General features: G+C 59.3%; 6 protein-coding genes across 6 annotated transcripts; 3 read left to right on the top strand and 3 right to left on the bottom strand.

Annotated features, from left to right (window-relative positions):
- Nucleotides 1-40,918: 40,918 nt before the first annotated feature.
- On the top strand, nucleotides 40,919-43,743 carry METTL27 (methyltransferase like 27). Its single transcript, XM_074160775.1, has 5 exons — nucleotides 40,919-41,033; nucleotides 41,106-41,234; nucleotides 41,323-41,458; nucleotides 41,548-41,640; nucleotides 42,030-43,743. The coding sequence occupies exons 1-5, from the start codon at nucleotides 40,926-40,928 to the stop codon at nucleotides 42,266-42,268; spliced, it is 705 nt and encodes a 234-aa protein (XP_074016876.1). The 5' UTR covers nucleotides 40,919-40,925; the 3' UTR covers nucleotides 42,269-43,743.
- Nucleotides 43,744-44,302: 559 nt separating this feature from the next.
- Nucleotides 44,303-44,947, bottom strand: LOC141473234 (claudin-4-like). The gene has a single exon (XM_074160634.1). The coding sequence runs from the start codon at nucleotides 44,945-44,947 to the stop codon at nucleotides 44,303-44,305; it is 645 nt and encodes a 214-aa protein (XP_074016735.1).
- A 2,918-nt stretch (nucleotides 44,948-47,865) lies between these two features.
- LOC141473198 (claudin-4-like) lies at nucleotides 47,866-48,495 on the bottom strand. Its single transcript, XM_074160573.1, has one exon. The coding sequence runs from the start codon at nucleotides 48,493-48,495 to the stop codon at nucleotides 47,866-47,868; it is 630 nt and encodes a 209-aa protein (XP_074016674.1).
- Nucleotides 48,496-56,102: 7,607 nt separating this feature from the next.
- Nucleotides 56,103-56,747, top strand: CLDN3 (claudin 3). The gene has a single exon (XM_074160572.1). The coding sequence runs from the start codon at nucleotides 56,103-56,105 to the stop codon at nucleotides 56,745-56,747; it is 645 nt and encodes a 214-aa protein (XP_074016673.1).
- A 966-nt stretch (nucleotides 56,748-57,713) lies between these two features.
- Nucleotides 57,714-60,315, top strand: ABHD11 (abhydrolase domain containing 11). Its single transcript, XM_074160712.1, has 6 exons — nucleotides 57,714-57,814; nucleotides 58,126-58,261; nucleotides 58,346-58,519; nucleotides 58,902-59,072; nucleotides 59,333-59,514; nucleotides 59,787-60,315. The coding sequence occupies exons 1-6, from the start codon at nucleotides 57,714-57,716 to the stop codon at nucleotides 59,923-59,925; spliced, it is 903 nt and encodes a 300-aa protein (XP_074016813.1). The 3' UTR covers nucleotides 59,926-60,315.
- Nucleotides 60,316-60,975: 660 nt separating this feature from the next.
- Nucleotides 60,976-65,010, bottom strand: LOC141473404 (caspase-1-like). The gene is made up of 8 exons (XM_074160877.1): nucleotides 65,004-65,010; nucleotides 64,216-64,536; nucleotides 63,830-63,951; nucleotides 63,401-63,577; nucleotides 62,986-63,220; nucleotides 62,705-62,857; nucleotides 61,921-62,030; nucleotides 60,976-61,589 (listed from the first exon to the last, which is right to left on the bottom strand). Exons 1-8 carry the CDS (start codon nucleotides 65,008-65,010, stop codon nucleotides 61,497-61,499), a joined length of 1,218 nt encoding a protein of 405 aa, XP_074016978.1. The 3' UTR covers nucleotides 60,976-61,496.
- Between the last annotated feature and the right edge of the window lie 3,157 nt (nucleotides 65,011-68,167).

Here is a 68,167-nt window from a genome sequence, read left to right as displayed (position 1 = left end):
GCTATAAGGGAGAGGACGGGTTGTAGACACACAGCAAGGAACACTGTGTGTCAGGGGGCTTCATGAGAGCAGCGAATGGGTGACATTGAGAAATGGAGTAAGAGAAAACAGGCACGGTGTGATGTTGCAAGAAGGTTTTGGGCTTAGAGCCACCCATGGGAGCTGTGCAGTAAGAGGTGACTTTGTCTAGTGGAAGCCCCTGAGGCAAAGCCAGGCTGCAGATGTCAACCCTAAACCAGCAATGTCAGGAGGATCAAAGGGTCAAAAGGATCCTGGGATGACCAAGGCTGGGGTCCTGGGATCAAGGAGATGGGATCCTGAGGGATGGGATCTGCCACCTCTGTGCTGCTACTTGTCCACCATGTGCCCTTGCCCTCTCCCTCTCCTAGGAAGTACAGATCCATGGTGGAGTTGTGCACAGGTCTCCATGGAGTTCCCCAAGGTCCTGAAGGCTGCCCACTGTCTCATGGCTATCTCCTGCCCAGCCACGTGCTGGGGGAGGATCTGGACCACTCAGAGGAGGGGACAGAAGTACTGCTTGGTCTTGGCTTGCTAGAGGGACCTGATGGTTGGGGTTTTGTGAGAGCTTCCAAGGAAACAAGACCTTGGCCACTGCCAAGGGATGTCTCAGATGGGGAATAGGCACTTTTCAAGTGTCCGTGTGGGACTGGAGGTGCCTCTGACCCATGGGATGAGCTCCTGAAGGATTCACACTGGGTATCCAAATCACGTGGTAGGGCTGAGACAAGCTGGATGGCTCCCAAGTCATGGGGAGACTAGAACAGAAGGAGACACCTACCTTTATCCCACTCAGAAGGTTGTGAGGACCCCACTTGCTGCTGGGAACCCAGGAGGGTGCAGGGCAAGAGAAGGAGATACAGGACTACGAACTAAGGGCCACTATCAGCCATAGGACGTCCTGGCTGGCAGATACCCGAGCCTGAGCCTGGGACAGTCTCCCAGATGGGGAACAGGGCCAGCAAAGGCATGAGGCTGGGGACGGGGACAGCAATGACGGCAGTTCTTGGCCACACGTCTTCTGGGGCAAAGCTTGCTTGGTTTCCTCTGGGAGGTGAGCTTGTGGTGGAGATCATGGCACTGGTTGCACACACACCCCTTGCCCACGTGAGGAAGCTGGGGGCACGTGGGAAGAGCAGCCACCCCCGCCAGGGCAGCCCATGGCGGGGCAAGATCTGGCACAGGGCAACTCCTTTCAGGAAGGCTCACCCGCGCAGCTCTCCAGGACTCACTCTCTGGCACCAGGAGCCAACTTCCAGGAACTCCTGGCTGCCTGGGAAAGCCTCAGCCGCTTGCGCGTCTCCAGCCTTTTAAGGAGCTTATCCTCCACAGCTGAAATCCCCCTGCCTTCTCCGAGCATCCCGGACGGCGTGGCGCAGGCATGGATGGCCAGCTGTGCTCCAGCATGCCATGCACAGCCAAACCCTCACCGTGGGGACAGGCTGCCAGCACCACTAGGCATGGGCAGGAGGAGCCAGGGACCCTGCAGCACCTGGGGTTTGAAGGCAGCAGGGTGGGAAAGAGCCTGGACAGGGTTGAGAGCCAGGAGAAGTTGTTGAGGTGCATCACCATGACACCTCCACTGAGCACCACAGTGTGCATGGGTGGAACAGGGGCTGGGTTGGGGCTGTGTGTCTACACAGGGACAAAGACACAGGGTGGCATGGCAGGAGGGCATCCATGACTGTGTGTAAGCACACACACACTCACACACACACCATTGCACCTCCTTCCTTGCACACACATGTGTGTGGACATGGTCCTGCTGCTGCACATTTGCCTGGGTGCCTCCGTACATCCCAGTTTCTGTCTGTGTCCTGAGACAAGTGAACTACTCCTGTCCACCATGTCTGAACCCCCCGCAGGCGTGGGGGTCTGGGCAGGGGGCTGCACGCAGGGCGGGGGAGGACACAGCTCCTGAAGGGATGGTTGGGACCGTGCCGGTCCCTGCATGTGGCGTCATCCCCTGCCAGCTCTCCTGACACTTGTCACTTCCAGAAGAAATCTCATGGTTTGCCGAGGGACACGGCTTCCTCCAATTGTCCCCCCAAGCTGCAGTGCCGGGCTGGGCACGGGTCTGTGATTAGCCCATGGCCTTGGCACGGGGGCCAGCAGGGCTAGCACTGTGCTAGGTGGGGCAGTGAGATAAGGGGACCAGACACAAATAACAGCAAAGCCAAGGCTGCCAAGGCACCAGGACGGGAGATTTCAAGACATGCACCTTCCGCAGGGACACCTTGTCCTTAACAGGGAGGTCATGGCCAGGGGAGGTCCCTGCCCCTGGGTACGGGACGTCCCCCCCATGCCCTGGTGCTGCTGGAGATAGGGGGACACCTTGCTGCAGTGTCCCCTGTGTCCTGCTGGTGCTATGGGCTGCAAAGTAGGGTTGGTGGGTGGCAGAGGACAGTGGAAATGGGAAGCAAGGAGAGGCCTTTGCTGCTGGGCTCTGCCTCCCAGCTTGTGGCAGAGATGTAGAGCCCAGGGCTTGGCCACCTCACCCAGCTCCTTGCAGCAAGAGACCTGGAGTAACCTGAGGTTTGAGCAAGTGTTTTGTGGCTGGACAGGAGCCTCCAGCGTTACCAGAGCTTCCTGGGGTTTGCCACAGGGACTGTGCCTGGATGAAAGGCTCAGCCCTGGGCAGGAAGCGTGGGAACCCTCTGCATGGGGGGGTCCAGAACCTCCAGCACGGGCTGGGGGTCTCAGCACCAACCCAGCAGAGTGAGGACCCAGGGGCAAGGCTATAGGGCAGCCCCAACACTAAGAGGGGTCTGGAGAAGGGAGAAAGCACTGAGTGGGCCGAGTCCTCTCCAGCCATGGGAGGACTGGAGCCATGAGGAAAATCCAGGTGCAGGGAACCCGGCAAGCACAGACCACGTCTTCCCCAGGGCCATGCCTGTTCAGAGGCACATCTCATGGAAAAAGTGACCTGTGGGGCTCCAGGTCTAGCTTCTCACCTCACATCTTGTGCTTTTTTTGAGGCTACTTTGGTTTTTGATCAGCAGTTGTGAAAAAAGTTTCATTAAGAACTTTTTATTTTGCAAGACTTGTTATAACTGAGCATCTGGGTCCTCAGACTTCCTCATGACTCTCTCCATCTGACAACAGTTTGATGGAAATCACTGAGAGGTCTCTCTCTTGTTGGTTCCAGGCCAGGTTGGACGGGCCTTTGAGCAATCTGGTCTAGTGGAAAGTGTCCCTGCCCATGGCAGGGGAGTGGAACTAGATGAGATTTAAAGATGTCTTCTAACCTAAACCATTCTGTGATTCTATGATTCTGTGATTCTACGATTCTGTGATTCTACGATTCTATGATTCTATGATTTGGCAGTGGCCAGGGATCCAAACTCTTTGCTGCCCCATCCCTGGGCAGCTGGATCCAGACACATCCCGCAGTGCCTTGACACAGTATTTTCCAGCTTTTCCAGCTACTTGTTCCCCACATCCCTCTTCAGCATCAGGAGCGTGTTCTTTAGCACCAGCTTCTGCTTCAGCCCAACCTCTGTTTGCTGCCAGGGGCATCTTAGGGGACTGGAGGTGGCCTGACAGTACTTTGGGCATCCCATCCCATCCCAGCTCTGCTTCCTCTGAACACTGCCCATCCCATCCCGTCTGGCAGCCACTGCTGAACAATTTCTCATCCAGAAACAACTCCTGATAGTTCGGGCGACTCCTGGACAGGGAGAGCTTCCTGTACAACCCTCTACAGGCATTTCAGCCAGCTAAGGGGCCGTGGGAAGGCGGAAAGCCTGGAAAGACCCATCCTCCTCCAGTCCTGTCTCCAAGGCTGCTGTCACCCAAAATTCCCTCATGCAGATAATGGCCTCTTCATCCCGTCGCCCAGCCCTGCTGTCCTAAAACCACCAAAAGCTTGTTGAGAGGGTCAGGGTCATGGTTCTGCCTGTCACGTGTCTGCAGGGAGGTTGAACAGCCCTGATGCAAAGGAAAGGGCTGGACCAGGGCAATGAGGGTTTGGACACAGGCTGCAGGGCCACATGGGGAAGGAGGAGAACTTCAGGAAGGAGGAGAAGAGTCCAAGGGGTCCCCAGTGGGGGCACGAGACTGGCCACCAAGACATTGGCCTGGAACTGCTTGTACACTAGTTGGAGGGTGCCAAGCCCATCGATGCCATTTGGAGGTGCCCATGGAGCACAAGTGAGGAGGAAGAGAGGCTGGGTCTGTGCAAGGTGTTCCCTGAACCCAGGAAAGCCCATGTCCATCTGGCTTTGCCCCTCCATGCATCTGGGAGGGGGAGCAGGGGCTGGCAGTGCTGGTGGACCCCTGTGCTGAAAGCAGCCACCGACAGCACTGCCAGAGCGTGGCAGCAAGCAGAGGGATTGCTCTGGCGCTTTATCATCCCTCTGGGGGAAGCTCTTTGGAGGCATTTCCCACATTACCTAAGCATCCAGATGCCTGGACCCTCTCGTGCCCAGGACAGCATCCCCCATGGGCTTGCATGCTGGCAAAGAGGAGGACAGGAGGCTGTGTGCTGAAATGGTGAGCAGCCAGGAGCAGGCGGGCAGGTGAGCTGCGGGCAGGCTGCCACCTTCTCCATCCTGGTCCAGCCTGGCGCAGGGCCCAGGCGGGCACGGGGGGAAGGCTGCAGGAACTTGATAAAGGGTGCGGAGGGTGGGGACGTGGGTCTGGCTCCGGGCTGCCCAAGGAGAGCCGTGGTCGCAGCCGGGATCTCAGGGTCGGCAGCAGCTGAGGGGCAGGAGGATCCTGGCATGGGGGGGTGTCGAAGCACCACAGGGTGAAGGATGGGAATAGGCACAAACCTTCCTGGGCCTGGTGGGGAGGAACCATGGTGTCCTCACCAAGTGGGAAGGGTCCCCCTGCGGGGGAAGGGCTGGCTCAGGTGAACCTGCCTTGCTCGGGGAGCCGGGGCAGCACCAGCACTCGGGTCCCCTGAGCAGCCTGTGCACGAGAGACATGAAGATACCAGAGCAGTCATGGTCTGCTTGTCACCAACTGCACATTTGTTCTGTCCTCCCTCACTGCTCACAGGACCTCTGTGTCTTGGAACTGCAAAGGGTTTGGGCTGGAGCTCAGTGTCTATCTAGGATACCAGAGTCCATGGCTCCTCTGAATGTGTCCTCAAGATCATCCCCACCCCAGTGCTGTGCTGCCCATGGCCATCTAGTGCACCAATAATTGGGTGTGCTCAGCCCCTCAATCTGCAGGCAAGGGGATGGTCTGGCACCGTCACAGTGGTGTTGTGTGCCTCAGTTTCCCCCATCATCCTAAACATGGGCAGATGGGACACCAGGGGTTGAATACAGCTTGGGTAGTCCAGGCAGAGCAGGACTGGGGAAAGAAGGTGATCTGAAATCCACAGGGCACCACAGTGGGACCTCAGCCAAGGTGGGAACCTGCTGGCACTTGCCCAAGGGAATGTCACTGGCTGGTCCAGGATGACACTGGCTGGTGCCGTAGCCATGGGTCAGGGAGCCATGGGGCAGTGCAGAGAGCAGTCCCATGCTGCTGTCGTGCCCTGCTTGGCTGTAGCAGGTGGGGTCCTGTCCCTCTGCTCTCCATGCTTCCACACACCGCTCAGACCACAGGCTGGTTTGCTCCTCCTGCCGTGTCCCAGCACCTTGCATTTCCCTATAGTACATCTCAGAGGGATGCTCTCCCCATGGCGCCCTGGGAGTCCAGCTCCCCACTGCCTGATGGGGGCTGATACGGCCACCACTGCCTGCCAGGACGTTCCTCCTGCTGCTCTGCATCACCTCTCATCTCCACTTTGGCAACCAAAACAGCTGACTCTCTCGCAGCCTGCCCAGCCCCAGCCCCTCGTGTGACCCAGACAGGCCCTGCTGCGAGGGAACAGGGGGTCAAGGGCCAGGCAAACATCTGGAGGGAGGTGCAGCCCATCCTGCCTCCGTGCGGAGGGGCTCCCCCCAGACAGGCAGCACTTGGGGGTCAGGGGGAGCCCCAGGGGCTGTGCCCCCAGTCCCCTGCCGTGTCGGGGTGGGGGTGTGCTGGCAGCATCCCTCAGACACAGCCGGTCTGAGGACTCCCGGCAGCAGCGCACAGCTGGCTCGCTGGCCGCCAGCACATCTGGAGCCACTCAGGCAGGTCCAGGCAGCTGCCCACGGAGTGCACAGCAGTGAGGGCAGGGCTGCTCTTCTGGGAGGGCAACGGGGGTACCACTGCACCCCACTAGAGCCACACCAGGGCATATTGCTGTCCCCATTCACTCCCCTGCCCCATCGCCAGAGGATCTCGTCCCTTGTCCCCAGCACTGGAATGGTACACAAGGGCTGGGCTGCAGGGACCAGCTGGGACAATGTGCTGAACGGCTGCTGTGACAACAACCCCATCCAGGACGGATGGGCTGCTCTGCCAGCACCCCCTCACTGCCCATGGGTGTCTCCTGGAGGACAGACAGATGGATGGACAGGAACAAAGGACATGAGCAAAGTGCAGAGGGAGGATGGCAGCAAGGCATGGGCATGACTGGTTGGTGAGGGTCAGCTAGAGCAGCCCAGCTTCCCCTTGTCTTGTTGGACCTGGGCACTAGTATCAGCTGTCGCTATGGACTTTGGGGTCCTCCTCCTATGCAGCCTGTGTCATTTGCCAGGGATTCTTGGGTCCTCCAATGTGAGGAGCCAAGAAGATCCCAGTTAGGATTTGGAGCATCTCCTGGAGACGGTCACCCCATGGTGAGGGGGCAGATATGTGAGTGGGACTACCAGCACAAGGAAAAACATCTCTCAGAACCACTCCTGTCCAACAACTTCACCAGCAGCCCAGTGGAGAGCCCCAGCACAGTCCTTCTACCTCACCATCCCTCTTTTGGCAACCTGCCTCTCCCTCTGGACAAAACCTGGCCAGCCAAAGTCCTCTCATACCAGCTTCCACCAGGGGATGGTGTAGCTCCCCAGAGCAGATGACACCTGGATGCCCTCCTGGGAGCTGGATGCTGGATCTGTCAGCTCTTGTTGTGAGAGCCACAAACATCACTTCTGTGTAAAACAGGCAAAAGGGCCAGTTACATTGAAATATGGCACAGATCCAGAGGTGAAACCCACCCTGTCTCCTGGTCTTGCTGCTGAGCAAGCCCAGATCAGCCTGTTCTGCTTCCTGAGCTGATGAGCCAAGCTTCCATGATGCCCCATGCATTTCCCTACCAGGCACCACCAAGCACTGGCCCCAAGGACAAGTTGGTACAGCCAGTCCACCAGCACCCTGCTCCCCACCACCACGGTGGTGAACACAGTGGAGCAGAGCATGGCCATCAGAAAGAGATATTCCCCTCACCTCTCCAAGGCATGGCTGTCTGCCTTAGAGCAAAGGGGTTCCATACAGGTGGTTTCTGCGTGCCAAGTTTGGCCAATTTCTACCAACCTGCCAGCCCAGGGAGGCTCTTGCCGGTACATGTGGTGGAGTCTCTGCTGCCTACTAAGGCAGCTGGACCACCTCCAGAGCATCTGCTGAGCCCCAGCCCTTCTCCAGCTAGGGAGGACCCACCACTGCCCACCAACAAGCTGGCAAGGGAAAGGGAGAGAGGGAGTGGTGTCCCAGTGCTGGAGTAGAAAACATCATTAACAAAGCATCAGTAGCTCATTGGGGGAAAGCAAGGCTGTTCTCAATTAGTTCAGATCTAGATTAGGCAAGAGAGGTGAGTAACAGCGTGGGCTGGACCCATGTAAAGTTATTGGCTCAAATAGACCAAAAAACAAACTAAAAAAAAAAAAAAAAAAAGAAATACCATATTCAGGTCTGGTTTGTTTATTCAGAAATAGAGAAAATTAAAACATAAGTACTAGCACAAAATATGCCAGCCCTAAATTCTGCCTCAGATGATGATTTTATTAGCAAAGAATCTGGATCTCAAGTTATGTCTCAAAACAACACAAAACCAGATGCAGAGGTCAATACTCTCATGCCTCATAACAATGCTTTCAGTGACATCCTTAAGGAAGAGATGGACTCATCGGTACTGCAAGAGACTTTTCAAACATATTTGGACAGCAAAGAAGACAGCAAGATTTTGCTGTTAGAATCTGCAATTTATGTTGAGACAGAGCATAATGAAAGCTCTGTTCCAAATGCAATCCCATGACATCACTAAGACTCAACAATTAACATCAGCTGCTTCCCAAGTAGTTTGAAAAATGGAGATAAAGTCATAACTCATTAGCTGAAGTCATCCCATAAGAAAAATCAGCGGTATCCTGAAAAAAAAAAGAAGGTTTGAAGTCTCAACCTAAAGCCATTTCCAAAGGGAATAACAGCTAAACTAGTAGGAAATAAAAAGTATGTGAAAGTCATACAACTCAAAATGGTCATGATAGAACTAAGACAAATGTCAAAAAACCAAAACGCTTGCAGCAGAATCCAGTCCCATGGACAAAACACTCTCCCCACTACCAACCAAAGAAAAGATGTCTTGAAGGTCATCAGGAGCAGATCCTAACCATCCAGGTTTGGAAGAGACTACCCAGTTCCAGAGAAGACTGTAGGCGCGACAATAGTGTTGTCCACTTTAAAAGAAGATATTCAAAAACCAAAACTTAAGGATGGTCACAGAAATGGTTCAGAAATCGTACAACAAAAACAAGTACTGGGGGCACTGGGACCAGGTGTCATCTGTTGTTTGTCTTAAAATCTTTTCTTAATTGCACTTGGTTTTGTGCAAAACTTCTATGTCTGTCACTTCATTGCAAAACTTTCCAAGCAGCCCTATAAGGGGGTTTTGCAAAGTGACACATGGGAGGTGAGAGCTAACAATGAAGAATGAAGGTTTGGACAGCAAAGTGTCTGGCTAATGAGATGTCTCTCAACTGTTTGAAAAGTTAGGATTGATCAGATGAGAGCTATGACCACTTTGGCAGACAGAGATATCTCCCATGGGAACAAAAATGGAGACATTTGAATAAGACACTCTGCAGATTGACTTCTGGTTGCCTGTCAAGTGCAATGGCTCTGCATGGATGTGACATGAGTGTCTCCTCCAGCTCCACTCCTATGGATGTGAGAGGCACTGCAAGTGTTGTCAGTGGTATCTATCATAGCTTACTTTCAGCAAGCCAGATCTCCAATCCAAAGCTGCAATGTAGACATGGCTCATCTCTGGCAGGGAGTCTCCCAAGAGGACTTGTTGGCTTTGCTTACTGCTATCTGGAAAAGCTGATGAGTCTCCACCACAAAAAATGCCACTATCAGTCCCTGCTCATTACTGGCATTTGAGATCCCATAGCAATATGCCAGCACTGGAGGAGATCTGAAGACCTTTTGCAGTTTGGAATAGACAAATATGATGCTGCAACCGTTACAAAGGCACCCAGTTGGGGTGGGAACGGAGTCTCCAATACCATGGGGAACCCTCTCTTATCTTTAAAGAAAGCTACAAACACATGGCATTTGGCATTTTAAAGTGTGTGTTTCAGCAACACTGATGGTAAAGAGAAGCTTTTTTAACTCTTGAAGGACAAACAGTGAAAAAAACCTATTTCAGACACTTTTTACTTAGTCATGTCTTGTGGTCTCGGTGTGGCAAGATGAGGGACTGAGGTGGTTGGATGGGATGACCACGACATAAGCCATCATGACCTGAGGGCAGGTGCTCGCAGCACATCTGCACCTAAGCAGCAAGTAAAGCACAGAAAAGCAGAAAGCCTTTGTGTTTAGGGGCTCTCAGAGAAGGTATGAAGCTGATCTCAGATGAGTGGAAAGCAGAAATGTAGAAGAAAAGAAACAGAAGGACATGGAGGTGAAGGCTGCCCGTCTGCACTCATTCAGCTCCTGGGAGCAGAGACATCCTTACACCCTGCACGGTCCCGTCCCTGGGTTGCTGCAGATGCTGCTTGAGCCCGCTGGTCCCCCAAAAGCTGCTGCTCTGGCAGCTCATGCTCTCCCGGCTCTTACTCACCATGTTTCTAGGGTGGGCAGAGGAACACACGCCTGGTCTAGCCACAGGGCTGGCTCCTTTCCCTGCTGGGTCACACTCCGAATTGTGGTTTTGGTCTGTGGGTTTGGTTTCCTCTCTCATCCTGGGCCCTCGTATTTGCAGACAGGAGCTTCAAGCAGCCCTGTGCAGTGAGGAGGCTCCAGCCCGCGTGAGACCCTGACCCAGCTCTTGTTGCCCAGGGATCCCCAGAGGAGTGACCGCAGGTTTCTAGAGAAAACCAAATTACGGCTGAGGCTTGGTCCCTGTCTGGTGGCCTGCCCTGAGCGACTCGAGCACACCAGTGAAGGCTGCGCTTAGCAAATATTGTAGCTTTTCCTGCGGTGCCTGAAGCTTGGTGATACGGGAAGAGCTCGCCTGACTGGCAACATGGTCTCTCAGCACGAGGTCCTGGTCTATGGACTTGCTACTCTCCCACTTCCAGCCCATGTCCCGGGGGGTCTGGCTCTGACCATGCCCTCTCTAACAGGAATATAAAGCCCATAGGAACCTTTTCCCACCTTAAAAAGACCCATATTTTGTCTGGGGAGGCAAAGAGAGCTTAGAAGATGTGCAATGGTCACTGATGTGGTCACTTGACTGCCTGGAGACAACGAGGCAGCTGATGAGCATCTCTGAATGGGAGCTAGCAGCAGGGCAGTGTTGATGTTCACTTTCAAATGTACCAACTTTATGGCCACGAGCCCATAGATATGACTTGAACATCAGAGCCCGGACAATGTTGCCCCGTGACCATCCAGATCATGAACCATCTTTTGGCTTAAGATCCTCTGCTGGAAAGGCAGCCAGTCCACATGTGATGATACTGAGGAGAATTCAACCTCTGCCCAATTAGTTCCAGTCATGGTCAGTGTAAAAGTATGCACTAGTCCACATTTGAGCAGGTCTAGCTTTAACTCCCAGCCTTTGAGTCTCCTCATATTAATTTCTCTGCTAAATGAAAGAGCTCCCGAGTACGTACTTTGTGGTTTGATTTTGCGAGGAAGCAAGCCTTATGCAACTGAGTCTGTTTGTCATACCTTCCTAATGAGTGAAGTAAATTCAGCCAAACTTGACAGTTAGTGGCCTTAGGAGGTACCTTTTAAGGATTTTTAAAGTCGGGCAAATGTGTGGGAGGAGAGAAGCTCTGCTGGTTTCTCTTCCTCCCCATAAAATTCCTCCAGGGAAGAATATGGAAAAAGTTTTCATTGGTGCCTACAACTTTATAGAGTAGGTGATCCAGGAGGGGATCCGTTACTCAGACCTCCATTATCTCAGTTAAAATATTGATCGACCAGGAGACATCCCCTTGAAAACCTTGTTCATGGAACAGGACACCCACCCCTCGAGCTCCTTGTCACCTCTAATGAACTATCCCGCAGTCTCCCATCCAGCCCGAGCTCTGGCTGCTGGTTCCTGCTCCTCGGTGCATTGTCCCTTGAGCCTTGCTGTCACAGGAGCACTCACACCCTGGGGTATCGGTGCCTGGGATGATCGGAGACCTCGGAGACAGTCTCTCCGCCGGCACAGCACTGGGATGCTCCCCCCTCCCTCCAGATCTGTGTGTCACTGGATTTTGCAAAGAGGATTTTCCAGGATAAACAGTTGAGATGAACTCATGGAAATGTGTGGCTTGTTAACCCTTGTTAATGGCCACTGGCAGGAGCCCGGGGACTCAGTGTCCCCGCGGGGGGCAGCCTGGGTCAAGTTTTTAGGGAGAGATGCTGGACAGGAGGGGCTGCTCAGGTGACCGTGGCAGTGGGGCTGGCTGGGCTGGACGTCCTGTTCTCCAGTCTCTCAGCCCAATTAACATCACCTCAGAGAATGAGGTCATCGTAGCGGCCAGACAGTCTGGGAAAACACTTTCGCAGCTCCAGGAGGATTTCCTTTTTCCTCTTTTCAATTGTTCCTCTGTGCTGCCTCCTCCGCTCCCCCCTCCCCATCCATGTCCTCAGGCCTCCTTTGCACTTGGGCAGAGGCAGGCGCCTGGATGCTGCTCTCGCACTGCTCCTTTGGGGAGACAGGAGAGGCAGCCACAGCCTGCAGAAGGGCTACATGGGTGCTGGGGGAGACCCCGGTTGATGCCATGTGTTCTGCTCTGCCCGTGCCATGGCATGGCCATGGGAACGAGGTGGCTGCAGAGCTGACTCTGGTGAGCTCCAACAAGCACATCCCATCCCTAGGAGTGATGGGGAGTGACAGGGCCAGTAGCTCTGTCCTTATCCTCTTGTCACCTGCTGAGGACAGTGATGTGTGCTCAGCGTGAAAGGCAGGAGGACCCCTATATTTTGTCACCGAGATCATGGATGTCTTCAAAGATGGCAGTCTTCAGAGTAAATATTTATCCAAAAATATGTCTTGCACCAGCATTTGCCAGGATTGCAATGACAGTCCCTTTGTTTCTTTGATGCAGCTCAGATCTAGACATGCAGAAGTCTGAAGATGTCCTCCAAGGTCCATCTGCAGGCCCCTCTGAAGTTGTCCCTGCGGGGCCCCTCCAGAAAGCCTGTGATGGCAGCTGCCATTGCCCTCCAGGACCATGCTCAGCCACTGCATCTCTGCACTTGGTGATGCTCCCCCTCCTCTGATGTCCCTCCCAGCCCCTTAAGTCCTCCCTGGTTCACCAGAGACTTCTTGGCAGGACCCGTGAGCTCCTCTCATGTTTAACAGTGACCACTACATCCTCCACCCACAGGATGGGTCCCTTCCCTCTGCAGGTGATGGGAGGTGCAGGATCAACCTGTGAGGGAAGTCCTTCCCAACCTGAAAGGCTTGGGAGCCACACTGGGGTGTGGAAGGAGGGAGAGATAGAGTGTGGTGAGGGAGGGTTGCACCAGCCAAGCTCTTGTGCAATGCAGCAAGGCTGCCCTGGGGGTCCCGAGGAAGACTCCTTCTGCCCCAATCAGCCAGGACTAGGCACTTGAAAAGGATCTGCCTGACTCCTGTCCCCCCATAATGCCATACCATTACTTTATGGTAATGCCATTACCATAAGGACACGGGGATCTTCTTCGTCTGTTCATATGTCAGGTCCCACCGGCGAAGCACTCAAGGCTGCTCCAAGGCAGATAAATCCAACAGTGAAGGATCCTGTGAAGCAGGTCCAGGCAGGCAGGACTGGCAGCATCTGCATGGGGATCCCTGCCTGTGCTGGGACGGACCCTCTTCCCCTCCCCAAATCCCACTGCTGAGCTCAGCCACTGCCCACAGGAGCCCCCTCTGCTGACCTTGGTGGTTTGAACCCCTCCATGCCTGGGGGTGCATTGCTCAGGGACCACGCTGGGTGCTGGACTCGGATATATCACCCACAGTTTTCCCAAAACATTTGTTGCATCTCTGTCTCACCCCTTTTATCACAACCCAGCATGACCCGAGGGTTTAGCAGTTGTCTCCATGTCACTTTGTTCTTGATTTCCTTGCCTACAAACTCATTCAACATGTACAGCTGTAAGCTTTCTGGGGAAACAGTTTGACATTTTGGGGGTACGAACAGCAGTTTAGCAAGGGACTGGCTCAGACAGTGAATTTAACAGGGATCACTGGTTTGCCATCCCCAGTGTGCCCATCACTCAGCCAGCCACCCAGCTCATCTCGCTGCTGACCCACATCCACTCCACTGCTTGTGGACGTCCAAAGGCCTCGCACTGAAGAGCAGCAGGAGCATGAGGGCAGCAGCTGTCGCTGAATCACTTGGCATTCATTCAGCAGCATCACTCTCCCAGTTGATGATTTGTCTTGTACATCTTGTTCTTAACTCCTTGGCTTCGCATCTCCAGGACCCTGCTCCCTGAGCTCCTCAGGTGCTGCATGGTCACCGTGGTACCTGAGGATTCAAGAAAATGAAGAAGTGGGGCACAAGACCCACACTGCATGGAGTGGCTGATCTGGGGCACGCCAAGGGCAGTGTTTGGAGAGCTCATGTGTCCATGGCTCTCTGTGGGTGCTTTGGGGCACCTCTTCATTCAGACATTGAAGAGAAACATCCAATGTGGCTAAGACACCAAGTAAGAGGGATCCTCAGGACTTGATGTCCTGGCACTCACTTGTGGGCAGAGATGGTCCTGACACTCCTGGGCCAGGCTGGCCTTGGAGGGGAGACATGCCTGCAAAACAGACCGCATCCCACAGCCACCATCTCACACTCTGCAAAGCATCCAGGCCAAGGAGAACTATAAATTCACTTTTCCAAAGGAGCTGCCAGACTTTTCCACGGCTCCACCATGGCCTCGGGCTGTTGCACTCACAAGTCGCCGCCGTCTTATGCTTTCTGCACCTCAATGTTTATTCTCACCAGAGTCCACCATCTCTCCTCGCCTTGGAAAGTGCTCCCATATGCAGCATCGCTCTCCCCTCGAGTTTGCCGCCTGCCCTCCGTGCAAAGCAAGCCTTCCAGCAAGAGTTTGCCAGGCTGCCGTTAGACATGACCTCAGGCCAGTGTGCAACATGCTCCAGAGGTGCCTGTTTTCCTCTGGGGGGAATCCACAGAACAGCTCAGATACAGGGATACACAAACCCATCTGATATGTTCAAAGAATTACTGAGCATCTGCAAGGAGAGGGAAAGAAAAACAAACACGCGGATGAAAGGATTCCTGGAACATGACAAAGAGGAAAGAAAAGGAGACAGGGATGAATAAGGCCACCCAGACAGGTCCCAGGCTTTTCTGGGAGCCCACCATCCCCTTGAGGAGAGAGGTACCTCAGCACCTGCTCAGTGGCCAGACTGTCACCGCCTGCCTGTCCCCTCTGTTCCTCCTCTCTAAGACATGCAGTCAGACAAGCCATTTGATGCAACTTCATCAGTAAAGAACTCCTTTCTGCAAAGCAGGGACATTGTGCCTTAACTCCCTGACCTCTGCCCTGATCACGTGGAGCCTCTAATGGTTCTGCTGCTATTAAATGTGCCTCATATCTCATCCTGTCCCTCTTACATCCTCCCCAAGGAGCTCCTTCTTGCTTTCTTTGCATGAAACAAGCAGCCCAAGGCAGAATTTTCTTACTGTCCTTGGCAGTCCACACATCCATCCATCTTCCACAGCTCACTCCATTGACATTCGGAAGTCTCCCAGATATTGTTCCACAGTTCCTTTTTTCTGCCCCAGTATCAAGCACATACTTTCATCTATAAAAAAAAATAAAAATGAGGGCAACCTATTGTCTTCCAGAACAACCAGAGGAGCCACAGTTCTAGCTGTACCCAAGGACACCACCGGAGGACGATGCTGAGAGCAGCTCACGTCTCTCAGGAGGTGCTCAGGACTGGTCTACAAACCCCACACTGCAGTGCTGAGGTCCCAGGCAGGGATGACCCTCCAGTTCCCGTGTTGTTGAAACCCCTGCAACCCCCAGCGAGGAGCAGGGATGGGGCTGCAGATCTCTAGGAAAGACACCTTCAGCATCCTGAAGTCCTCCCTGCCCTGGTGGACCTCCTCTCTGCATCTTTGCCTCTCTCTGCAGAGATGTCTGCTTGGGTCTACTTGGTATCACTCTCAGTGTCCTGGGATTTGAAGTTTGCTTTCAGTTTCTGCTTTGAAGCTCAGAGCCACTGTTCACTGCTGTGAGGATCAGGCTCACGGTCAGAGATGTCTGGCCCACAAAAAAGAGGGATGAGGGAGGATTACACCCTTGAACCCCATCTCCGGCCACAGGGACAGAAACAGGTCCACACTGCCCATAGTCAGCACTGCCTTCCTGGAGAGAAGCAGCACCTGGGCACAGCTCACTCGGCAGTGCACAGACCTCTGCTGCATTGAGGACACTATTTTACAGCACCGCCAGTGTTTCCATGGCCAGCTGCTGCCACATGGGACAGTCCTGCTCCTGCCGTGGAGCCAACCCAGCAGGATGCTGTTTGCCATCAGGACTGGTTCCACCCCACGCTGTCTCAGTGCACGATCGGACAAGGGGGTGCAGGTGGATGGGAAGCAATGGGGAAACAGAGCTCTCCATAAGGGAGGGAGACAGACCCTTTTAGCAGCTTTTGCCTTTGGACAGGCTTTGGTGCCTCATAAAACAAATCAGAATGGGCTTAAGAGAGCTTTCAGTTTGGGACCAGTGTGACCCGAGAGATACCATGGGAGACTGTCTCACAAGGTCACAGCATCATCATGGTGGGGGAAGAAAGCAGTGAAGGGACAAGCACCAGTGGGACATTGCCTGGTGCCCAGAAGCCAGAAGTCTCTGGGGCACATGGAGAGCTCAGAGGCACATGGGCAGCTGTCCACACCCCATGTGCAACCCCAAGGCTAACACCAGGTCCAGGTCCAGGTCCAGGTGCAGCTACTGCTCAATGCGCGGCTGGACAGCAGGAGACACTCAAAAAGGGACACAGGTCAGAGCCTGCCCTCAGGGCATGGCCAACACAGGGACAGGAAGAGGATCCAGGCAGGGAACCTGTCCCCATTACCTCTTGCCCACATGTCCTCTCTTCGGGGAACTCTCAGACGCTCCTGCCCTTATCTGCTCCCTCCCCATAGGACCCAGCCATTGCCCCTTGTCTTTCTCCCACCATGACCATCTTCTCTGATGCATCAGTCCAGCAGTGAGCTGGTCTCCAGGGGATGCTCTGTGGCTGCTAAGTATTTGTAAAGCTTTTTGGTGGGTACTGTTTGACCCCATGAAGGTGAGACCTCCTGAGATCCTCCCCCAGCAGGGACAGGGAAAAATCAAGGCTTGATGTGATGTGCAATGGCAGTGTCAGTCGGTGGCAGCACCAGGCACCCTGAGCACAGCAGTTTATGGGGACAACACTGGGAGAAAGCAGGGCACTGTCGGCACGAGATACGGACATGAGACAAGAGCTCAGCAGCTCTTTCTGGGCTGCACAAACATTATTGCTCCTAGCTCCCCAGCTTAGCTGTCAAGTCACTAAGCGCCAGGACCATTAATAGTGCAGTGACAGTGTTTAAATTGGAGCTGCCACCGCCGCAGACACAATAACTCCTCGTGCCCAAGGAGCTGATTAGCAATGGCCCCGTGCTGCATTTTCCATCACCCTCTGTGGAGCGAGGGAGGGATGGGGCTGGAGGGAAAAGGGTGCAAAGTGGACCTCTGGGGCTATGGTGCACCCTGCCATCACCAGGTCCTGCCCTATAGCTCTGTCCCGTACCCTCTCCCTTGTGTCTGGCCGCTGGAGCCCCTTCTGCAGAGCTTCAGGGCTGCCCTGAGACTTATTGTCGAGTGTTTACTGTCATTGCCGGGGAGACATTAGTTCAGATTATGTCAAAACAAAGTTATTCCAAGCTCAATCCTAGAGAAAAATATTATTGTAAGCAGTGATTGGCGAGGGGCGGTGTGTCCACCGCCAGCAATCCGAAAGCCCAGGGGGTGGGGGGAGATAGGATCTTTGTTTTCAAGCCAGGCTCCCAGCCAAGAGCAGCCAAAACTGAGGTAGAAGGGAGATTTTGTGAGGCAGCCAGCAATTCAGGTCAAAGCTTCATCTTCTCCAGAAAAAAAAAAATCTTTTAAACTGTAAAGAGAAAGTCATGTTCCAGCCCCAGTCTTGGCCAGAGAGCATATGTGCCATATTGTCCAGGAATTGAATGTAAGGAATCCAGATATGCCATGTTATCCAAGAATCACATGTAGGAAATCCAGGAGTGACTTGTTATCTAGGAATCACATGCTGGGAAGCCAGACACAGCCTGTTAGACAGGGATTGTATGCAAGGAATCCAGATGTGGCACATCAGATGGGGGCTGGATGCAAGGAATCCAGATGTGCTGCCTTACCCTGGAGCTGCAGGGAGGGATGGGAAAGAGGCAGACATGTGCAGGCTGCACCTCACCTCAAACTGCAGGCACCCGGTTGGCTCCAGCCTTAGATCAGAAACAGATGAAAAGCCAAAAGCAGCCTCAAAACCAGGGTCTGTGAGCAGGGCCAGGCCAGGCATGGGCTAGTAGGGTGGGAGACTTGGTAGCCAGATTGCATCAGGGCAGAGAGGAACTGGCTGGGGGTGGAGGCAGATCTGTGGGTCCAGAGAACAGCCCTGGAGATGGGGGTCAGCAGGGAGACGTGATGGTCCTTCCCACCAGTGCTGGACAATGGCCCCAGCGCCACCAAAAGGGGTCCAGGAGCAAGAGGGGTCTCGAGAGCAGCTGGTAGAGGGAAGGAGATGCACCAAGGAGGGGAGAAGATGATGCAAGGGTATAAATGAGCCTAAAGAGGTGCAAATAAGGACAGCAAAATGCAGGCAAAGTCTCAGGAGAAATTCCCAGACAGTGAGATAGAGCGGGCAGTGGACACCTCTCCCCGGGGTTGGAAGGGGCTGGATGGGAGCTGTGGAACTGGCTCCCCAGGGAGGGCAAGGGACGGAGCCCAGAGCTGCCCGGCTGGGCAGGGCGCCCGGCAGCAGGAGACACCTGGACTGAGCCCCAGGGAGCTGCATGGGGACGTCTCAGCGGGGTGGCCACCAAGACCACCCCAGCTCCCAGCCCAGGCGGAGCAGCAGGTCGGGGATAGCGCAGCCCGCTCAGCTGGGGACATGGGAACTGCGGGAAGCTGTGTCCCCTCAGGCGAGCTGGCATGGGTGCTACCACCACCCCAGCACCCTGGGAGCCCTTTCACAACCCTGGGCAGCACTAAGGGAAAGGAGACCTTCCCCAACACTTATTCCCTGGGAACACCACCCAGTTCAGATGGAGGAAGACACCTCTGCAGAGTCACACTCCCACTGCCAGCCCTTCCCGTGCTGCCAGGACATCTTCCCGATGCTGGGCAGAGCTTCAAAGCAGTTGGTACCATCCCCTGGCAGTCATGGCTCGTCTGGTCCCATCCCCAAGGGAGACTGGGAATAGGTCTCATCATTCCCAGTTGATGAGAATGAATCACCCCAGACTGGGGTGATTCAGTACCAGTCAGCGATCCAGTGCTGTGAGCTTCCCACAACAGTGTCCTATGGGGCTCAGGTGCACCACTCTGACCCCATGCCCTCCCCTGCAGGATGTGGTCTTTCATCTGCTTCTTCTCTCAACATCTATTTTCGTCGCTCCCTCCCACCCGTTGAACAAGTGCCACAGAAATAAAGCACTGGGCGGCTCTGGGGACTGGCCAAAGCAAGAGCTGTGCAAATGGCACCAGGCAAAATGCCCGGTATTATTCTGGCACTGAAACAGGCTCTTTAGAGACTGACCAGAGCCCTCCCCTTCCCCAGAGCTCCTGGAGGAAGGGGCACCCACAAGGTGGAGGTAAATTGTGCCCCAGCCATGGCAATGCACAGAATCAGCAAATCACAGAATCACAGAATTGTAGGGGTGGGAAGGAACCTCTGGAGATCACCCAGTCCAACCCCCTGCCAGAGCAGGGTCACCCAGAGCAGGTTGGACAGGAACAAGTTCAGGTGGGTTTGAATGTCTCCAGAGAAAGAGACTCCACACCCTCTCCAGGCAGCCTGTTCCAGGGCTCTGCCACCTTCACAGGAAAGAAGTTTTTCCTCATGTTGAGATGGAATTTCCCGTGTTCCAGTTTGCGCCCATTGCCCCGTGTCCTGTCCCCAGGCTCCTCCGAGAAAAGTCTGACCCCATCCTCTTGCCACCTGCCTTTTAGCTATTGCTCAGCATCAGTCTGCTCTTCTCCAGCTGAACAGCCCCAGGTCCCTCAGCCTTTCCTCAGCAGAGAGATGCTCCAGTCCCTCATCATCTTTGTAGCCTCTGCTGGACTCTCTCCAGCAGTTGCCTGTCCTTCTTGAACTGAGGGCCTCAGAACTGGACCCAGTGCTCCAGCTGTGGCCTTCCCAGGGCAGAGCAGAGGGGGAGGAGGACCTCCCTCCACCTGCTGTCCCCCAGGAGACCATTGGCCTTCTTGGCCACAAGGGCACATTGCTGGCTCATGGTCAACTTGTCCACCAGGATTCCCAGGTCTCTCTCTGCAGAACTGCTCTCCAGCAGCTCAACCCCTCACCTGTACCGGTGCATGGGGTTATTCCTCCCCAAGTGCAGGACCCTAGACTTTCCCTTGTTGAACTTCATGGGGTTCTTCTCCACCCAACTCTCCAGCCTGTCCAGGCCCTGCTGTATGGCAGCACAGCCTTCTGGTGTGTCAACCACTCCTCCCAGTTTTCTGTCATCAGCAAATGTGCTGAGGATACACTGTCCCCTCACCCAGGTAACTGATGAATATATTTAACAAGACCAGACCCAGTACTGACCCCTGGGGAACACCGTTAGCTACAGGCCTCCAGCTGGACTCTGAGCCACTGATCACAACTCTCTGAGCTTTGCCATCCAGCCAGTTCTCCATCCACTTCACTGTCCACTCATGCAATCCACACTTCTTAAGCCAACCTATGAGGGTGTTATGGCATGTTCTGGTATCCTCCCTTGCTTTTTGAGGTTGGGCTGTTGGAGGGAGCAGAGGTGGGAGCAGGCAGGGGTGGGACAGCACGGATGTCCCCAGGCAGATGGGCAACACAGCAGCAAGCATCTGAGCATATCAGTGGTTGTTGGGGGAAAAGAGCAGCACCCAGTGCCTAATCATGCCAGTGCCATCTTCTGGGCACCTCTGCTGGGTGATGAGGAGCAGATTGGAGACTATTCTGCAGAGTGAGTGAGCTCCTTTTGCAGACACATGGGTGGGTGTCAGCACCACCGGCTGTACCCATAACCCCGGCATCATCTGCCACGTGTCTCTATTATCGTGTTTAGTAGTTCATATCTCCATCCCATAGAATCTTCCATTCTCTGCACTGTCTTGTCTGTCTCCCGTATCATTTCCAATGTCCACCACCATCCTGGTTCCATGGTCCTCTGGGGGCGGCCTGTGGCCCAAGCAGCTCTCTGCTGCCGGACCTGAACGCAGACCCACTCTCCTGAAGGCACTCTGACCCTTTGCTTAGCTGGAGACCCCCTACCTTTTCCCCCCATTAAAACTGCTCTGTTCCCTCTCGGCAGCCTTGCCTCACCAGGGAGGAAGGGGACATGAGCAGGTACTTGCTTCTGCTCTGGGAATCTCCTCCGTGCATGGTCTTTCTGGTCCTGTCGAACAGTCTGGAGTGGTTCTCGGCGATGTGACGGTGCTGTGGTATGTGAGTAGGGACCATACCTCCCTCTCCTCTGCAGCTTGTGGCCTTGCACTACCTGGCTGAGGTGTTCCCATCCTCTTCCAGTTCCCAACTCCTGTACCAGAGCTGCACTCTTCAACTCATGTGCCTGCACTGCCTTGTGCGTGAACCCTGACAGTGGGGAGGTGACAACTAGTGTTCCATCCTGTCATGGACCTGGGTCACAGTAGGTGTCCTCCCAGCCCTGGGAGCTGCAACATGGTCCCAGATCCTCCAGTTCAACCACAACGCTGTCTCCATGTCTTCCACCCTGGTGCTGGCTGGAGCCCTGAGGCTGACCAGAAGCCCCCCTTTAACAAAAAGCTGTGCACACCATGAGCACACCAGCCAGTTCCCCACAAGGGCCATGAAGGAATGTCATGCACACCATCATGTGATCTTCATCAGCGAAGGTTACCTGGAGAGTTTCTCCTTACAAGCTGGCCCAAAGCCTGGCTTGCAGGAAGACATTGTGCTGCAGCGCCAAAGCTCCAAGCAACGGTGAATCCTCCCAGCATCCAAAAATCTCCTCCAGTGCCTGGTGACCCTCAAGGCATGGGAAACTGCAGCTTATTTCAAGACCAAATTTTTCTAAATTAGGTTTCCAGCCAGTGGACCGTAGCACGCATTTGTCAACGCTCCCCAAAGCCTCCCCCACCAGGAAACATCTTTATGTGCAAGCACCTATAAAAATGATCACGTCACCTCCCAGGCTTCTCTGAGTGAGCGGGATAAACTGAGCCTCGCATTCTGCAGTTCATTTCCCTGCCCGTGGGACCAGGGGTCCATGATGAGTGGACACCACGTCTGGTTACACATCCCCCTCCCTGGGCCATGACGCCCTGGCTCCTGGCAGGTCTCCAAACCCTCGGTATTGTCCTGTCTTTCCAAGACTTGTTCAATGTCAGTGTCAGCATTCCAGGGACTCTTCCAGCAGCTCGTTCCCGGCTCAAGGGTGTAAGGTAACCGGGTCGGTTGGTCTGCAATTGCACAGCCTTCTCCTTTACAAATGTTAATTTCCTAAATTCCGCCCCCCCAGGATTGAACGTGTCTCTGAGCTTTGACCCAAGCACCAGCTGGAGTCATCTATTGAATACTTATGGTTTTGCTTGTTACAATTAGACTCCATTTGTTTTGCGCAGCACTGGAATTGGGGGTTGGCTTGATTTGATCATCCTAAATGTATATGTTCAAAGACTTCTCACTGCCGTTAGCCAGTGACAGATTGTTGATTTCTTTGGCTTCCCCTTCTACCACCAGCAGTTCTTTACATTTCTGCAGCCCTCCCTTTTCCCCATCCTCCCTGGGGTGCTCCACCTTCTCCAGCCCATGGAGGTTGGTTTTTGACACATCCCAGGCTCTCGGCGGGAAGCCTTCTCCATGTAGGAGGAGATGTCTCCTGCCTGCTCTGCACAAGAGATGGCAGGACAGATGGGAGCCTCCCTTGGACCAGGTGGACTCTGCTTGACATGCTAACCCTGGGTATTTAATCACCACATCTACAGCCTTCTCTTGCATCTGTTCACAGCCAGAGCTCTTCCCAAGCTGGACAGAGCAGTCCAACCAGGAGGCTGGTTGTTCTGCTGGGTCTAGGGGCAGACCTTTTCCGAGGTCTTCACCAGCTGCCATCATCCCATGGTTCCAGGAGATATCACAAAAGTCTCTTTTCTTCTCCGATGCCCACTCTGGTCCACAGCACGAGCCTTCCCATCATCTGACTGGCTGCTCAGCATAAGTCACCCCTCCAAAATGCGTGGTTGGAGCAGAAGAAGGAGGAAGAGGGGAAGGCACACTGCCCTCTCCAAGGCAGCGAAACAGAGTAAACACTTCGGCCTTCATTCAGCTTCCTTCCCTCTGCCCCAGATGCCATCCAGGCTCCCGCCTGGTTCCCACCTGCTGCATGACTCGCGGTAGAGTGGTCCTCCCCCTCCGGCTGCGGGCCGCCACACTTACACGTCCAAACCGCCTTTGACAGCTTCTTCCCTGGGAGAATTATTTTGGTCTATGAAATCATGGCTGTTGGGGCACTGTTGGGATGTCCTTGAACGAGTCCCAGTTGTTGCTAACACCTCCCACTCTAAATTTACAGTCCCAGCCGGTCACGCCAGCGATTGTTTCACATTTTAGCAAATTGACCTTTCAAATGTCCAAATAAACACTCTGTTCATTGATGTCCAAGGCGAGTGCAGCCACGCTGCTCTCCGGTGCCTACAGATCCCCCGCACCCGAGCCCAGCAATTAGCCTGTCGTTAACAGAGCAGAGCCCACTTGCTTGTTACCCTGACAGTGTCCAGACCTTTCCGTAATGACCGACCCTTATCTGTGATTTTTAGAAACTCTCGAGAAGTTGCGTTGCTGGCTGCACAAGACATCCGCTAAGCCTCTACCAGGCATCTCCAGGGAAAGAGCTCTTTCCCCCCACAAGCCTTTCCTGTAAGCTGCAATCACACTTCCCCTAAATGACCCCGTCTCTAATTAAAGAAGCTCGGCTGTCTACGGGGCTGCATGCGGATGCCAGAGCTCTTGGTGACAGTGTCTGTTCCTCTCCTGCCCCTGGGCTGAGCCCGTGCATCTCCTCAGCCGCTGCGTGTCCGGGGTCACAGTGCTCATCAAGCCTTTTTATCAGCTGTTCCAGTGCTTGAACAGCCCTTCTTGGCAACAGCGCTTCATTCATTCCTCATCCCGTCCTTCCCTCCCTGTGAGGCAGTAAAATACTTTACCTTTGGGGCTTTCTTTTTTTTCCCATTATTCGCCACGGACAGCTCTGCAAACACCCTGAGTTTGGACTAGTCCTTCGCCACGTTTTTGGCAGCCCTGAAGACCGAGTCCCTCCCAGACGCCTTCGTTCCTAAGAGCTGGTTTGTTTGCCGTAACTCGCGCTATTTCTGGCGATAGTTTCACTAGACTGACTGCTGCCACTATATTTGTATCAAGTGTTGGGCAATAGCATGAGGAGACTTCATGTTTCTAAAACCAGCTATTTTTGGGACACGTGTGTAGCGATGCTGTGGATGAGGTCAGCCATCCAGCCACGCGCGCATGCCGACCTCCTGGGGACTCCTCTACCCCCTCCCGCCTCGTGGGACATGTTCTGACACCCAGGTGCCCCAAACCTGTGCCAAAGGGCTCCACTCATCAGCACAGGTCACTCACAGTGGGGACCATCTGGCAGCAGCTGACCCAGGGTCCTGTGCCCACCAGGCTCCCCTCACCACACACTGGTCTACACCAAGCTCCCGGGACCTCCTTGATCTCCCAGGTGGTGGGATCATTTGCAGGAGGACAGTTGGCAAGGATTGGATGCCAAGTTTATGAGGTTTCCACATGGAGTTGGGCACCGGGCACACTTTACTAGGCATTGGAGATGATGTGGGTAGTGCTTGCTTGTTGGTCACACCAAGAACTGCTGCTACAGGAGATGCTCATCCAGCGCTGTCTGCTGTCTCCCACCCCCATGTTATCCAACAGCACGTGTGCCTAGTCCATCATCAGTGATATGAACCTTCCTCCAAGCATGTTGCATGGACCATTCCCTCTCAACACACCTCTGGTGGTGTCCATATGCCTCTGTGGGGATCAGCCAGGGTTGGGGTATGGTCACCTCCTCCCACATAGAGACCTATCTCTGGCATGAGGGTCTGCATCAGGCCAAGCTTTCTGCACCATGAGCCAGATCCCACCACACCAAACTGGGCACTGCTGACGGATGTTCCCACAGATGGAAGGACAGAGGCCACAGCATCCCTTGGATCTCCTTCCCGCCCAGGCAGAGGGGACGGGAAAGGCCATTGGTTCTAGCATAATGCTGGTCTCCTCCAGGAGAGCCCCTGTCCCATGGGACAGACCCTTTACCTTGAAGATCTGCAATGTGTCATGCTGTCAGCCTCAGGATCCTGGAAGGAAGACCCAGGTCCAGAGGACAAGGGCTGTCCAGGCTGCTGCTGGCAGCAGGGGAGATGTCCAGTGGGGTCATCGAACTCAATGGACACCAGTGCCCATGTGAGCTCCCCACGAGTGTGGAGCAGCTCTGATCCGGGTGTCCACAGCACATCCAACATGGAGCAGCCCCTGGACCACCACGTGGGGTTTCGGAGGTGCCGTCAGCGGCAGCGCAGGCGTTGGTGACTCATGGAGTGAGAACAGGCAGTTCTGTGGGACCAGGGAGCCCAGGGAGACAACAACAGTCTGAGATTTATTCCACAAAGCAGCCTGAAAACAAACCCGAGGAATGTTTATTATTTTTCCTATGTGGCAGGGAAATAAAGCACGATTGTCTCTCGCCTGGAAATGCTGGCATCTCCACACACAGCTCCTCCGCTGAGATAGCGTCCGCAGCTGGACACTCCCAGCCTTGAGTCAGGGCTGCCTCTGCGTGGTCTATGTTGCAGAGGAAGGGAGATTTATGGAGTGACTGAATCCCTGGGACGGAGCCCACTGGGAAAGGTCATCCTGAGCTGCAGGAGCACCTGCTATGGACGTAGATGCTGGGGTTTTCTTTCCCTCCGGCATAGCCCCAGGCTGAGAGTGATGGATGTGCATTGAGGAGGGGTGCCATCACCCCTTCCCCCAGAGCTCCTTCCCCTCGACTGGGGGAATGCGTTGGTGGTATGAGAGGGCTGGGACCTGCTGTGGGGCTGCTACATTGGGATGCTTGTGTTGAGTCCACACCTTGCACACCAGCTGCACCCTCTCTTGGCATCCTCCCATCCAACAGCCCCACTCTCTCCCTCTGCAGTCCCTCACACCCCTTCTGGCTCCATCAATGGCCAAGCAATGTAGCACTTGGGACATCACTGGTCAAACAGCACCCAAGCCAGCCTAGGTCCTCTGCAACGAGCATCCAGCAGTGCGGGAGTCACTGGGCAAGATGTTAGAGACTATGCAGTCTAGGGCATATCCAGAACTAGTGTCCAGACACCCCACAGACAGCACAGATTCACCCCAAAACCCAGCTGGTCTCACCCTACAGCACATCCCATCCAGGGGCTCTGCTTTGCTCTGCTCACACACCAAGAGATGAAAACCTTTGCGTCCCTTCCTGGGGTGCCATTCCCCAAAGGGACCAGGGCTGCACCCTTTTGGGATGCTATTCCCCAGAGGTGCATCCTCCCTTTCCTGGGATCAGGAATGGCAGCACTGGGACTGGTACGAAGGGGCTGTGAGTGGGGATGGGGTGCAAACGCTGCTGGGAGAAGGGCCCAGGGAAGGACAGGTGTTGGCAACGCTCGGATTAGCAGCTCATCGAGATGCTAAGACATGTATGTGCAGCCCCACTGGGCACCCAGGCTGGAAAAACAAAGGACAGATTGCTCCAAAGGGTGGACTGAAGCCACTGACAGTTGATGTCAGGAAAAGGAGGAACAGATTGGAGTCATAAAACTCCCAGGTGGGCAGAGAGAGGACCATCAGTCCATCAGCAGCACTGCAGCCAAATGATTTCCAGAGGTGGGGGATGATGGAGAGAGGAAAGACAATGGGCATTGAATGCCCAAAACCACACCAACTGCCACCGGCCCCAGCTCGTGTTTTCCACACGCGGCCCCAGCTCGTGTTTTCCACACGCCGCTGTCCCCTCCACAAGCCAGACTCCCGCTGGCCTTCTCTGCCATGCGGTCTTGCAAGTTTTTCCAGCTTTGACCTCAGTTCTGCTGCAGTACACACAGCCTCGGCAGGCTTGGGAGGGCTGGAGCCGGTCCCGCTCCCTGCCCTGTCTCACAGGGCCCAGCCCTTTACAAATCAAGAATGTTTATTTGAAATAATTGAAAAAAAAAAAATCCTCACGTAGAGCTAGGGAAGCCCTGAGACAACAAACGAACATGAGTGTGATATTGAGCTTCAAAAGGGCAGGCAGAACCGGCCTGTGCCTCATAAAATAATGAGTGAGTATTAGGAAAAGATCCTTAAATACCACAGATAAAAAAAGCAAAAGCATCTGGCACGGTCCATTTGCAAAGAACATCTCTTGCCTGAGAAACTTAATTGTTTTGTCAGGAAGAATTACAGGACGAGGCCAATTAGAGCTGGATTTTGGTTCAGTGCCTGGTCTGATGGCCCCAAAGATTAGCACCCACACGCATCCCAGTGTCCCAAGCAGTGTCACAACAGCTCTGGCCCAGCAATGCCTGGGAACTGCTGGGGGGCACAGAGATGTGTCCTGGTTTACGTGTCCATCAGCCACCCTAGGAGGGGGTGCAGGGTCTGTTCCTCAGCCCTGGGGACACCGGGACAGGAGGGGATGGACAGCTATTGCAAAGGGAGACATGAGACGAGCAAAGCAAAGCCCTTGAACCCTGGGATCCCACAGCTGGTCCATGGGGGACATCCTCTGAAGTGTTTGGGAAATTGAATTGGGGAGAGTGGCCCTGAGAGCTGGAGAGGACAGTGAGGACAGACGAGTTTGCATCGTGATGGGACAGCAGGACTGTCCCCGGGCTGCAGGCTCGTGCTCAGGGGCACTGTGTCCAGGAGCAGCCCATCATGACCAGCTCTGGTACCTGGGAGAGGACATGCAGCTCCACCAGCAGAGGGACGCTGTCAAGTTGGGACCATCCTGGCATCGGGTCGGGTGCTGGAGCCAGGGGCTGGGTCACATCCCAGACAACAAACAGACCAGGGGTCAGTAACGAGGTCAGGGTCCTGGGGCACACTCAAGGAGTGTTCCCCATCCTGCAGCTCCTCCACCCCTTTTCTGCAAGCCTCCTTCATGGTTTGCCCTTTCTTTGACAGCCCCTGGTGGTGCCATCTCTCAGTGCCTTCAGCCCCTCAGGAATGACTGGGGAAATGTCTCTGTCTGCTATCAGAAAATAAATGAGTAAGTGAGGCTGGAAGGGACCTGTGGAGGCATCCAGCCCCGCTCCCCCCAGCACAACAGGTCCAATGTGATGAGATTGGCTGGGGCCATGTCCAGTCAAGTCCTGAACATCTCGAAGAGCAGACGTCCCACCGCCTCTCTGGGCTCTCATTCCCATGTTTGACCACCTTCACTGACGGAAAAAAAAATCCAACAGGAAAAATTCTGATGACACTTCTCTGTGTTGCAACTAGTACCCATCACCTCTGGTTCTCCTCCTGCACCCCAGCAAGCTGAGGCCACCAGACCGTGAGGAGCAGGGAGCGGTGCAGCCCCTAATGCCCCTTCCCTGCTGCTCCTCTTCTCCTCCTCACCCCCATGGTCCTGCTACATCACCCCAGACAGTCTCCTGGCCAAAGCGGACCTGTGCCCTGCCGAGGGGATGGGTGGCTGGTGGGAACACTTGCCCTTGTGGTAGGTGCCAGTTTGCAGGTGCTGTGCATCCCGGGAGTCCTTGCCCTTCCTGCGCTGCAGGGGCTTGGGGCTCGGTGCCGAGGAGAGCACAGAGGTCTGTGAGGGCAGTGCGGGAAGGGGAAAAGGGCAGAGACAGGGAAAGCTTTGGAACAGCCCTTGCAAACGGAGACATCCATTCACGGCAGACAGCGACCCAAAGCATGAGTGAAACCAGACCCTGGCGGAGAGATAACAGAATAATTACAGTGAAACTGGAATCCAGACCGTGGCTTGCTTGCTCTCAGCCCAGGAAAAGAGCAGACAAAATAACAAAAGCCCTACCACACGCACACGGGCCCGGGCACCAGCCGCTGCCGGCTGGGCACTGGCCCAGAGAGCTTGCCCTTGGCAGGAGCCAGGGCAGAAGGTCATGCCCACAGTCGGATGGGGCTGGTGACACTCTGGGGTGCTTTCCTGGGGCTCCTTATGATACCTGAGCTCTGTGGAGCACTGTCAGCCTGGGGGCTGGCTAAGCATCCCCCCCACCCAGGGTGGGGAAAAGAGGGGTCTGAGATGCCACGGGGCCAGCACCAGCCCTGATCCTCCACCGTGTTTTGGAGCCACAGACCCAGTGGGGGTGGGCAGCCAGGGCAGAGCCGGGCAGGGGCCTGCAGAAGCTCAATTTCCCTGCATTGCCCCTCACAGCAGGGCTGCAAGGGGTGCCCAGGACCTTGCTTATTTAATTAGTGGCTGGGATTTCTTTTTTTTGCAAAACCAGCTGCAGTCATGGGGTCTTAGCCCTGGCAAGACACACCCCTGGTGTTTCACAGTTCTGGCCATGGGGGGGTGATCTGAGGCAATTCTCTCTTCCAGGTTGCACCCCATAACTGTGACAATCGCTGCTCCTCCTTCTGCGCAAGCAGGAGACTGAGGACCAAGCAGGGGAGAGCCGGGGCGCTGAGCCCCACTTTCAGCAGGGAGCAAGGGGGCGAGCAGTTGGGGACTGGTGGGGTGGGAGCTGGAGGCACATGGAGGAGAGACCCTGCCCTCCACCTTGACCTCAGCCTCGAAGCACCCAGGGACGCAGCCCTGAGCTCGAGCCTGTCTCAAGTTGCTTCGAGCCAGGATGGAGGTCCAACAGGTCCATGGGGAAACAGGCTGCTCCCACCCAAAGCCCCATCAGAGAGCTCAAAATAGAAGCAAGCCTGGTGGCCACCAGGTCTCCAGGTCTTGCTCCCCACTGCAGTCCTGCTGGTGTGTCCCGTCACTAACTCATTCCCACACCAATATCATTCACCCTCACAGAGGGCAATCAGGGACAGCAAACCCGCTCACTGACTTTGCTCTGGGAGGAGCGGAGCATCTGCTGTGGATGCATTGCCCTGAGCCCTACGTCACTGGCGTTTTTAGGGTCTCAGGACATTGTTGAGGGCCATGCATGCATGCCCACCAGCTCCACAGCCCAGCACACATGTAGCAAAGGTCCTGGAGCACTGTACACCCTTGCACAGCCTGTCACCCCCGTCTCAGCAGTGACAGACCCCTGCTGTACACAGCTGGTGGGTTTCCCTGCCTGGGCAGGTTTCTGGGCTGGGAAGCACCCATCACACCAGCCTGGGAACAGGACACTGAGGGGGCTGCCAATTTGGGATGCCTGGGTGTAATTTTGGGACATTGGACCCCTGGCACTCTCACGATGGGACATAAAACATAAAGCTAGTCCCTGGGAAAATACATTGAGGAGGCTCCCAGGGCTGGCGGGAGGCTGCCCCTCTCTGCCCACCAGCCCCTGGATGGGGACGGAGCAGCTCCACGGGGCACCATCAGCCCCAGACAGCCACGAGCTGCCCTCTCCCCACTCGCTGCAGAAGCACTGTCCCAGGATATGCTTGTCAGGAGGAGGAGAGCAGACCGTAAATCACTCCAGCTGTGATGGGAGCTGGGTCGGGGCCATGACCGTGGCAGCCCCTCCTGCTCCCCGTGCCAAAGGGAACAAGCAGGGCACGGGGGTGCTGGCTGCGCGGCTGCGAGACGCAATCCGTCTGCAATGCTGCTTGTCCAGCCAGGGGGCTGGGCAGCCGCGGCGGGTATTTATATCAAACAGGGGGAAGGGTTGTATTATTTAATTTTTATAATTATTTTTTTTTGCAGTACAGCAGGAAATAGCTGGGATAGTTACATACCTGGCGAGATGGACGAGGAACTGAGGGCCAAGAAACATAGAAGATCTGGCATCAGCTGAAGCATCTGTGCTGCACACAGCTTGCAAGCATCCGGGGCTGCCTGTGTAGCTGCGTGCCTGACTGGGGAGCGGTGGGTCACAGCGAGGACCCCCATGTATGGCCAGCACTTTGGGAACTGGTGGTGAGCAGCCAGCATCTGCAGGGTGTCCTGAGGTGAAGCACTGAGCTCCATCCACCTGGTGGTGAAGCACAGCTCTCCAGCGAGGTGCAAGCGAGCACACAGAGCCCAACCACCTTACCACCTCAGGGTGGGTTACAACATCCCTTCACATCCCCAACACCTGGTTTATCTGCTGACCCACAGCCCAAGAAGGGACCAGGCTCCTCCACAGCCCATGGGGACCATAGGAGAGAGGTCCAAAGCAGAAGCTGTGGAGTCCTTGTGTTTCCTCCCATCCCATGAGCTGGGACATCACCACAGAGCAGTTCACTGCTCCTGCACTGCAGGGGGTGATGCCTACAGCCCACTGAGCCCCAGCACGGGACTGTCTCTGGTGTTGGCAGTAGTAGAGGTTGGACTAGGGACCTCCTGAGGTCTCTTCCACCCAGCTCTGCCAGTGCTTCTATCCTAGAGCCAACGCACGTTAAGCTCTGCCATCCATCCTGGACACCCTGTGGTGAACCCCAGACCAGACATCCTCCTCCAAGGCCCGCCGTGCCAGCTGGACACTTACTGCTTGCAGACCAGAGCTGGTGAAGGTCACCTGGTTGTGGCACCAAGAGGTGGCCTCCCTGCCCCAGCCTTGTGTCAGGGCAGCTCCAGTGGAGAGCAATGTGGAAGAAGAAGGTTGTCTCTGGCTTGGCCAAGCGTGTGATGCCAAGTGGGCTGCAAGACACCAACCCTCAAAAGGAGGGATAAGATAAACCTGGAAAGACTCTCCTAAGGCTTTGGGCACAAAAGTCTCCTCCAACGCTGGTACTTCACTGCTGCCATCTCAACTCCCACATCCCAGCCCTACCAGCAGAGCATGTCTTCTGAGGATTGCTCTTGGGGAAGCACATTTGCGCACATGTTGTAACAGTCCCAGGTGATTCGTGCTTCCTGCTGACCAGTGTGAAACAGCACCAAACGCCTTCCTGTGGTCAAGGACCAGCCATGTGCCTTTTCCAGATGCCTTTTCACTGGCTGCAGGCGGCGTTTTGCCGCCTTCCCCCTGCGCTGGGAGGTGGGTGCAGTGCCCCGAGACACCGTGCAGCCCTGCACATCGCCACCAGCAGCGGTGAGCAGCAGGAACACAGGACCCACACAGGGTGACACATCCTCAAATACTTTCCCAGCTTACAGCAGTTTGCAGTTCATGGACCTCCTGAGCCTTTTTATGTGATAATCCCTGGTGGATTTTTCTTCCATGAACTTGAGCTGAACTCACCCTCTGAACCCACATGAGCTCCTAGTTTACTTGTTCTCAAAGATAATCCACAGACAAGATTTCTTCAGCCAGTGCTCGAAGTGCCGTAAGACAAAAGCCCATCATCAGGCTTTTTAAAACATGGGGTTCATCCAAATGCCCTTTGCCCAGAGCTCCAGCCCACCCCAGGCTGAGCTCTCAGCCCTGACAGGAGGACATCGGCTGTGCTCCCCACTCAACAACGCCAAAGCAGAAAAGGAAAGTAACCAACAGCCATCCCAGAGCCAGCCATGGTCACACCTCCCCAGGACCACTGGGACCTCCTTCACTTTCCCTGTAGACCCATGGAAATACATCAGCCACCTCCAGCAGGTCCTGCTGCATCTGCCCATGCAATCATGTTACCCCACCTCTAATGATTTAGTGTTGTTTCCGCTGTCTGGGCTCCTCCTCCTTGTTCTTGAGATAATTGCAGAGATTTCCATTTTGCCAGATTCCTAGCCTCTCTCTGAACTTACTCCCTGAAAGCTGTTTCTGAAGGACCAGGCAGCTGCCCCGCGGTATCCTCCCTCGCACGTGCTTCCCAGGAGTTATTACGTAGCAGTTCTCAGCCCGTAGCCTTCGTTTTGCTGCTCTCCCTCCCTCCTCTTCCAAGACATTAATTGCACATCCTCTTCCAGCTGCAACTGTGAGTTAGGATAGCCCCACCACTGCACTGCCTAACCAGGTCATTTGGATCAACACGGGCTGGAGAGCATTCAGACAAGCAGCTCAAGCCAGGAAATCCAAAGATGCAATCCTCCGGCACAATTCTCCAAAGCTGAAATCCTCCGGCAAAGGCAGGGCAAGACTCAGCAGCCGGAAGCGCTGGGTTGACATGGTTTCAACCACAAGAGAACATGCCATCGAGCTCTAGAATGGATGAACTCTCAGTCCATGGTCACCATCACCCGAACCTTTGTCACTTTCTCAGCCCATTGCTCTCTGCTGGTCAACCCAGACTCAAAGCCACTTCTTTCTCTGTCTTCTGCACATGCTTTCCTTGATGTGTTACATGGTCCATGTCTGGTGGTTTGGTTCCAGTTGAAACTGGAAAAGTTCAGCTCAGGTTCAGCTCAATTCAAGAAAAAAAACAATGGTCTGACCTATTTGGCTCCACTCCCCCAGGGAACCCCCCAATCCTCATTCGGACAGGATGGGCAGGGGGTGAAGCAACCGGAGGATCCTCCATCCTCCCTACCACAGGCGAGCTGCTGGGCCCACAGCAGAGCTGGATTCTCAGATTCCCCTGCGAAGGGAAGGCCTGGGCTCCAGGAGATAAAGCAAGAGCCTGGGGATAAAATAAATAGGGATAATTGGGTGCAGCAACCCATCCTGCTTCCTGAATATCTGCGGAGTTGGGTGCCGGTGGAGGGAATTACAAATTGTTTTTTAATATTCAGGTACCCGAATGCCACCTAAGTGCCAGTGTAGACAGAGCTGAGACAGTTTGACCTCACCAAATGTCCAGAATTGCTTTAGGATCATTGATATGGGCCTCAACAGACAAGGTCCAGACTACGCAGGGCTCACCACGCTGTCTGCTCGGGCTGCACCCGGCCTCACCGAACGCACTGAGTCATCTCTTACAAGTCACAAGAAATCCTTTGTTTATTTATGGCCACTAATCCACTCATTAATTCCTACTCCAGTGAAAGTTTGCACCTTATTACTGAGCTGAACTTAATGACTCCAGCTTCCACCCCCTGGCTCTCATCCAGCCTGTCCGTGACAGTTCCCAGGAGGGGGCAGTCACTTCCCGAGACACACGGACAGATCTTGGGAATGGGATCTTGGAGCGGGGCCGAGTCCCACGGGAGCAAATAGGGCAGTTGGGCTGGTGGCCGGGAGGTGGTCAGGGGGATTCACACCCAGCCATGGGGTTGTGGTCCGCAGCCCTTCCTGGAGTCTCAGGGACACGCTCTGGGATTCACAGGGACGTGACCAGCGAGTCACGATGAATCTCGGGGTGGACCGGGAAGCTCCTCAGGTGTGCCTGGGGAGGGACACCGAGTCATGAGGGTGCTGTCCCACGAGGGATGCTGAGTCACAGGGCTGAGGTCTGCCGAGGTGTTCACCATGCCGTAGCACTGCCCGAGGACGTGGGAGCAGGGAGGCGGCGGCGTGGGGTGCCTGGCTGTGGGAAGGGCTGTGAGGTGGGGGAAGATGGGTATGGGACATGATGGGTGCAACAGAGCAGGCAGGGGTTGTATTGAGGGCGGTGTGAGCTGAGGAGCAGGCTGTCAAGGTGTGTTGGATGTGGCCAGGGTGGAAAGTGGAAGTCACTGGTCAGGGGAAGAGAGAAAATGGCAATGGGGACAAAGAGAGGGAGCAGGAGGGAAGGGGGAAAGTGCAGCTGGGGCAGAGGTAGAAGTGATGTCCATGGGCTGGGGGGTGGACATGGTCTGTGGTGAGGAAGAGGTTGAGCCGGGCAGTGAGGGCTGTGGTGAGAGCTGCAGAAGGAGCACAGGTTGCAAGCAGAGCTGCTGGCATTTGGGATGGGGAGAGTAAGAAATGGGAATGTCAGCAAGTGTGGCAGCACCGTGCCCCCATGATGTGCCGGGTGCCCTGTGATGGGACTGCTGTGCCCTGGGGATGCAGGGAGGCATGGGAGCAGCAAGCATTGGGGGTGCAGGAGGGATGGGAGCACCATACATTGGGAATGCAGGAAAAATGGGAGCACCATGCATTTGGGTTACAGGAGGGATGGGAACACTGTACACTGGGGTACAGGAGGGATGGGAGCACCACACATTGTGGGTGCAGGTAGGATGGGATGCAGGTGACACATGTAGGGAGGCTGGGGCTGATGTGGGAGTGCCATGGCCTGGGGATGTTTTCAGCATGGTGGGGACATCTTACTGTGACCCAACCCTGAGGCGCATCCATGGTCAGAGCCCCGCAGGGTGGCAGGACACAGCCGGGGACCATACCAGGTCCCTGGGGGCTGCATGTGGCCTGGGCAGCGTGGCTCGCTGGTGGGAGGACAGCCCTTCCCGGCCATGCGAGCAGTCATGAATCAGCTATATGAGCTGCTCCCCCCGTCTGCCTGCCTGCTCCACCAGTCTGATCTCCAGCCAGCTCTGCGCCGTGCCGTGCTGATTTATATCTCAGCCTCTTCTTGCTACCTGGTCATGAGCCATGCGGGCGCTAGGGGCCGGTGCGGATGGTTTAGTGACAGCAGCCCCATCCGCCATCAATCACAGCAACGCTCGGATTTACGAACTGAGAAGTCGGGCAGGAGCCCAGCAATCCGGGAGAGCTCGTGGTGCTGAGTGGTGTGTGTTAGGGGGCAAAATCCACTTGTCCCTGGACACCAGAGGGCTGGGCTTTGGGGAAGGACTGGACAGTTCAGGGGCCGATGGACTCCAGCCACTTTCAGAGGCTGGGAAAGGAAAATACTGCATCCTCCAAGCATGCAAGCGTGGAGCCATATCCCAGCCCACGGCAGCGCTGATGGGCAAAACCCCACCGGCTGCCCCGGCCGTCCAGCTGTCCACCACCTCCTCGGCCACAGGGATATGCACCCTCTTGCCTCCACCTCCCCACAGGGTCTCTCTAGGTCCCACCTGGCTGTCACCCCACAGGATTTCATGCTCTGCCCTACTCATGGCCCAACTCTGCACCATGGAGCGAGCCATAGGGAACCCCAGGGCAAGTTCTGCATCGTGTGGGGCTCAAGAGCACCATGGGATGTGTGGCAGCAAGCTCAGAGTACCATCAGGGGTCCCTTCCCAGAGCTGTGCCTGCCTTGGGGTGCCCTGAGGACATTCCCTGGCTCTGGCATCCTCCAGATGCATCCACCACCAAGGAGGACCTGGAGAAGGGAGGGGGTATGGGAATACCCATGCAGCCCATAACCCTGACCAAGACCATGGTGACTATCACCCAAGTCCCTTGGGCCAGAAGCTGCCAAGCTGGCACCATCAAGCATCTGTCCCCCTGCTCAACCCCAGGGAACACATCCACCCCATGGCTGGACCTAGGGGCTGGAAAACACCCAAGTGCCAAGCTCTGAGCACCTGTGAGTGTGAATATCTGGGGCCAGAGAAGTGTGTGCAAAACCCTGTGGGGCACAGAGCCACCCACACAGCCCATGCAGTGTGTCTCAGCCCCTGCAGAACATCACTCCCGCCTGCTGACCATGTCTGATGGCTATGTGGAGAAGCTGGACACTCAGCTGCTGATGAAAGCATAATTGTGTTGCTCTGGGCGGGGAGGGGGGTTGGCCATCATGGCACCCAGGACCATCCAAGGCTGTGTGGGGCAGAGAAGCTCCGGGGCAGGGTGATGCACCAGGGTGTGGGAAGCAGAGGGGAGGCACCTGGGAGGGCTGGCAAAGTGCAAGCTGAAGGTGGTTGACGGGTCCATAAACTGGAGACGGACATGGGTGCCAAGGCAGGGGAGCAGCTGGGCTCAGCTCCTGTGAGCTCCCAGCAGCTGATGCCAGAGCAGGAGCAGGAGGCACAGGGCACTAACGGGGTTGCTCAATGCAGCTTCCAGCCTGCGTCCCCTCCCTCACCCCAGGAGCACAGCCATCGTGGCTGCTGGTGGCCTGGGACACAGTGACAGATGTGTGATCACACTTCCTCCTCTGCAGACCAAACCACCGTGCAGGTCCGAGTGCTCTCAAGCTCTCAGCTGAGCGCTGATGGATGTCACCTCAAACCACCAGCACCTCCATACAGCCTCGTGCATGTGCCTCCCTCCACGCTCTTGTGCTGAGATCATCACTTAATTGCCACTGGGCTCGTGCATGGCCACATGGGCAACCCAGCAAACCCCTGGGGTATGTGCAGCCATGACACCAGGCATCCCCACGGCTCTGCCTCAATGGAGAGGCTTAGGGACTTCCCTCCAGCATCAGTCTGTCCAGGGAACAGCGTTAGTCCCGCCCTAAGGGCCAAGGCCACGCCAGGGATGCCCAGTACTGGTCTTTGGAAATGCAAGCTCACCTGCCTGCTGCATCAACTGACACCACACATTACCTGGGGGGCCAGGACTGGCTTGGACGTGAGACCTGCAGGCAGGTTAGGAGCAGATTAGGACATTGCTAGAACTGGAAGAGCCCAGCCTGGAGATGCCTGGTCCCACAGAGGATCCAAACCCAGCACAGACCTGGTCTTTCCCATTACCTGTCCCAGCTCAGTGGCAGGTTCAAGGGCAAGAGACCCACGCCAGCTGCCCTTCCACCCCTGCAGCTCCCTCCTGGTGAGGGAGGGCAGGAAGGTCATGCCAGAGGTCTGTGAGCCCAGGGTGGCCAGCCAAGCCCCTGCCTTGGGGACACGCATCCCCCCAGCCTCTCTGTTAAGGGGTGACGGGGACACCCCACCACAGTGGTTGCACTGAGATGGCCCAGCCCCAGCCGCAGGGTCCCAGCAGAACATGGCGATGCACTCCATGCATCTGGCACAGCCAGGGCACGATGAGACACCCCATCTCCAGGCAGGGGATGAGGACAGCACCCCAAGGAACTGCACCACAGCAGCAGGATGGTATCTGCCCAATTGGTAGCACGTGCTGGGACAAAGTCCAGCCTCGGCACCGGCACCAGCCACAGGGAAGCTCCAACCTTCTGCAGAAGTTCCAACCTGTCCCCTCTGCTGCCACCCCTCACAAGGGTCCCCACCGTCCCACCGCGCATCCTCAGGGGACAGCCTGGGTCCTCCGACATTGGCAGTGGATCTGGTCCAAGCCCTGTCTGGCCAGCGCTGGGTCCAAGCCAGCCCAAAGCCGCTGTGCCGTGAGGCGAAGGTGTTTGCACAGCTGTGTGCAGCGCGGCGGAGCGAGCCAGCCCCGGGAAGGAGATGTTTGGAAAAGCACCAGCTAATTTGGGACTGGATCCGTGCGGGCCAAGGCTCAGGGATGGCGCGACACAGCTGCAGCCCAGAGGGGCAGCAGAGCCAGGGGCAGGTGATGCTGGCAGTGTACCCTACCTCTGGTTTATCTTGTAAATGAAGGTCAGGCTCTAATTAGTGGTGGAAACCACGTTGGGAGTGTGAAAGCTTTTATTAGAGGCCTGGCCACAAAGCGGTCTGGTGGTCACCGCAGAGACGAGGAAGGAGGTGCAGAACTCAGGGGGCAGGATCGAACCCGTGCTGGTGGCAGCAGAGGGGACAAAGTGCCCGTATGGGGTGGCCCGAGCTGTGGCAGGGCTGTGCACCCCGTCCAGGAGCCACCCGTGCCTTGGTGTGGGTGGGATGACCCCTGCTCTCCTGGGTCTGACCCCTCACCGCCCGCCCCAGCCCCACGCGTCCTCTCTGCCACCCCGGGGAATGCTCCGAGGATGTCACCGGGGGGTGACACCGGGGTGTTACTCGCCGGGAGCCGGCGCGGCGGCCGGGGCTGAGCCGTCCGGGGGTGCCGGGGGTCCCGGGGCGGGCAGTGTCACGGCGGCGGTGGCCGAGCGTGGGCGGAGGGCTCCCTCTCGAGGTCCCCGGCCAGCACTGCCCGGCCGAGGGGCAGGGGCACCCCCAGCCCTCACGTGTGACCGCGGGCAGGTCCCCACGGGGGTCCTGGATCCACAGCAGATGGCTGGACAAGTGGCGACAAGTGGCGTCCCTCAGGGGATCGTACTGGGACCAGTGCTGTTCAGTATCTTCATCAATGACATAGACAGTGGGATCCTCGGCAAGTTTGACAATGACACCAAGCTGAGTGGTGCAGTGACACACCTGAGGGATGGGACACCATGCAGAGGGACCTGCACAGGCTGGAGAAGTGGGCCCATGTGTGAACCTCATGGGGTTCAACCAGCAGGGTCCTGGACCTGGATCATGGCAACCCCTGGTCTCAGCACAGGCTGGGGATGGAGAGATGGAGAGCAGCCCTGAGGAGAAGGTCTTGGGGAGTATCAGTGGATGAGAAGCTCAACACACCCCAACAACGTGCACTGGCAGCCCAGAAAGCCCCCCACACCCTGGGCTGCATCCCCAGCAGCGTGGCCAGCAGGGAGAGGGGGGGGATTCTGCCCCTCTGCTCCGCTCTGGGGAGACCCCCCTCAGTGCTGCCTTCAGCTCTGGGGCCACCAACAGCAGAAGGACATGGACCTGTTGGAGCAGGGCCAGAGGAGGCCACAGAGATGCTGAGAGGGCTGGAGACCGTCTGCTGTGAGGACAGGCTGAGAGAATTGGGGGGGGTTCAGCCTGGAGAAGAGAAGGCTCTGGGGAGACCTTCGAGGCCCTTCCAGTCCCTAAAGGGGCTACAAACTTCTTAGCAGGGTCTTGTTGTGACAGGGAAAAGAGTAGTGGCTTTAAACTAAAAGAGGGGAGATTTAGACTAGATACAAGGAAGAAATTTTTCACAATGAGGGTGGTGAGACACTGGCCCAGGTTGCCCAGAGAGGTGGTAGATGCCCCATCCCTGGAAACATTCAAGGCCAGGTTGGACGGGGCTTTGAGCAACCTGGTCTGGTGGGAGGTGTCCGTGCCCAGGGCAGGGGATGGGACTGGATGGCCTTTAAAGGTCCCTTCCAACCCAAGCTATTCTATGATCCTATGGAGGCTAAGTGGCCACCACTGGGTGTGGTGGCCAGGAGGACACAGGGCAACGGAGAAGCATCAGCAGTCTACCTGAGCTGCCCAGCAGGAGGTGATGAGAGCCACCAGCATGGCCTCAGGGCAGCCACCCCCTCCTTCCGGGCACTCTCATTTTCTTTCCAAAATTAAGTAGCAGCTGGGTTTGTCTGCTTCGCTCCTGGAAAAAGCCAGAAGCCAAATGATGGGTGATAGCAGTTGAGGGTGGTCCCACAAGCCAGAGCTTGTCCCACATCCTCCAATACAAACGTCAAAGGTTGATCTAGCAGAAGACAAGAGTCACTCCCAACACAGTGGAGACTCACCAAGAAACGAGCGTGTTACCTCCTACGGAGAGCACCTCCGGTTGGGGTCCTTTTTACCCGAGAGCTAACGAACATCTCTCATTAATCAACCAGATATGGTATGTTACAAATGCTGGGCTCCCTGATCAAGGGAGAAGACATTTTACCACCTCCTTGTGCATCGTGTTGGCACTCAGTGACGTTTCTTATCCTGCTTCCCTTGAGCAAAACCCAAACTTGACGTAGCCAAGATGTTCTACCTGCTTCACAGCCACACTCCTGTCCTGTCCCCAAGCTCTGCTGCTGCTACACACCTTGTCCATGGGCACCATGTCCTTGGGCAGCTGGAGATGGGTGGACGTGTCAGGACATGATGGACCTGCCCCGGTGGTGGGTGCCCACTTCCCTGGGAGCTGGGAGAGCTGCTCAGCATTAGGACATCACCTTTACATGTGGTGGGACAGGATGGGTTCAGGTGGTGGCAGAGGAGTATTGTCACCACTCGCTCATCGCTGTGTGGTGGGTCCAAACGTCAGAAGAAGATGCAGATGCTGGCATGGAGGTGACAGCACAGCATTAAGGGCTGGGGAAAGTGGTGGGGCAGGAGGTGTCCTGTCCAGGGAGCAGAGTCACTGTGTATGGGTGACACGAGGGAGCAAGAAGGCAGTGCCTGACCCGTGCCAGGGACAGAGCAGATCTTCAGCATGGTGGGACAGGGCCTGGGGACACTATAGGGAGAGGGCAGTGGCCCTGGGACACTTGGTATCCACTCTCCCAGGGCACTTGGTGCCACCAACCCAGGACACTTGATGTCATTCCCCCAGGACACTTATGTTACCCTCCCCAGGACACTTGGTCACTCCCCCCCTGGGGCAGTGGGTGCTACCCATGTGGGGCACTTGGTGTCAGCCCTCAAGGGCACTTGGGCACCCCTTGGGGCACTGGGTGCCACTCCCTCGGGGCACTTGGTGTCACAGGGGGACTCGGTCACCCTTTGGGGCACTGGGTGTCACCCCCGGGGCACTTGGTGTCACCCCCCTCCGGGGCACTTGGTCACACCCGGCCCACCCAGTGTCCCCCCCGGCGCACTTGGTCGCGCCCGTCTCGCCGTTCCCCCTCCGAGCGGGACGGAGGCGGTGGCGGCGCAGGTCCGCCGGAGCCAATGGGGCGCGGGGGGCGTACCCAGGGTGGGAACACGGAGCCAATAGGGCGCTGGGGGGGCGTGTCCGGGGAGGACGCACGGAGCCAATGGGGCGCGGGGGGCGTGTCGGTGGCGGCGCGGCGGGGGATGCGGCCGTCGGCGGAGGTGCGGGAGCGGGTGGCGGCGGTGCACGGCGGAGCGGCGCTGCCCGAGCGCCTGCGGCTGTACGACGGCTGGGCCGACCGTTACGAGCAGGTACCGGGTGGGGGACCGGGGACCGGGGGTGGCTCCGCTCCCCGGCGCCGCTGACCCGCCGCGTCCCCGCAGGATGTGGCGGCGCTGGAGTACCGGGCACCGCACCTGGCCGCCGCTTCGCTCGCCTTCGCCTTCCCCGCGCCGCCCGCCGGGGCGAGGCTGCTCGACGTGGCCTGTGGCACCGGGCTGGTAGCGCAGGAGGTACCGGAGGGGACGGGACGGGGCGGGACGGAGCGGGGCGGGAGGTAACGGTGCCCCCGTGTGTCCGTCTGTCCCTCTGTCCCCGCAGCTCCACCGCCGCGGCTTCCGCTGCCTGCACGGCGTGGACGGCAGCCCGGGGATGCTGGAGCGGGCGCGGAGCACCGGGCTGTACCGGGAGCTGCGGCGGTGCGTGCTGGGCCAGGAGCCCCTGCCCGCGCCCGCAGGTAACGGGACGGCACCGGGCAGGGGGGAGCGGGTGCTGCCGGTGACACCACCACCCCCCCCCCCCGTGACACCACGCGTGTCTCCGCAGAGCACTACGACGCCGTGACGGTGGTGGGGGCCCTGGGTGAAGGGCAGGTGCCGACCACGGCCGTGACCGAGCTGCTGCGCGTCACCAAACCGGGTGAGGGGGTGTCCCCCGATGTCCCCTCCCCAACAGGACCGCCGGGGTGGCCATACACTGGGTCCCGGTGGCTGGGTGCTGGCCCCGGGGCACAGCAGGGACTTGGCAGGAGGTGGCTGAGGCACTTCTGATGCGTGACAGACAGTGCTCAGGCGTGACCACCGGCCTGTCCCCTGCCCTCTGTCCTGCCTGTCCCCTGCCTGCTGGCCTGCCTGTCCCTGGCCTCCCTGTCCCCTACCTCATGGCCTCCCTGTCCCCTGCCTGCTGTCCTGCCAGCTGACTCCTGGCAGGGTCTGGCAGCCTCCCCTTGCCCTGCTCCTTTCCGAGGGGATGTCGTCCCCAGCGGGGGGACAGCCGGCAGCGGCATCACCCGTCCCCTCTCCCGACAGGGGGTTTCCTCTGCCTGACGACGAGGAGCAACCCCTCCAACCTGCGGTACAAGGCGGAGCTGGAGGCAGCGCTGGCCGGGCTGGAGCAACGGGGAGCCTGGGAGAAGGTGCTGGTCCAGGAGGTGGAGCGCTGGGAGAGGGCCACCTCCGAGGAGGAGAGCACCCAGGGCACTGGCTACATCTCCGGGGTGGTCTACGTCTACCAGAAATGTCCCGTCCCACCACTTGAGGAGGGCTGAGAGCCCCAGCGGCTCTGGGGAGGTGGGAGGAGAACACTTGGCCCCCTGTAAAACCCAGCCCAGTGACCCCCTCCCAGAGCAGGGTGGCTGATGGGGGGCAACAGGGGTCATGGGCAGCATCTGGAGCCAAAACATCCCCATACCCTTCCCCGGCTCCTTCCCCCTGAGGTCTGGGTCCTGTGGGTGTTGCCTGCTCTTCAGTGTGGGGAGGGTCTCCTGGTTTCACCAGGGTCTCCTGGGCACCATCATTAGCTGTGACATTCTGGTACCATCCCCAACACCTCAGTCCTTGCCATGACATTTCGCAGACACACCTGGCTCTTCACAGCCATCTCCTGTCTGGGTTGTCTTCTCCCCACTGAGCCCACCTCTCAGCGCTCGGTCAAAATCTGGATCATTCTTCATCTTCCCCACCCCAGACCCTTGTGATCTTTACCTAGGGACTGTTGGAAGTGGGTCCTCATCACCATGTCTTATGATCCCCATCCTCATCATCCCCAGGAACCCGCCCATGTGGCCATGGTCAAAAATCTAGATCCATTTTCATTCATCTTCCCCACCCCAGACCCCCGTGATCTTGACCTGGGGACTCTTGGATGTGGTTCTCCATTGCCATGTCCTACGGACCCCCTCTTCATCCTCCCCAGGAGCCCTCCCACATAGCCATCATCAAAATCTAGATCCATCTTCATCTTCCCCACCCCAGGCCCCTGTGGTCTTTACCAGGGGACAGCTGGAGGCGGGTCCCCATTGCCACATCCTGCGGTCCCCCATCCTCGTCCTCCCCAGGAGACAACCCAGCACATCCCTCCACATCCAACCCAGGAGCAGCTGTGCCAACACGACGCCAAGCCAGAGGAGCTTTCCCAGTACCCCATCGGCCTTTCATCCCACAGCAGCTGCTGAAGCCTCTCATTTTCCTACGGCTTTGTAGTTCATGGTCTGAGTGGGAAATGAAGCTGGAAGGGACTTCAGGAGCTGGTGGCTGCTCCCCACCCAGGAGCCGCCCAGCATCGCCTGCCCAGCCTGTTCCCCGCGCCCCCCGCCATGCTGCCTCCACCCCTCCTCCTCTGCCGCTCCCTTGGGAAGATTTTTACCCAAATCTCTTGCTGGGATATTTCCTTTTTTCCATTTCTCTTCCCCCCAGACCTGTTCCTGCTCGTCCCGTTCCCCTGGCCCTGGGGAACCAGTTACTTCCTTCCCCTCAGGAGCTCTTCTCAGGCGGGAGACAGTGGCTGTGTCTCCCTGTCCCCCACCCAGGACATCTCACATCTCCCACACTCCCCCTCCCCGTGGCTGCTATCACCCCTCCACATTGTCCCCCCAGGTCTTGGGGTCCCTGTGCCCGATGTGGGTAGCTGCCCTGCTCCCCTCTCTCCCCGTTTGTCCCCAGCACTGTCCCCTGGGCAGCTGGGGGGGTCGTGGCTCTCCCCATCCCTGCGCTTGGCTGTTGAATAAACCCTTTGCATCCACTGCCTGCTGTGTGTTGTTCCTGGAGCAGTGGGGACCGTGGGCAGGGGAGGGTGGCCAAGAGTCAAGGAGGGGGAATTTGGCCTTTCTACTGGGTCCCCTCCCAGCCCCTGGGGACTCAAAGGACCGAGATCTGGGAACCTGGTGTCCCCCCCATATCCCTCTTGGCTGTCAGCACCCTCTCCCTGCCTGGATTTCCCCGGGACGTGTGGGGAGCAGCCTGGCTCACCACTGCCACATCCTCATGGGGATGTGCCAGGCGCTAGGGCAACAGCCCCCGAGCTGGCAGCAGGATGGCAGGGTGTCAAACCCATAGGACATGTCACCACCCTTCCCCCCACCACGCCACTTTGAAATTAGCCCAGGCAGCCTCGGTGGCACCAAGATGTTTATAGTCCATGGGAAGCGCAGCCGTGGAAGGGCACAGGCAGGGGACAATGCCAGGGGTGCAGCCAGCATGGAGACAGGCAGGAGGAGGCAGCACGTGAGCAGGGAGGGGTGACATGTGGTGGCAGGATGGGGACGGTGGTGCTCTCCCTTGGGCTGGTGCCTGGGCACAGTGGCTCATACATAGTCCCTCATGGGGTAGCCCATCGGGGTGCTGCCCTTCACCGCTCTGTACTTCTTGGGGTAGGGGTCCTGCTGGGATGGGGGTCCCGAGCAGCACAGGATGCCCCCGCCAAAAAGCTGGAGGGCACTGGAGGCCCAGCCGATGTAGAGGGCAGCCCCCAGCTCTCTCTTGAGGGCCTCGGGCACCATGGGGTTGTAGAAGTTGCTGACGATGGTGTTGGCGGACCAGGAGACAGGGATGAGCAGCATGATGCTGGCCAGGACAAAGATGGCACCTGCCACGATGGAGATCCTGGTCTTGGTGCTCTTGTCATCCACGCAGCGGGTGCAGTCGGCACCTGAGATGGCGGTGAGGAAGGCGATGAAGGCCACGAAGATGGAGGTGATCACCAGGGCCCGAGCTGCTTGCAGGTCAGAGGTGAGCTCCAGCAGGGAGTCGTAGACCTTGCACTGCATCTGCCCTGTGCTCTCATACACGCAGTTCATCCACAGCCCTTCCCAGAAGACCTGGGCCACCACGATGTTGGAGCCGATGAAGGCCGTCACCTTCCACATGGGCAGGGCGCAGGTGAGGATGGAGCCCATCCAGCCCAGCACGGCCAGCGTCAGCCCACCCAGCTGCATCGTCATCGTCGCCATCAACAGCACCTGCGGGGATAGGGCACAGCCATCACAGACACGGCCCCAAGCCAGGGGAGGCTTTCTGAAGAGCGTGGCCTTCATGCTGGGTGCCTACTGCTCCCATCTGGGTGGGAATGCTGCAGGACAGGATGGGAACACGAGTGGCAAGGGGCATTGCTGCAGGACAGCATGGGAACACATGGGGCATTGGTGTAGGACAGTATGGGGACATGTGGCATGGGGCATTGCTGCAGGTCAACATGGGGACGTGTGGCATGGAGAATTGCTGCAGGACAGCATGGGGACACGTGTGACACTGAGCGCCCAGGTCCTGAGGAGGCTGAAGTGCAGGAGGCCCCGTGTGTCATGTTTCCCCCTACAACACCCCCATGGCACAGGACAGTTCCCTGCCATCGCCCCATCCCAGCTGTGTTAGGGAGGGGATGGCTTTCGGGGAGCAGGACAAGGGGCTCACTGTGCCCATCCTGGCACACTCCAAAGTTCAGACCACCCCACACTCCTGCCATGGCACCCACCCCACAGCGCCCATCCCATGCCCTGCTCCATTGCTTCAGCCTCCTTGGCCACAGCACGGTGCCGGCGAGGCCAGGACAGGCAAAGCAGCCCCCTGCCCGCACTGCAGCACCGGCTGCTCCCCGTCCAAGGACAGGTCCTGCTCTGCCCTTGCCGCCGCGCTGCAGTGCCCTTTGGACCCGGGATTTCCTCTGGAAATGGGTCAGAGCTCAGGTCTGCCTCCCGTCCTGCCCGTGGTGCTCAGCGCTTTCAGCAACACCTGCTCTTCCTTTGCACCGGGAGCAGCACCGAGGGGCCAAACCCCCGGCGAGGGGCTACGGAGCCCGGGGTCACCACGGGCATCACCCCTGTAAGAGGGGTGGCTGGTACAGGGGACACACTGGTGGCTCCACCATGGTCACACGTGGCTGCCGTGGCCCTGGGCTCAGCCCAAATCGCTGCTCAGCCCCACATGGAGCAGAGCCTTCGTAGCGCCATGGGGCAGAGTGCACCCATGGGTGCTCGCACCCGCTCTTGGCAGCCAGGACCAGCCAAGTTTTTATGAGCCCGAGCAGCAGCAGGGTATCGGCTGTGCCCGGCACACCCTGCCGCGCTTGCCGGAGGTTTCGCCGTCGTTTCTCTGTTCCCGGTTTCGGTTTCTCTCGTCCCCCCTTGCATCCCCACTCCTCCTGCAGCACCTTTCATCCCTCAGCATCCTGATGGACACCCAACACAGGGACTCTGTCTCCCATGGTCCACGAAAGCCAGTGTGGGCCAAAAAATAAAGTCTCTGTCCCCACAAAAGGAAGACCAGCCTCCCAGGAGGCCGGGACGATGGGAAGCCATCCCAGTGACCCTTCCTGAGCCAGCGGGACCTGGACCAAAAGGGTCACCCAAAACAACCGCCTACAGTGGGGACGAGCTGTGGCCCCATGGCTCCCGGCAGGGTTGCTCACCAGAGCATTGTGCTCACATTTCCAGCCAGCCACCGGCACCACGGGCTGTGGGACCCTTTTCCACCATCTCCCAGTGAAAGGATGGGGGAGCTGGGAGCCCTCCAGCCCCCAGACCCAAATGAGACATCCAGAGCCAGGCAGTCGGCATCACCCGTCGTCCCTGCACACCCTGAGGCGGGAGGGAAGGATGTTCCCAAGCCGGTGTAGCACCAGCTGCACCCCGACGGAGCTTGCCGTGCCAGAAGCCAGATAGGCAAAACACCCGGCGTTGCCCACGCCGGCCCCGGGGTGCTCCCAGCCAGGGCTGCCGGGTGGCCCCAGGGCCAGCATGCCCCGACCTGCCCTTGCAGGCACCCATCACCTTCTTCCTGCTCCGGTGGGACAGGTGTGGGGCAGCCCCGATGCCAGGATCACACCACCAAGTCATCGTGCCACGGAGGCACCCGTTGTCACTCCTTGGGGCCTGGGGTGGCTCAGGGATGGGATGGCAGGGCTGGAGCCAGGTTCAGGAGGTGGCTGGGATCTGGAAGGCTCCGGAGAGTGGATTTGGGGGATCTCAGGGGGATGGGGGCACGGGAGCACTGGGCTGTCCCACCACCAAGGCAGGCGTTGGAGAGGGTAAAGAAAACGAAGCACAGCGCGGTCTGAGCAGCTGCCATTTAATGTGGGAAAGCTGCGACGCGGGGATGGACGGCAGCACAGCCGGGGGGACACCGCAAGCCATGCCCCTCCTGCCCACTGGGGGGGATGCCATGGGGCTGGGCACACCCCACAGGACGGGGTCGGGTCCGGGAGTCGCTCCCCTCCGTGCACAGCCCCGCTCCGCTCCCGCCTCCCCGACCGGTTCTCCCAGCCCGGCCGCTGCCTTCCCACTCCCAGGATAATGATGCCCCCGCCCCAGGGAGCCGCCGCGAGAAATCGCACATCGGTGCAGCCGCCCCGAGCCCCGAAAGTAGGTCAAAGCCCCCCGAGAGCCTGCCGGGGTTCGCAGAGCCACCACGTCCCCATGACCGCGTGGGACAGGACTGTGTCCCCAGCAGCACCGCCGCCCACCCCGAGGGACGCGTCATGGGGGGTTTTACCCTGTGTCACCCGCGGGACGGGCCCCGGGAGCTGCGTCACCGCGCGGCACACCCCGATACCGGGAGCCAGGAGATGCTCCGGGTGAGGGAACGGGTGGTGTCTCGGAGAAGATGCCACAACTGGGTGCTCCGGGGGGAGCGGGACCCCCACCGGGGTCGGGGGGTGGCCAGGACAGGATCTCCCAGTTCCCTGTCTCAACCGAGATTAAAGAACCAGCTTCAATCCCCCGGTGAACAAAGGCGGCTCTGTCTGCGCTCCCTCGCACCGCCCCGGCACCCGGCCCTCCCAGCCCCGGCTCCCAGCCAGCCCCCAGCCCGGCCAGGGTGGGGGGGCACGGGCCAGGGGCGACCCGGGAGGTCCCGGTCCAGGTGGGCACGGTGGCTCCTAGACGTAGTTGCTGGCTGGCAGCGAGCGAGCGGCCGTGAACTTGGCAGAGTAGGGCTTCTCGCCCCGGGGGGGGCAGGTGCAGCAGAGGATGCCCCCCCCAAGCAGCAGGAGCGCGGAGGCCGCCCAGCCCACGTAGAGGGACGAGCCCAGGTCCCGCTTCTGGGAGTCAGTGACCAGTGGGTTGTAGAAGTCCCGGATGATGGTGTTGGCTGACCAGGAGACGGGGATGAGGATGAGGAGGCCGCCGACAATAAAGATGACTCCGGAGAGGATCATGACCTTGGCTTTGGCGGTGTCGTCCTCCACGCAGTTGGTGCACTTGCCACCGGCGACAGCGAGCAGGGTGCCCAGGATGGCCAAGACGATAGCCACCACCACCATGGCGCGGGCGGCTTGCAGGTCCTGCGGGAGGGCCAGCATGGAGTCGTAGACCTTGCACTGCATCTGCCCCGTGCTCTGCACCACGCAGTTCATCCACAGCCCTTCCCAGATGATCTGGGCCACCACGATGTTGTTGCCGACGAAGGCCGTCTCCCGCCACATGGGCAAGGCGCAGCAGAGGATGGCAGCCAACCAGCCGATGACGGAGAGGGCAATGCCCAGCACCTGCATCCCCATGGAGGCCATGGCTCACCGCCGGCACCCCTGCCCGCCTCCCGCAGCACAGTGCCGGCTGCCGGGACCATGGCAGGCGTTATATGCCTTCGCCGAGGGAGGAGCGCCGCCACCGCCGCCGTCCTGCCGCCGGCACCGGACGGAGGGGTAGAACCAGTTTCCCGGGATTCCTCCGCTTGCATTTCTCCCCACAGCAATGACACTTAATATCCCGGCTGCTCCCACGGAGGGGGACGCAGGGGACTGGGATCAGGCCACCCAGGTGCGGGAGTGTGTCCCATCGCTGCCTGTGGGTGGGCAGGAGATGCCAAGGGCAGGTGCTGGGTCTCAGCCTGGGATGCTGATGAGGAAGATCTGGCGTCCCGGCACCAGGATATATCTGCCATCACTGCCAGCACCTCCTGCTCCATCCCCCACATGGGGTCCCTCCATGCTTTCCTGCCTCAGTTTCCCCCCAGCTGGTGGGGCGGCTGCTCCAGCAGCACTCCAGCCTCCAGCCCCCTGACCCCCACGCCGGGGGAGCAGCACGTCCCTGCCCCGCTGCTAGGCTCGGTGCCCAGCAGGACACAAGCGGCTCTTGTTTATTCCTTGGCGTCCGTACCAGCTCTTCCCAGCCCTCCATCGGGCCTCGGGCGGGAGGTGTCACCGCCCAGACCCACAAACCGGTCGGAGCAGCTGCTGGCTCCGCACAGAGAGACAGCACTGCCCGGGGCGAGGGGGGGCCAGACCCCAAAACCCACCCCACCTTGTACTCCACCGCCCAGATGGCGTTCACACGTCAGCCCTCGGTCCCAGCCCTGCCGACGTCCCGCTGCCTGCGCTGCCGGATGGGCTCGGTGGGTCAGGGCTGCGAGGGGTGGCCCAGTGGGGACCGAGGTGCCAGGGGCAGCCAGGGCAGCAGGGCTGGCAGCATTTTGGCACAGCTGGCCATACCCACTGGCCAGGCTGCACTAATACCAACGCCGATGCCAATGCTGATGTCAATAACAGTGCCGATGCCAATGCCGATACCAAAACTGATGCCAATGCTTTGGGCGCTGCCCAACCTCTTCTCCTCTAATCCTTGAGCTCCCCCGCACACATCCAAACCCCTCCAGCACTCAGGCAGGCGCAGCACGAGGCCAGACAGAGCCCAAGGACGGCCAGATGGACATTGCACTGTTCCCCCACCCCGGCTTAATCCCGGGCCTCTGGAAGAGATAACAAGACCTGAGATAATCTTGGTTTTTCCAGGCACTGGGGTTACCGGTACGATCCAATCACTTGTGCTAATTGTTCGGTGCGACGGGCTCTAGAGGTGCCGCTGCCTACACCATGACGTCCCCAGCCATCGTGCCCTAGTGCGGTGGGACAAGGCGGGTGGCTGGCGCACCACGCTGCCATGAGGATGCCGATGGCACCTGGGCTGGGGGTGCCTGTGGCTGGCACAGGAAAGACTCGGGTCTCACCGCAGACCCTGACCCACAGGGACGAGCCCGTGTCCTGCCTGCCCGACCTGTGCCAGAGGAGCCACCCAGGCACCCAGCTGTGCTGGGTTGCTCCATCCATCCGTCTCTCCTGCTGGAGCGCCCGCATTGCTGGCATTCCAGCGTGCCCACCCCGGGGCTGGAGCCTTGTGGTCAAGGGCTCCCTTTAATCTGTGGGGCTGGGGAGCACCCCCGCCGGGGCCGGACTCTGCCTGCGGCTGAGCGTGGTTTCACCTCCCAGCCGCCTGCCGCAACCACCGCCTGATTTGGGGTTGGCGAGAGGCAGGTGCCCACGTGTGAGTGTGCCTCGCGTGGGCCGTGTCCCCGCAGGCGCGTGGGGACATGCCTCTGGGCTGGGGACAAATAGCAAGGTGGGGACAGGGACTCCCCCGCGTGCGGAGCATCAAACACCCGAGCTGCTCACGCTCCCCCTCCGAGCCAGAGCCGGCGCCAGCACGGCCCTCCAACAGCCAATTACTGTAATTAAAGCCAGAATGTGACATATATTCAAATTGCCACCCAGAAACAGCCCCCGTGCCCTTCCCCACGTCCCCCAGCAGGGCACTGCCGGCCAGCACAGCCAGGTCCGTGTCCCCGGCACCGTGGGACAGACAGACACAGGCTCGGCGGGGAGCTGGGGAGCGATGGCTGACCCTCGGGCAGCACCCTGTCCCCAGCGCTGAACCAGAGGATGCTGGTGGAGCTCAGGTGGGACCACAGCACCGCCAAGCACCTCAACATGCACTGGTCGGGGCCATCACCACATGGACACCATCCCCACAGCCCCATTCCAGTCACCCACACCGTGGTGCATCCAGCAGGACTTCACCCCTGGCTCCACCCCTGGCTCCCCACCTGCAAGGGGACATGGCACAGTGACAAGCTGTGGTGGGATCACAGCCCACACACTCAGCAGGGAACTCCTCCACCCCAAAACAGGGTGCTTGCCCCATCCCAAGCCTTCTCCACCCGGCACCTGAGCCAGCACCCAGCCAGGCATTGGTACCCTGCCCCAAATCCGTCAGGATTTGCAGGACAGGGTGACCTGAGCTCCCATCCCTGCTCCACCACACGCTAACGGGGTCGGTGAGGGCAGAGCTCCCATCCAGCACGTAGACCACTGGCCCTTCATGGCTCAGGAAATGCCCTCCGCCCATTGTCCCTGCTTCCCTGGGATGGGGACATGCCACAGCCCCACGGCTGGGCAGCGAGGCCACCCCTAGGCAGGGAGGTGGCACTAAACCTGGTGCCACTGTGATGCTGGGCATCACCAGGTGCACGGGGAGGCTGTGTTACTCTGACCTTGCTCAGGGCAGAGGACACCCAACGGTGAGAGGGCTCGGGGCATAAATCCTCCACCAAAGGGCTCAGGGACATCCCCACCCAGGACACAGGTGACATTCCCACCTCACACACACACCCAGCACCAGCCCCTCATCCCCCGGCACCTGCACATGAACTCGCCACCCCGGCTACCTCCAGGTCCCGAAAAGGCGGGTGAGACTTTCCGGCGAGCGGTGATCCACCAGGATCGCCGCCTTCACATCCACCAAGCGAGGCACGGCCACCAGCCCTCCCGCTGCGCCGGCACCGAGCGGGGCAGCCTCTCCCTGCCGGCGGCCGGGGATTAGTTACTGGCAGCCTAGAGACTGAATGTTCCCAAAAGACGTCCTTGCCCAACGTAAAACCCCCCCGACCGGCTCAAATATGCAGAGTCAGGTTGTTTCCCGCTACGGGAAAGCAGAGTCTTATCGGCTCGGCAGGAGCTGGAGCCGCGGGGTCCCTGGGGGTGGGGACGCAGCCGCTGCAAGAAACGGGACCTTCAGCCTGAGGTCGCCCCGAAAACAAAAGCCCTGAGCAAAAATGGTTCTGAATGGGGAAAACATGCCCAAGCGCGGCCAAGGTGGTTGTCAAAGGGATGGGGGAGATGACGGGCATGGCTGAGGAAGGGGGATGTGAGTGGCGCAATGGGGGTCCCCCCATGGGCGATGCTCAGGGGAAGCAGGATGCTGCGGCGAAGCCCCGAGTAAGCTGCTCCAGAGCCGTCGGGGTGGGGATGCCCCGGGCTCGCCGAGATTTTGGGCGTCCCAGCATCCCCCGGGCAAGCTGCCAGACCCCTGTCAGGTCCCGCTGGACCATGCCCCCCGCCGCCCCCCAGCTCCCCGTGTGCCGACAGCTCCATCCCCGCCCCGCCGGCAGACAGAGCCACCATTGATGCTCGGAGCCGCCTTACCTGCTCTCCGCCACCGCCGAAGGGGCTTCAACAATGGGCTGCCTGTGTGCCCTGGCCGGGGCAGAGCCAGCAGCCCCGCGCCTGAAATATAAGCAGCCGAGGCAGCATTTACCGCCCCGGCCCAGCTCCCCCGGGGGGGGGAAACGTGCCGTCACTCCCAAGACCACAGGGGAGGGGGAACACCCCAAACCCTGCGCCGGCTGCCAGGCGCACGTGAGCGGGATGCAGCCCCCGGGGCAGTTTCTGTTGTCACCTCCTGCTCACCCCTGGGATGCTGGGGACACGGTGGGGACAGGGGGGATGCCTACCCTGGGTGTCCCCCCCATGCCAGCGCAGGTGTCCTTCCCATGGCACCAAACCGGCAATGCTCCCGTGGCTTTTGGTCTGACCTTCATCTGGGGTCACCAGGCATCGGTGGCTCCATGTGGCCACCCCACCTTGTCCCATCCTGGGGCACCTGCTGCAGGCAGTGGTCCCCATCCCTTCCCAGCTGCGGGGGCAGAGCAGAGGGGCTTCACTGGGGTGGGGGACGCAAGAGCAGGAGGGATGGGGATGCTCCTGGGACCCCCACAGGGATGCTGGCCCCGCTCAGCTGTTTTGGGTAAACACCAGCAAGCTGGTTTGCTGGCCACAAGAATGCACCCCGAAGCGCGTGGCAGCAGCCGGCACCCCGAAACTCCAGTGATTTGCCCCTTCCTCCGCCGTGAGTCAGGCGGCCGGCGGCCCCGGGCCAGCTCGGCACCGCGCGCAGCCTGTACTTTGGGCAATTTGGGATGACGAAGTGGGGACGCGGCGTGTGGGGCTCTGATTGCAGGGTCGGGGGCTACGGTGCTTTGCCTGCCCCGTCTCACCCCATCCCCGCCCCAGTAGACCCTACGCCAGGGGTATCCCCACTGCCCCACACACCTGCATGGGGTACCCCCCTGCCCCATATCCCTACTTGGCATGTCCCCCTTGCCCCACACCCCTGAACAGGATATCCCCCCCTGCTCCACACCCCTGCTTGGGTTATCCCCATTGCCCTACACACATGCATGGAGTATCCCCTGCCCCACATCTCTATCTTGGGTGTCTCCCCTGCCCCACACCCCTACCTGGGCTATCTCCATCGCCCCACACATCTGCATGGGGTACCTCCCTTCCTCACATCCCTGTCCTGGGTTTCTCCTCTATCCCATGCCCCTGCTGATATGCCCCTGCCCCTACCCCTGCCCCACACTCCCACCTGGGGTATCCCCATTGCCCCACAGCCCTGCCTGGGGTGTCCCGCTGCCCCACATCCCTACCCAGGTTTATCATCCCCTACCCCACACCCTTGCCTGTGGTATCCCCGTTGCCCTAAACTCCTACTTGGAGTGTCCCTATGGCCACACATATCTACACAGGGTACCCCCTGCCCCACAGCCCCTGCAGCCATGTGTGTGGCAGCCGTGGTTGCAGGTGCTGGTGTATCTGCAGCCGTGGGTGCGCCGTGGGATGCACGTGTGTGCACCTACACCGCCGTCGTGTGCCTGTCTGTGTGCGTGTGTCTGTCTGTCTGGGTGTCCCTGCCAGCAGAGGGGGTGTGTTTGTGTGTGTGTGTGTGTAAGTGCACCTGTGTGCACTCGCACCCCCAGGCTGCTGGCACAGCCCTGCCTGCGGTGCGCACTGCCAGCATCCACTGTCACCACGGGCATCATGGACACCCCGAGGTGTCCCTGAGGGCTGGGACCCCCGGCACCCCACAGTGACAAGGACACAAGGCCCTAGGGTGCTGCTTGCATGGGCTCCCCCTCGGCAGCACTTATGGGAACACCCCTGGGCACCATCACGACCTCCAACCCTGGCCAGCTGTGGGGGCTTGGGGTGCCCTTGGCGAGGTGATTAGGGTATGATGGGGGGGCAGAAGCCCACCTGGCCAGATACAGGGTGTTTCGGGGTGCAGTGGGGTCACAGAAGCCCACCCAGGTGGATATAGGAGCTTTTGGGGTGCCATGGGGTGACATAAGTCCACCTGGATAGACACAGGAGGAATCAGGGTGCCACGGGGTGGCAGAAGCCCTCCCAGATGGATACAGGGTGTTTCAGGGTGGCAGAAGCCCACCTGGGCAGATACAGGCTGTTTTGGGGTGCCATGGGGTGGAAGAAGACCATCAGGATGGATACAGGGTGTTTTGGGGTGCCACGAGGCAGAAGAAGTCCACCTGGGCCAATACCAGAGGTATCAGGGTGCCACAGGGTGGCAGAAGCCCACCCAGATGGACACAGGGGATTTAAGGGTGCCGTGGAATGGCAGAAGCCCTCTCTGGCCTGATAAAGGGGGTCTTGGGGTGCCATGGGGTGACCGAAGCCCACCTGGGCAGATACAGGGTGGTTTGGGGTGCTATGGGGTGGCAGAAGCCCACCCAGATGGACACAAGGGATTTATGGGTGCCATGGGGTGGTAGAAGCCCGTCAGGATGGAGACAGGGAGGTTTGGGGTGCCATGGAATGGCAGAAGCCCCATCTGGCCTGATAAAGGGAGGTTTGGGGTGCCATGGGGCGGAAGAAGTCCACCTGGGCAGATACAGGAGGTATCAGGGTGCCACAGAGGTGACAGAAGCCCACCCAGACGGATACAGGGTGTTTTGGGGTGCCATGGGGTGACAGAAGCCCACCCAGATGGACACAGGGGATTTAGGGGTGCCATGGGGTGGCAGAAGCCCACCTGGGCAGATACAAGGGGCTTTGGGGTGCCATGGGGTGGCAGAAGCCCCATCTGGCCAGATCCAGGGTGTTTTGGGGCCAGATTGAGGGTATTTTGGGGGTGCCGTGGGTCAGCAGAGCCTAACCTGGCTGGATACAGGGTTTTGGGGTGTCACAAGAGGGTGACCATCAGCCACAGGGTGCTGCAAGGGGCCGGAGGCCAACCCGGATGGATACAGGCTGCTGGGGTGACAACAGCTGACCCCAGCCAGATTTGGGGTGTCGGGGTGCCATGGGGGGGGGGGGGGGGGGGGAGGGGCACCCAAAACCGATCCCCACCCCCCCTGGGGGGTGCTTCCCCCCCACTGCAGATGCCGGCGGGGGCCTCCCTCGGCAGCGCCGGCTGCCAGCATCCCGCCGCGCTCTTGAGTAGTTAATGAGTCGTAAAGGGAGATTTCAGTGCAGGAGAAGTTATATTTATAAATATATTTATTATTTGGGTTGGGGGATTCCCGCTTGGGCTCCCTGCCCGGCGGGGTGGGAGCACGAGGGGGCCGGGCGGGGGGGGAACCCCCCCCGCCCGGCCCCCTCGTGCTCCCACCCCGCCGGGCAGGGAGCCCGTATGGATCCCATGGGATGGTGGAATCGGAGCACGAAGCATCCCCGGCGTGGCGAAGGGCTTGCACTTTGCACGGCGACGCGAAGGCGGCCGGTAAAGTTTCACCCCAACCCCGGTTGAAAAACGTGAGCCCTGATAAGGACCTTCCAGAAATAAACCAAACTCTGACCCCAGGAAAGGTGGTGATGGGGGGGGGGAAATGGGGACGCTGAAGGGACTTCCAGGTTCGGGAATTCCAAGTTCGGGAAATGAGCATGGCGGCCGCGCTTCCCGGCATCCATCACCCCGAAACCAAAGGGATGGAAGGTGGCGTTTCTCCCTCTCCCTCCCTCTCTCTCTCTCTCTCTCTCCCGTCTCCCGCCCTTCTCCGGTAACCCGGCGCCATCTCTGCAAACAAAGGGGAGGGTGTGGGACGGCGGGTGACGGTGACGGAGAGGAGCGTCCAGCGGCGAAACCCCACCCCGGGCGGGCGCTGGAGGTGGCCCCCGCCAAGCCCTTATAAGCGCAGGTGCACCCAGGTGTAAGCTGATCCCCCAAGGGCTGTGAGCGGCGAAGGGTGACGGTGACAGCTTCGCTCCCTGGGTTCTTCTCCGCCATCGCCCGGCCAGCGGCAAGCGAAGAGGCAGCGGCGGCCACCATGTCGATGGGTTTGGAGATCGGCGGGGTGGCCCTGTCGGTGCTGGGTTGGTTGTGCAGCATCATCTGCTGCGCCTTGCCCATGTGGCGGGTGACGGCCTTCATCGGCAACAACATCGTGACGGCCCAGATCATCTGGGAAGGGCTGTGGATGAACTGCGTGGTGCAGAGCACGGGGCAGATGCAGTGCAAGGTCTACGACTCCATGCTGGCCCTCCCGCAGGACCTGCAAGCCGCCCGCGCCCTCCTGGTGGTGGCCATCGTCTTGGCCGTCCTGGGTTTAATGGTGGCCATCGTGGGCGCCCAGTGCACCCGCTGCGTGGAGGACGAGAGCACCAAAGCCAAGATCACCATCGTCTCCGGCGTCATCTTCCTCCTCTCCGGCATCATGACCCTCATCCCCGTCTCCTGGTCGGCCAACACCATCATCCGGGATTTCTACAACCCGCTGGTGCTGGACGCGCAGAAGCGGGAGCTGGGCACCTCGCTCTACGTGGGCTGGGCGGCCTCCGCGCTCCTGCTGCTGGGGGGGGCCCTGCTCTGCTGCTCCTGCCCCCCCAAAGACGACAGGTACACCACCGGCAAGGTGGCCTACTCCGCCCCGCGCTCCGCCGTCACCAGCTACGACAAGAGGAACTATGTCTGAGCCCCCCAATCCCGGCACCCCCCGACACCCCATATACCCCCCTCCCGACCCCACCCCGACGCCCTCATCGCTCTCCGCGGGGACCGGGGACGGCGCGGGGGGGGGGACGCGAAGGAGGGGACGGCGGCGGGGTCAGGGCCGGGCTGTGTAAATAGAGACAGTTTCGGTTAAACAAGAGGCGGTTTCGGGTCGGCGGGGCCGGGAGTGCCCCTGCCCGCGCCGCTGGGACGGGACGGGGACGGGGATGGGGACGGTGCCCCCCCGCCCCGGGGTGTGTTTCCCCCCCCCCCCGCCATCGCCACCGGCCGGGCACCGCCTGTCCCTGTTACGCGTGGTCTGTACCGGTTACATTTGTCAATAAACGTGTCCTGTTTTGGTAAAACGAGTGTTCCTGGGGCGGGGGGGGGGGAGGAACCACCGGGAACCGGTATCTCTGGAGCTGGGGGGGGGGGGGGCAACCACCGGGAACGGGGAGGGGGGCCCTCCCCCCCGGAGCCACCCCACGCTCTCTGGTACCCGGCAGCACCGGGTCTGGGGACGGGGCTCCCCGGGGGTCCTTGCCCGGGGGGGGGGCGGGAGGCGGCGGGGCAGCCGCCGCCGTGGGGAGCGGCGCTCCCGGGGCCAAAGTCTTGCTGCGCCGCGGGGGGGGGCGAAACATACACGGGCCGCTCCCACCGGCCCGGCCCCCGCCCTCCCCGCCACGCTCCGGCAGGCAGGGACAAAGCGGGGGGAGCAGGTGCCGGTGCGCGGCCCGCCCCGGGGGCCGGCGGCTCGGATGGCCCCCGGGCCCCCCCCCCGCCCCGTCCCTACGGCCGCGCCCGCCGGGAGCGGGGCGGGGGGGGGGGCGGCCCTGACCTTGCCGCCGGCGGAACCCGCCGCGAGGCGCCCGCCCGCCGCCAGGGGGCGCTCTCCGCCGGCGGGGCGGGGCCGCGCGCGCACTGCGTCATCGCCGCCGCCGCCGCCGCCATGATGCTCCGCCGGCTGCCGCGCCTCCCCGCCCCCGCCCCGCCGCGGCGGCCGCGCCCCCCCCCGCCGCCCGGCGCTGCCGCCTCCCGCTCCGTGGTGACGTAAGGGCCCGGCCGCGCGCGGGGCGGGGGTGGCGGTGGGGGTCCGCAAGGGACGGGCGGGGACGGTACCGGGGAATGGGCCCCGCCCCTCGGGCTTTGACCCCGCCCCTTCGCTAACCCCGCCCCCGTGCCCTGGTCTCCCCCCAGCAGGGGCTGGGGGCTGGCGCTGGCCCCGCCCCCTCACCTTGGCCCCGCCCCCAGACCCCCTCCTTGCCCGCGGGGTAGCGGTACCCCCCGCCACGCCCTGTTAGGCCGCGCCCCTGACCACGCCCCCTCTCCCGGCCCCGCCCCACGCGCCCCTCTCCCCGCAGCGCCGTGCCGCTGGCCCACGCCGTGGTGGGGGGCCGCGGGGACCGGCCGCCCCTGGTGCTGCTCCACGGGCTCTTCGGTAGCCACGGCAACTTCCAGACGGTGGCCAAGGCGCTGGTGCGCGGCGGCAGCGGCAAGGTGAGGCCCTGGGGGCAGGGGACAGAGGTGTGAGGGGCGGGTGACAGCCAGGGCTGGGGTGACGGGGTGCCTCTGCCCAGGCAGGTGCTGACGCTGGACGCCCGGAACCACGGCGGCAGCCCCCACAGCCCCCTGATGACCTACGAAGCCATGAGCCTGGACGTTCAGCACCTCCTGACCCGCCTGGGAATCGCCAAGTGCATCCTGCTGGGACACAGCATGGGGGGCAAGACGGCCATGACACTGGCCTTGCAGCGGGTCGGCAGGCGCAGGGCTCCCGGGGCTGGGGGGGGGGAGCGGGAGGCTGCGGGAAGGGGGGTGGCACCTGCGGGGGCTGCTCACCGGTGCCAGCCTTGCCCACAGCCCCGCAGGGGGTGGCTTTTCTCCGTCACAGCTGGGGTCTTGTCCCACTGTAAGCCAGGAGCAAGAGAAGTTTCTGTCCACCAGCCCATGCTCTGGTGCTGATTGCAAAGCAGCTTGGAGATCACCCGTGCCGAGGCCCAGGGAAATGGGAATGTGGGGAAGGGGACACGGAAGCAGGAAGGAGTGAAAAACCTCCAGGGAGTCTGGGTGGGAGCAGAGCCCCATCCCTGCTGGGGACATCTCGACTGGCATCTATCTGCCCTGCTTGTGTCCCCAGCCAGACCTGGTGGAGCGCCTCATCTCTGTAGACATTAGTCCCGTTTCCACTGCCCCCGTCTCCGAATTCTCTGCCTACATCTCTGCCATGAAGTCGGTGAAGATCCCAGATGGTCTCTCCCGCTCTGCCGCCCGCCAGGTGGCTGACGATCAGCTGCGTCCGGTGGTCCAGGTAGGACATCCCACTCCTCGGATGGGGTTTCCACTTCCACCCTGTCCCTGGGACCAGCGCACAGGGCTTTAGGGCCACGGTCCCAGCAGGACTCTTTCCACCCCTGCTCACTCGCTGCTGGAGGACATCTCACCAGGGCCGCAGGGGCGATGGCAAATGAGAGACAAGCAGCAAGGGGTGGAGAGAAGGACAGAGGGTGCCAGGACATCTTGAGGGCTTGTTGCTCTTACTGAAGAGCGTGTGATCCCCTTTTATGGCAGCTCCCGCAGCTGAGACAGTTCCTCCTCACCAACCTGGTGGAGGTGGAGGGCCACTACGTCTGGCGGGTGAACCTGGAGGCTATTTCCCACCACTTGGCAGACATCATGAACTTCCCCGTCTTCCACAAGCCTTATCCTGGCCCCACACTCTTCTTGGGAGGATCCAACTCACCCTATATCAGGTGGGACTGAAGAGATGCAGTTCAAAGTCTGTGGTTTGAGCCCTTGTGCTTTTCTGCGGCTGCCAAGGGTGGGAGGAAGCCACCAAGATGGGTAAGGTCCTGGAGCGAGCTTGGTGCCTCCAGCAGCTGGTGACAGCAACGTGCTGGAGAGCCAGGGGGAACCTGGGGGCTTTCCCAGGAGGGAAAGGGACATGCTCAGAGCTGGAATTCCCTGGGGAGGGTGAGGGGAGGCACCTGGATGGCCCTCTGACCACACTTCTCTCATCCTGCAGCTCCAAAGACTACCCCGAGATCAAGCGCCTCTTCCCCAAGGCAGATGTCCAGCACATCGAAGGCGCAGGCCACATAGTCCATCAGGATAAATTTGAAGAATTCATCACCGCTGTCCTCAATTTCCTGCCAGCACCATAGTGCTGGGGACCGGGGTTTCTGCAAGCACCGCGTGGGACCTGAGGAGCTCCGGGCGGGGACGTGGGGCTCTGTGAGAAGGGGCTCGGCCCAGCCTGGCTGCCCACTTTGCAGTCCGGTCCTGCCTGCAAGCCTTGTCCCACCCCGGGTCTCCAGGAGATGGAGTGGGGAGGCACCTCCAGTCCGCTGAGCTCTCCTGCCACTCTGCAGGGACACGGGGTGGCACCGGCCCAGGACACTGCCCTTTTGGTGCAGCCTGTCCCACCTGCGCTGGAGGGGACACTAGGAGGGGACAGGAGCGCCCTCTCGGTTTCCTGCTGCCAGACCACCTGGTTGTGGAGCTGGATGTGACTTTGCAGAATGTGCAATAAAGCTGAATCCGCGCCAAGGCAGAAAATGGTTTGGATGTGACTGTGGAGGACAGGAAGGGCAGTGGTGGCACAGGAAGGGGCTCTCGCCAGCAGGGACACTGGTGGGAGGTGACAATTGGGCTGGGCCTGTAACGCGCCGAGCTGACGAAGACATGGGTTTGAGGATCTTTCATGGCTCCCAGGAGAAGTCACATCCTCCCTCCACCTCAGGGGCAGCGGGAGGATCGGGGAGTGGGGGAAGCTGCCTCCTGACAAGGAGATGCTGCGAGTCACGGAAATCCCCCCCGAGCCTGCCCAGCCTGCCCTGAAGGCGGGCGTCCCCTCCTCCCTCAGCCCCCTCTCATTTCCCACCTCCCGCCTACTCAGTGTCCCCAGAGGACACGGAACAGCAGCTACTGCTGGCCGTAAGGACCACCCGCCCACTGTGGGCTAAAGGCAGAGGTCTGCGGTGAAAACCCCTTTATTAGAGGATGGGTAAAGCCTGAGATGGGGCGAAAGCAGCTCTGGGGGTGACAGATCATCTCTGTCACAGCTGGGGACAGGATCTGTCTGGGGACAGTTAAGAGAGACACTAACCAGCTTTGCATTTGGTGCTCCAGAGCCAGGTGTCTCTGCTGCTCCCTGGGAAGAGTTTGCTCAGTTTGGGGCTGTTTGGAGGACATGAAAGGAAGGGAGGCGAGCAGACCAAGGAGTGTTTTATTCCAGGTTTAGGATTGCCTGGCAGAGGGGCACGAATATCTGGTGTGGAGATTGACTGCGTTTCTGCAGAGCTGGTCTTGGCTTTTCCTCTTGTCCTTTCCTTTTCTGAAGTAGCGCATGTCTCTGGAGCAGGGCTGCGTTCGCCTTGAGCTTTCTGCTGTGTTATCCCAAATTCAAACACCTGTGCTGCCTGTGTATTATTTTTTCACCTGTGAAGAGCATTAGACCGAGAAGCTCCTGAGACACGGGCTACTGAAATGAGTTCCTTGAGCTCCTGTCTCTGCTACAGCCAGCGGGAGATGGGGACGGAGTCAGGCCACTGCCGGGCCCCGGCTACCAGCACACAAGTCCTTTGGATCTCATGACTGAGCCGCGAGGTCTGGAGCCCAAGAGAGATGGGGAATTTCTCCCCGCTCCTCCCCGCTGGCTGGGTACCGGGTTTGGGGCACAGACAAAAGGCTGCCGCAGAGGTGTGAGGTGAAGAGACTCACCATGGGCAGGAGATCAGTGGCCTGGGAAGAGGTAGAACTTCCTGAGCATCGTAGACCGTTCTTGTGATGGCAACTGGCGAGGGAATTGTCCAAAGGAATATTGGATCTGGGGTGAGAGAGAGAGCGGGGAGAAATGAGAGCAGCTCCATTCCCAGCGTGGGAAAGGTGCAGGAAGTCAGGAGGCATCTCCAAGGGCATCTCCAGGTGTGTCTGGTGGCACAAGGGATGCCATGGGTGGTGCCAACACGCTGGGCTCGTGCATGTGCACAGTGCAGCAGGGTGCTGATGCCAGAGATCCACATGAATTTCCAGGCCAACCAGACCCCTGTTTGACAGAGCCTGCTCCCGAGGGGCCTGCTGAGAAACCACCTTCCCTGGCCCGAGCTCTGCTCTGAGCAGTGTTTGGGACACACCTGCAGTTAACTACAAAGCCTCACCTTTCGGAAGATCTCCTGTAAGTCGCTGTTACAGGCATGGTTTCGAAACTGCTCTATCAGGTGCTGGATGAAAAGGGAGCCTCTTTGTGGGTGTCTCCAGGAGGCAGTGTCTGGGGAGGGAGAAGATGCGAAGTGTGATTTCACTGGTGTCCCTCACTACGACAGTCATTAACGCTGGGTGCTGGAGCAGGAGACTGGGGCACCTTCCCTCAGATCATTGTATTTGGCCCATCTGACCCACAGCATGGGAAAAGGACAGGGCATCCCAGGGAAGACAGAAGTGATGTATTTTCTTCAAGGCTCTCTGCTCTCCCATGCTCCCAGCCATGCCAGCTGCCAGGCTGGCATGGCCTGGAGCCATTTGTGACCCAGCAGGAGAAGACAATTTCCCCTGGCCAGACATTGCAGCCAGATAAATTGGCTGGGGAAGGAGTGCAGGCAGAGCCGGTGGGGAGGGCTGGAGCAGAGGCAAGGGAAGGCAGCCAGGCAGAGCCGGTGGGGAGGGCTGGAGCAGAGGCAAGGGAAGGCAGCCAGGCAGGGACACAAAGCTCTGGGCCTGGTGCCGCTAAGAGGGACCTGTGGGTGTCCTAGAGCAGCCTTGTACCCTGGCATCAGGGGACACCGCCTTCTCCAGAGGCTGTTGGAGCAATGCCAAAGTGGTCACCAGATAGAGGGGACTCCCGGAGGAGGAGGAGGTGTGGAAGAGACCCACAGCATCAGGAATGGGAGTCCTGTCCCCCTTGCTGGCCCTCAGGCAGGGCAACTGTCTCCAGGAACTGCTTACCAGGAGTGGAGGAATGTAAAGTTGCAAAATCACTCTCCAGGTGGACTTCAAACATTGCGTCATCTTCCAGCCCTGCAGGGGTGCTGTCAGCCGCAATGGGATTGGGCACGGCAGGGTCTTTGGAGTCGCTCATCAACACAGACCCTACTTTTCCTAGGAAGGCAGGGCCAGCATCAGCGATGACGGAGTGTCCCATCCCCACCCTGTGCCCAGGGCTCACGTGCCCTGGGAGAGCCCGGCCAGCTCGTTTGCTTCACAGGCACCTCGGAGCAGGGACTCACCTCCACGGCAGGACTGGATAATGACCACTTTGGGTTTGCCCAACAGCGCACGGCAGCTCTTGTTGTTGAATGTCTCGTAGATGGTGTCGAGGGAAAGGATGTCTGTGGTCTCATCTCGACTCGTGATCCCGCAGAGCCCAGCCCTGACCCCGTGGGACATGAAGACCAGGAAGGTGCTGTCAGAGGTGCAGTGCTCTTTGCGATCCGCAAAATCCTTCATGACCAAAGCCATCCCCTAGGAACCAGCACAAAGAAGGAACGTGAGCCACTTGTGCCCAGCTGTGTGAAGACCCAGCTACCAGCTGTGGACAGGAGCCACTGCCACTGGGGACACAGAGGTGTCCCTATGGTGCGTGAGTGCCCCATCACATGCCAGTCCTGGGGCCGGTGGCAGCTGCTTTGTGTGGCCCTTTACCTGGGAAGTTAAGTTGCAATGGATGTCCACCACGTAACCCAGCCCTTCCAGCAACTCCGTCATCCCCTCCACATCAGCTTCAGCCCCTTTCCGCCAGCTCAAGTGCTCAAATTCAATGTTGCATATGAGCAGGGCTCTACGGGTTCGCGTCTCCCGCGGTAGGTGGATGGGATAGATCTGTGAGGACAGAGGGAGGCAGCACTCAGCAGTGGGTGGGTGCAGGGGGCCTTTCTTTGGAGGCAACTAATAGCAGAGAAGGCCCATGGGTGCAGCAACCACATCTCCCTGTCCCTGGGGCATCTCCCCACATCTCCTGCCCCGCTCCTGGGTCAGCGAAGACCCTGTCTCCCCTTGGCAAGCTCCTGCCCGCCCCAGCAGAGCGGCCAGGCCATGCTCCAGCCATCCTCTCATCTTCTCTGCCTGCAGCACCTGGTCTCCCTCTTTGTCCCTGATGCACTGGTACTCGCTCAGGGAGCACTGCTGGATCCACTGCTGCTGGCCCTGGATGCCGACGGGGGGCTGGGGGGGGGGCAGCTGATCACCGGGGGGCCCTGCAAGCAGAAAGCCCCGCAGTTACACTGGGAAGCACCTGCAGCAAGAGGAGACTGACACAGGGCACAGCCGCTCCTGAGAGCCCTGTCATTGCCGCATGGCAAGGGGGACTCAGTGCCACAGCAGTGACACCAGGGACGTCCAGCTGCCCCTTGCCTTCAGGCTTTGGACACTCGCCAGGGCCAGGCCCCCTCCAGCACCTCACTGGAGGCCCTGGGAGCCCCAGCATGGCCAGGAGCAGACCACAGCCCTGCTTCTCTCACCCTGCTGAGCGGCCAGACCCAGCTGCTCTGCCAAGGTGCCATCGCGTTTCTTGAGGCTGTCGATGAAGATCTGGCTGGCCTTGGTGCCCTTCAGGCGCACGGTGTCGATGAGGCAGCGGGCCTTGTCGGCGCGCACTGTGTATCTCTCCTGCACCTCATCCACCTCGTCGAGGTTCAGCACCTTTTGGTTCAGCAGGTCGTCTAGCAGCCCAGAGATCACTGGCCTCGTCACGCGCTCCACGAAGTCTGTCCGCACATTCAGGAGCAACTGGTCTGCAAGAGTGGCCCCATCAGTGCCCGGACCCCCCCACACCACGGCTCCTGCTGCCCCACCGTCCGCTCTGAGTGCTTCCTCTTCCCCATTGCCTCCCCAGGGTGCTGATCCCTTCCCTATCACGCCTCTACCTTCTCCCCCTTCCCCATCGCTTCCCTGGTGCTGCCCCCATCCCTATTGCCCACCCAGCTGCTGATCCCTCCCCCAACAGCCACCTCGGGTGCTCCCCCTCCTCATTGCCCACCCAGGGTGCTGCTCCCTCCTTCATTGCCCAGGGGCTTCCCCTGCCATCACCCACCTCCCCTTTTTTCCACACACCCACAGGGTGTGCCCCAGAGGACACATTTTCAAGGAGCAGGGCGCAGGCTACTCAGAGTCACAGTGCCACGGGTTCCTGCTGGTGTGCTGCGCCATGTTCCTGTGGATCAGGCTGGCCAGGGCAAGCAGGACCTGTGGAGGACCCTGGCAGGACCCCATCCCAGCACAAAGCCCCAGCACTGCTAGTCATACTCACCAGCCATTGCCCCTCAGTTCCGGGCCTGCTGAAGAGGCCACGAAGACTTTCTGCCTCGAGGGGAAAAATGAAAGTAAACGCTCAGGGGAAAAAAAAATCCACTTCGCATCCTCATTTCCTGTCTCTCCGCCCAGGTCCCTTCTCCCTGGCTGTTGCCATACCCCTTCCATGCCCCCATGGTCACCTATCGCCCAGCACACCTCTGCACACCCAACGGCTGTGGGGTGAGAGTCCGGGTGCCCTTGGCAGTTACACTTGGATTTCCTCCTGGGCATGCTCAGCACATCCCCGTGAGACTGGGGCATTGTGAATGCATGTAACTGGCCCCAGCGCCCCAACACCCAGCACCCATGGGGCAAGGAGGGGGCTCCCAGCCCTCCTGCACCTCTCAGAGACAGGCACGGGGTAGCTCCGCTCGCAGCTCGTGGCCCCTGGGCCCGGCAGAGGTGGCCGTCCTCTGCCAAGGACCAATGTCACACTCGTCCCTATACGCTCAAACCCTCCAGACCTGTCTGGGGCTGAGCTCAGCTCGTTAATTCCTCATGCTGTCCTGTCCAGGCACTGACAGGGAGACACCACCATGGGCAGCAGCATCCTCATCCACCCAAGGGACCACCATCCCCGTCTCCATCCCGCAGATGCCAGGGGAAGGGGAGCCTGCCTGAAATGTAAAATCTGGACTGTAAGAAAGCCTGAGGTTGCCCCATAAGTATATCAGCAGGGCTGTTTCACAGGGCAGGTTGAGGGTAGGGTGAGACCTGGGTGGGAATGGCAGAAGTCACACCAATGATGGGGAAGCCCAGGGACGAGGTGTTGGAGAGAGGGACATCCAGCGCTTGGGGAGGCAGAGGCAAGCAGCGGCTGGCTGCGGAGCAGGGCCGTAACACAGGGAGGCCTTACAAGCTCTAAAGAGCCCCGAAGGCTTCGGCAGGCCCGTTCCACAGCCGCTCCACACCCTGAGGTGCCCTGACGCTGTCACAAGGCCCCAGCGCCATGCTGCCCTGTCCAGGGCATCGCTCGGGGGAAGGTGGTGTTGCCCGCGAGGGGCTCCCCCGGTGCCTGCCCGCACCAGGGCCCCGACCGGCGGCTCCGGCCCGCGGAGGGCGGTGTGGCGTGGGGTGTGAGAGGGACGCCTCCACCGACCCCTCGGGCCGCCCCCCTCACGCGGACCCCGCGGCGGGGCGGGGCGGGGGGGGGGGGGGGGGGCTAACAGGGCAGGCTGGGGAGGTAAAGGAGGGGCCCGGTTACCGGGCGGTCACGTGAGGGGACGGCTTCCCCCCGCCCCGGTGTTGCCCCCACGGTAATTTCCGCCCCCCTCCTCCCCCTCCGGTGACCGCCCGCCCTTTTCTGAGGGGAAGGGTTGACCGGCCGCCGATTGGCTGCGGCGGGACGCGCTGTGATTTCTCATTGGCCGTCGGGCCGCCGCGTTCCCGCCTCCCGCGCCGCGCACGGGATAGGCTTGCGGGCGAGGAGAAGGGCGTGCTGGGCGGGGACGCGTTCGCTGCGTTCATTGGTCGGTGGTGCCGGCGGCACCGGGCGCTGATTGGCTGCGCCGCGCGGGCCGGGGGGGGGGGCAGGGCGGGGAGCTGCACGCGGCAGAGGCGGGAGCGGCGCGGACGGAGCCAGGTGAGACCCTGTCGGTCCCCCCACCCCCCCCGGGTCCGGCCCGGCCCCGCCGCGCTCCTCAGGCGTCCCCCCGCCGCCACCCCGACCCCTGGGCCCCGCTCCTCCGCCTCACCGCTGCCCGGTGAGCGGGGCCTCCCCGGGGCCTGTCTGTGAAGGGTGGCTGCCGGCCCGGTGGCGGCGGCGCTGAGGCGATGGTGACGGGCCCAGTGCTGGCGGGGCTGCCGCGCTGCGGGATGGCTGGTAGCGGTGGGGGGCGGCCCCGAGGTGCCGCCGGGGGAAGGAAGGAAGGGGACACGGGGCGGCCGCTGGGTCAGGCCTGGGGCCGAGGCAGCCGGCCCGGCCCCGCCGTACCGGCAGCCCTGCCCCAGCCCCGCGGCGGGCCGCCCCCCGGCTCGCCTGCCCCGGCCCCGGGAGGGGAGCGCGGCCGCTGCCCTCCTGCCCAGGGCTGGGCTTGCCTCCCAGCCGGCGGGGGGTCTGACCGGGAAGCCCCCGCGGTGGGGTTTGCCTGGTGCCCCCCAAGACGTTGCTGGTTCTTGGAGAAAGTGCCTCCCCTCCTTGCTGGGGAGAAGCCGGTGGAGTTTTCTGTGCAGGTTTGAAACTGCTGGGGGCCAGAGCTTGGTGTAGAGACAGCGTTGTTGCAGGTTTGACACTTGGTGAAAAAACCTCAAGCAACTCTGTGTTGTAAACATGGGTTTGTCTGAAGCGTTTGGTTCGATGCCTTTGGGTTTTCCTGCTGAATTAACTGAAGGGGGATGAGCTCAAACGATGATAACCTGTGTTGAACTGGTGGCTCCCAGAACATCACTGGGGACATGATGTTAACGGCCTGGTGAGGGCCCTACCGCTCATTTTGTCAGTGACCTGAAGAAAGTTTGCATCTAAAACCTGCTGAAGCGCACAAGCAACTGGGAGTGCTGAGCAGAAAATAAGACATGAGGATCCAATATGGTGGTCTGACTTGCTTGGCGCTGTGCTTTTGGTGAGGGCACGCATCTCTTCCCAGAGAAAGCAAACTGCTGGGGAATAGTCTGTTACGCCAACAGAGAAGCAAGGGAGGAAGGGGTGAGGCCTGTCCCTAGTTTTTGCATGGGTTCATGGCAGTGTGGAACGCGGAGGGGGGCTTTGGTACCTCACTGCGGCTCTGGAGAAGGAGCAGAGGATGCGTTTGCTCAGCTCTCGATGGTGCAAGTGCTGCCGGGCCCGAGTTTGGTGCAAAGGCTGGTAGAAAGCTGGGCAGAGTTCAGAGATGGTGTATGAGGGTGGGATTAAAGGTGAAAATAAAGCTGCCGTGTGGTGACGAGAACTCCATCTGCTTCATCCAACAAGGAGTTGAGAGAAGGTTTGGCCAGTCTGTGTGTACGTGTGGAGGACAGAAGTTGGATGGTGGGAGTTCAGCACGGCTGGCTGTGGTACACCAGTGTGTGCGTGGAAACCAAAGTGTCTATTTTGAAGTGATTCCCAAAGTCAGTGATGACTTTGTATTTGCTGGCAACTTTTCCATCGAGTCTCAATACTTTTCTTTTTTTTAATGAAAGCAA

This window comes from Numenius arquata, chromosome 18, assembly GCF_964106895.1.
Source record: "Numenius arquata chromosome 18, bNumArq3.hap1.1, whole genome shotgun sequence".
Classification (NCBI taxonomy): domain Eukaryota; kingdom Metazoa; phylum Chordata; class Aves; order Charadriiformes; family Scolopacidae; genus Numenius; species Numenius arquata.
Note: the sequence above shows the minus strand (reverse complement) of the source record. Positions and strands in the feature narration are given on the sequence as shown.

Bases quoted from the DNA above. Each gene is read 5' to 3' on its own strand.
- METTL27 (XM_074160775.1), top strand. From the start codon at position 40,926: ATGCGGCCGTCGGCGGAGGTGCGGGAGCGGGTGGCGGCGGTGCACGGC. The intron at 41,235-41,322 runs GTACCGGAGGGG...CTGTCCCCGCAG, and splicing joins CCGGGCTGGTAGCGCAGGAG to CTCCACCGCCGCGGCTTCCG. The intron at 41,641-42,029 runs GTGAGGGGGTGT...CTCTCCCGACAG, and splicing joins GCTGCGCGTCACCAAACCGG to GGGGTTTCCTCTGCCTGACG.
- LOC141473234 (XM_074160634.1), bottom strand. From the start codon at position 44,947: ATGGCGACGATGACGATGCAGCTGGGTGGGCTGACGCTGGCCGTGCTG.
- LOC141473198 (XM_074160573.1), bottom strand. From the start codon at position 48,495: ATGGCCTCCATGGGGATGCAGGTGCTGGGCATTGCCCTCTCCGTCATC.
- CLDN3 (XM_074160572.1), top strand. From the start codon at position 56,103: ATGTCGATGGGTTTGGAGATCGGCGGGGTGGCCCTGTCGGTGCTGGGT.
- ABHD11 (XM_074160712.1), top strand. From the start codon at position 57,714: ATGATGCTCCGCCGGCTGCCGCGCCTCCCCGCCCCCGCCCCGCCGCGG. The intron at 58,520-58,901 runs GTCGGCAGGCGC...TTGTGTCCCCAG, and splicing joins TGACACTGGCCTTGCAGCGG to CCAGACCTGGTGGAGCGCCT. The intron at 59,515-59,786 runs GTGGGACTGAAG...CTCATCCTGCAG, and splicing joins TCCAACTCACCCTATATCAG to CTCCAAAGACTACCCCGAGA.
- LOC141473404 (XM_074160877.1), bottom strand. The intron at 63,578-63,829 runs GTGCTGCAGGCA...CTGTCCTCACAG, and splicing joins GGGACAAAGAGGGAGACCAG to ATCTATCCCATCCACCTACC. The intron at 62,858-62,985 runs GTGAGTCCCTGC...CTGCCTTCCTAG, and splicing joins TATCCAGTCCTGCCGTGGAG to GAAAAGTAGGGTCTGTGTTG.